At 37.8% G+C, this 72,089-nt stretch overlaps 2 protein-coding genes, 1 long non-coding RNA gene and 1 pseudogene across 6 annotated transcripts; 2 read left to right on the forward strand and 2 right to left on the reverse strand.

Moving 5' to 3' along the window:
• The window catches only part of LOC147548988 (ABC transporter G family member 10 pseudogene), a 1,997-nt pseudogene extending 891 nt beyond the window's left edge, over window positions 1-1,106 (forward strand).
• A 150-nt stretch (window positions 1,107-1,256) lies between these two features.
• On the reverse strand, window positions 1,257-3,514 carry LOC147548989 (transcription factor bHLH30-like). The gene is made up of 2 exons (XM_086672491.1): window positions 2,958-3,514; window positions 1,257-1,897 (listed from the first exon to the last, which is right to left on the reverse strand). The coding sequence occupies exons 1-2, from the start codon at window positions 3,261-3,263 to the stop codon at window positions 1,430-1,432; spliced, it is 774 nt and encodes a 257-aa protein (XP_086528617.1). The 5' UTR covers window positions 3,264-3,514; the 3' UTR covers window positions 1,257-1,429.
• A 33,982-nt stretch (window positions 3,515-37,496) lies between these two features.
• Window positions 37,497-45,320, reverse strand: LOC147548990 (putative beta-1,3-galactosyltransferase 14). 4 transcript variants are annotated; one of them, XR_015238090.1, is made up of 8 exons: window positions 44,628-45,320; window positions 41,104-41,256; window positions 40,936-41,018; window positions 40,695-40,794; window positions 40,442-40,555; window positions 40,126-40,268; window positions 39,297-39,455; window positions 37,497-37,776 (listed from the first exon to the last, which is right to left on the reverse strand). XR_015238090.1 is itself a non-coding variant. In XM_086670563.1 (8 exons), the coding sequence occupies exons 1-7, from the start codon at window positions 45,005-45,007 to the stop codon at window positions 39,370-39,372; spliced, it is 1,059 nt and encodes a 352-aa protein (XP_086526689.1). In that variant the 5' UTR covers window positions 45,008-45,320; the 3' UTR covers window positions 37,497-37,776; window positions 39,338-39,369. The 4 variants fall into 4 exon arrangements, 2 of the variants coding, with proteins under 2 accessions (XP_086526689.1, XP_086526688.1); XM_086670563.1 differs by having other exon boundaries at window positions 39,338-39,455; XR_015238091.1 differs by lacking the exon at window positions 37,497-37,776 and adding an exon at window positions 38,958-39,199.
• On the forward strand, window positions 40,028-45,184 carry LOC147548991 (uncharacterized). Its single transcript, XR_015238092.1, has 2 exons — window positions 40,028-43,853; window positions 44,305-45,184. It is a non-coding gene; the product is annotated as an uncharacterized LOC147548991 (long non-coding RNA).
• Window positions 45,321-72,089: the final 26,769 nt, after the last annotated feature.

A 72,089-nucleotide genomic window follows, 5' to 3' on the forward strand; every position in this document is an offset into this window, starting at 1 on the left:
TCCTAAGCACGTTAATGCTCTTGAATTTGCGATGGATGTAACAGAAAGTCTAGTTTTACAGAATTCAAAAACACCCAATGATCAATTATTTCTAGTACGGCACAAGAATCAAGAAAATAAAATGGAAAATTTGATGATGATGGGATTTCCAAACTTGAACTATGTTGAAGAGAATGTAAATCTGGGGTACTCAAATTCTATAATAGATGAAATCTTAATACTGAGCCAGAGATTCTGCAAAAATATATTTAGAACGAAACAACTTTTTGCAGCGCGAATGCTTCAAGCAGTATTAGCTGGTTTTGTTCTAGGTACCATTTTCATGAATGCTAACAATGATAACAGACAACAGGTAACATTACAAACTCGAATTGGATTCTTCGCATTTACTTTAACTTTCTTGCTTTCTACTACAACAGAAGGTTTACCAATTTTCTTGCAAGAAAGAAGAATTTTATTGAAAGAAACAACAAGAGGTGCCTACAGAGTTTTTTCTTACGTTATGGCGAATACCGTCGTTTTTCTTCCTTTTCTTCTAATAGTGGCTCTTCTATACACCACTCCTGTTTACTGGCTTGTTGGTCTGAGGAAGGATCTTGACGGGTATCTCTATTTCTCGCTAGTGGTTTGGTTAGTTGTTCTAATGTCGAACTCACTTGTGGCTTGTTTCAGCGCCCTTGTGCCTAATTTCATTATGGGAACTTCATTAATAGCTGGATTAATGGGTTCATTCTTTCTATTATCCGGCTATTTTATATCAAAGAGTAACATACCTAAGTACTGGATTTTCATGCACTACTTAAGTTTATTTAAGTATCCATTCGAGTGTTTTATGATAAACGAGTATGGAGGAGAAAAAGGGAGAAACCGATGTTTAGAAACGGTGGGAGAAGGGTGTATTCTTTATGGAGATGGGTTCTTGAGACAACAAGGTCTAAATGAATCTCAGAAATGGAGCAACTTAGGTGTGATGTTGAGTTTCATATTTGGGTATAGAGTCCTTTGTTTTCTTATCTTATGGTTCAGATGTCACAAGACAAGTAGCTAATAGGTTTTCTTAACTATTCGATATATATTAATCTGTTTTTAGGGTTTCTTTTTTCAATTCTATTCATTATCATTACAATTAATAAAGCAACTTGATTTGGTTTTATCTAAGATTTATTTTAAGTGCCTGGACTGTCAATTCTGCACTAGAAGTTGGCCTAAATCCTGGCTATGCTCTTCTCAATGTTCAAAAACATGAACTAAGAAGATAATATCAAAACAATATACTTCAATTTATAATCCAAAAGCAATTACAATATATCCAGATTTTTACAAGTATCAATTAAAATGAACACACAAGAACATCAAACAGACAAACACTCAATTATCAACCATATGGAACATTTTTGTTTATCTTGTTATAAAGCAAGATTCTACTCTCTTATGAAGAGGAACTCGTAGAACCAAAGAGAAAAATCCTTCTTCTCTTGTTTGGGAGCATCATTCGCGGAGAAAAGTCAGATGTGGTATGAATTTTATCTAGAACAGATTTCAAGGCTTTATAAACAGAAGTTATAAGCAAGTACCTTACCTCAGTATCGTCGTGGTTCTCTTCTTTGCAACCTTTCATGGTAAATAAATTCATCATTCTGCCTTCAAAAGTCGAGATCTCAACCCTCGATATTACAAGCTTACAGGGCTCAAGTGCCGCTTTTATGTTGGGTAGAACCTCAGGTCGATTATCGCAGCATATGGACGCTTTGATAGAAAATGGTCCATCATCGTGGGGTTCCACTCTCACTTCATCAATATCCATCGGCATCATGAGACGTTGACTAGCTTCTGTTGCTGTTCTCTTTAGCTCCTTCACTTGATTAATCACTTCAGCAAGCAATGAAGCTTTGTCCATCTGTGATTAACAAAATCACATGTTCATAATTTTTTTTACAGTGGCAACTACCGAACTAATTTAGCTAAACACAATTATTGTTGGATTAATGGAACTAAGTGATATATTTACTTCAAATAAGAAAATAGTAATCGGATGTCAAATAATTATCAGATCAAATGTTGTCATATCCGAAAGCCAAATTTCGTAAGGACCATATCCAATAACAATATCCTAATTAAAAAATATATCCTAAAATTTCGGATAATTTACTACTAATCGAATAAGAACTCGAATATCCATTCGCAAGTCTAAGCTACCTATTGCACAAACTAACTGTTCGACTCACTCAAACACCAAAGTCTTAGCACCCCAATATAGTTGGAAATTGCTCATATTTTAACAAAATATAGACTTTTCTTTTACAATAATGTCTTAAAATAGTATTTGAATAAAAAATGCAAGAGTAAGCTCAGAAGACAACATTTATCCCATACATGTCATTGTCGATGCTCAACTCAGGCAGCTGCTAGGAGGGTTTTCGTTGGTCACTGGTCTGGGCAATGTAGACAAGCACACTCAAAACTCTATATTCTACTTGAACATGACAAACCCACCACTAGTTTATATCAAAATGAAGAAACTAAGCAAATGAAGCCAATTCTTTATCGAGAAAGAATCTTCAAGAATTATATGACCAATGAACGAATAAAGATTAAAATGACCCGTCCCTTAAAAACTTATTAACTTCACATAATGATTCATGTGAATCAAGGAAAAGTATGAAAGTCTGCATTTATAGAAAAAGTACTCAACCATTAGTCATAGAATAAAAACAAACAATTATTGATCAACTTCACCAAAAATGATAATCTTAAGGAAATCATTTCTACCTAAAAGACCTACTATTTGTTCTCATAATTTCCATTGATTGGCCTCTAAAAACAAATTTATAGAAAAAGTACTCAACCATTAACAATAGAATAAAAATAATCAATTATTGATCAACTTCACCAAAAATACATACATGATCTTAAATACAAAACAGATTTCAACCCGAGAAGAATTCAGAGAAACTAACCTTATCTGTGCAGGGTACTAGACTTCTTAAGGTATGAAGATGAGCATTAATTCTCTCTCTACGCCTCCTCTCCGCTTCACTATGACATTTTAAAGCAGCTATTGATTTTGCTTTTGATATCCCTTTTTGCCCTAAATTTGAAGGAGCTCTAACAAGTTCTCCTTTTTCACTATCTAAAATCAAAGAAGACGAAGAAGAAGAAGCACCACCTCTACCCATCAACCCAGGGTATTGAGATAACCCATTGATAAATTGAGAAGAATTATTTCCAAAAACAATACCAGAATTTACAGAAAAGGAATCCATTTGTTTTTCTATTAAACTAAGAACCAGAAATAAAGAAGTTTAAACGAGGATCAAAACCTGGTGGACGATCAGTAGGAGTTGCACAAATTGGATACCAGATTATTCTACTTCTTCTCATATCTTCCATTTTAGGAGGAAAAAAGAGACAATTTAGGGTGAGATTAGTGAGAGGAAATCCACATTTTTTTCTTAATTGTGTTGAATTCTAGCATTTGGAAGCCAAATTTAAGAAGAAAAATGAAAACCTACACTCCAAGGTTTTTACACAGGACAGGAAGGAAAAGGTTTGACCTGAGGAAGTTGGCCTTTTAAAGGTCACCCGTATGTGGACAAACAAATATAGGAGGCGGAGAAAACATTTGAGGTGGGGCAGAAATCAATTATGCTTAACTTATTTGACTTCTATTTATTAGGAGAAAATAAGTCCAATGTAGGGGTTCGGGTTTTTAATTTTCGGAGCCTCTAATTTTTTTTAACTCCAACATCGTGCTTCCAACAAGGATTCTAATTTAGTTTTTGCGTTGTTGTAATTAAAATTAATTAACATTCATACATAATTAATTAAAATTCATACATAATTAAAACAGCTAAAATAAAACTTTAGAAAATAAATTAAAACTAATCTAAATCTCATTCATCCAGTCTTGCATCAATTTCTTATGAATAACGAGTTGTTCGGGACACATGATTGAAGTATCATTGGTCAACAATTTTATCTCAATTTGCAGCTGCAGATTTTCTTCTCTTTGACGTTGAACGAGTATATTTTCTCTTTGCACGTCTATATTTTAGTTTTACACGTCTAGATTTTTGTTTTGCAAATTGATAGTCTCTTGCAGAATTTTATCTCTAGACTCATGACTCGCATTTCTCTCTTTTCAAAACTCAGACAATGTTGAGCTTTCACCACTTCTGGCTTTATTTTGTTCCTTGCTTTTCTTCCAAGTGGTCTTTGTTGGGTTATAGAGGGAGGTTTTTCGTCTTGGTCGAAAGAAGGTTTTCTTTTGTTTGATGAAGATTGAGAGGAATGAAAATTAATTGGGGTGGATCCCCTTTAAATAGGAGATCCCCAATTGTGCCGTTAGGAGTCCCTAACTAGCTGTTGGGGACTCCCAACTGTCTGATTTGGGGGTTGGAAGCCCCTAGCCCCACGGGGAGCCCCACCCCTAGGCTCCCCAATTAGAGAAGTCCTGGGCTGGGCTCCCAAATTTGAATTTGGAAGCCCAGCCCAACAACGTTGGACTGCTTTAAGGGCTTAAATATTAAAACAATAATTATAATAAGGATCATAAACAAATATAATAGATTAGAAATAGAAGACTAACTAATTGTCATTTTCATCCTTCATCTTCTTGTTATCTGTGAGGGGTCGAAATCGCAGGTCAAGAAGTCAAGAGGACCGGGCTGTTGACTCGGACCTTCACCTGTTAATATTTGTATGGGCACCGATGACGTGTTTGGGCTTATACATGTGACAAGAGACAAAACACACGTGATCGTAAGATCCCTAGGACACCGGGATGGTGCCGGTCTAAGGGAGCTCTAACGGTCAAGTCAGTCAGCTTACAAGAGAAGTAATGAATACATGAGTGTTATCCTTCGAATTTTACCTTTGGTTAGATAGTGGTCGGAGTTTAGGCACGACTCATAGAGTGGTCGGAGCTCGATCTCTACAAGTAGACTGACTTGTTTGGAGAGAGAAAATAAAACAGCCTATGAGGTATGTCCTTGATTAGGCAGTCCTGGTGAGGTTTTCCTTGACTAAGGCAATCCTGGTGAGGTTTTCCTTGACTAAGGCAATCCTGGTGAGGTTTGCCTTGGTCAGGATATGTACCGTAAATAAAGTGGAAAGTTTTAAGGGTCTGACCTCGTAGATAATCACGTGGGTGAAGTAAGGAAGGTCTGACCTCCAGGAGAGATAAAGTAGCTTGCCTACTTTGATCGTTGGGAGAAAGAGATAGGTCGCGCCTTCCTTGATAGGATGGTCATCTGGTCGTCCAGTAAAGAAAAGTTAGGTGACCCTTCCTTGATAGAACGGTCGTTTGGTCGTCCAGGAGAGAGAAAGGTAGGTTGTTCTTCCTTGACAAAACGATCGTCTGGTCTAGGGGTGGGATTTTCCCCCGAATGCCCGCCACCCGTCATGGGCGCCCGGGGTCCGAAATGGCCCATGGGCGCCCATGCCTGAAAACATCACATTTAGGTCACTTAACTTAGATGAATTAGTCCATTTTATGCTTCAATTCTAATAAGATATGTTTATATTCATGACAAGGTACCATAAAAGAACTATGCAAGGAAATGAGCTAAGGAGATCCTAGAAGAGTCAAAAGAACTTAAAAGAATCTAAGAAAAAGTCCTTAAAGTCTAAGAGCAAAAGGGAGCAAGTAAGGAGATAAAGACTCACCAAGGGTATTATGGTCATTTGCATCTAAGAGGGTCAAAATATAATTTGAGAAAGTCTATGAAGTCTTTGGAACATGATTATCACTTTGGTGAAGACTAGATATGAAAAGCATAAGAAATGAGCAAGTTAGGAGACAAGGGCAAAATTGTCATTTGCACCCTTTGGTCAAGTTAGAGAGCCCATTATTCAAGTTAAAATGAAATGGAGTCATTGAATGAGTCAAAATAACTTGAAGAAGTCAAGCTAGACAATGGAGTGACTATAACTACTAAGGAAGGGCAAAGTGGTCTTTTGGGGTAGGAAATAGAAATTAATTCACTAACTTGGTCTCTACACTTCATCTTCTTGCTTATGTGTTGAACTTTAGAGAGAGAAAATGATAATGGAGGCTAGGGTTCATGGAGATTTAAAGATCTAGAGAGGGAAAACAAGAAGAAATCAAAAGGAAGTGAAACAAAGAAGGTAGAGAAGGTGAAGAATGGGTTGGCTATGCTTTGGTGCTCTTGGCCATGGCTACCCAGCTCGGCCAGCAGCTTTTTCAGCCCATTAATGGTGTGGGAAAGCTTGTTTTGCATAGGGTTTGGTCGTCCAAACACCCCTCTTGCTTCCCTTGATTTCCTTTGTTTGTATCTTCTTTTTCTTTTGATTTCTAAGGTTTTTTAAGCTATTCTTAAGGTTGTATTGAGTTATTTGAACTTGCTTGTGATGAATTTTAGAGAGATAAAGTACTTAATATGAGTGATTCATGTTATTATGCTTTGATTTGATTATCTTTATGAATAACTACTCTCATTCTTGATTCAAAGTTTATAAATAATCCTTCTAAAGCTTGATTACTAGTTGTTCTTGCTACATACACCCTAGAGAGAGAGAGAGAGAGAAATTAAAATAAAGTGAGTATGATTATGGATTTTATGGTGTTTATAATGTTAATCACACTCTCAATTGTGCTTGAATTCAAGAATTTCTCTATGTCTAGCTAAACCTCTTGTTGAGGATTATGATGAAATCTTGATATGTTTATTTATTTGTTTGTTTGATTAGATTAGTATGTTTGATATCTCTATCATGTTAGGTTAATCGATTAAACTTGTTTCATGTCTTATGTCAAGCATATGTCATATAGTTACTTGTTAATCGATCTTTCCGATCTAGACTCGATGTTAATGGAATATGATGACCCTTTGACTAGTTATGACCATTAGGTATATCTAGCCCTTAGAGCATCTAATTTAGAGTCGAGAAGACTCAAACTTGAGAATCGACCCAAACAAGCATCTACGCAAATATATCTCGATGGATTCCCGAATCCTTAACCTCTCTCATATTTAGAATAAAACCCTAGCCTCCCAAGAATCTTTAGTTAATAGTTCAAGTTTACTTATTTCTCTTCTATTTCTTTCTTATCAATGCCTAATTAAAACCCCCCTCTTTACTTTATTTGTTTCTATTTTTTTGTCTAAGTTAGCCTTTGACATCTAAATCGGTGGATAAGATCCTTCGATATCTGAGTTACCAACCTATCCTTGGATCGACCCCGGCTTTACCGGGTTACTACTTGATACCTCCGCTTGGGTGTGCAACCTTTCGGGTGCATCAATGCCCGACGTGCGCACATCCCGTCTGGCCCGACGATAAAGAGTGGGCGGGCTCGGGTGGAAAAGCTCACCCGCCATCCCGCCCATGCCCGAGCCCGAGCCCGCCAAGTTCATCATTAGGCGCTCGCAACTTATATTTATAAACATTAGCCATTAAATAGCCCATTATCTAGTCTTGAAAAACTAAATTTCCGAGCCCATTAGAAATGAGTCCGAGTAGGAAACACTTCTATTAAGCAGAAACTTGGTTTGATGGCAGTGGGAGTTATTTACTTATAATGTCAACCTAATGGAAGTTCTACTCATTCTCTTCAATGTGGCACTATATATTTACAAAAACTTAAAAATAACTTAAACTTCCCATAATCCCACATTGTTCATTTACAAGTGAGAATGGTGTTGCAAACTCTTATAAAGTGTTGAGAGGTTGTAAGTACTAAGTCACTTGTTGACTATTAAGTTACATTAGATATCATTTCATTAATATTAAAATTAAAATTTTCGTTAATGTGTAATGGCACTACCTGACACCCGATTAGCCCGAACCCGGCTTGCCCGAGTCTGTTAATGGGCATGGGCAGGCTTTGATCATTACGAAAGTGAAAATTGCCCGCCCGATTAACCCGACTGCCCTAATGACCAAAGACCTAATCTACCCGACCCGCCCGAGCCCGAGCCCGAGCCCGAGCTACCCATGGGTGTCCATGGGAGCCCGATTCCCACCCCTAGTCTGGTCGTCTAGTAGAGAGAAAGGTAGGTCGCCCTTCCTTGATAGAACGGTTGTTTGGTCGTCCTTCCTTGATAGAACGGTCGTCTGGTCGTCTAGGAGAGAGAAATGTATCTCGCAAGAGGTTTGGACGATCAACGAAAGTGAAAGTAATCGACTGATTGCCCGAGAGTTGGATCTATTAGGTGATCACTCAATATGTTTGTTAATGATCAAACGGTCACCCTGTATGAGAAAGAAAGTAGATTCTCAGTTGGTTACTCGGGGATTGGAATGATCGACAGTAATGTCAGGTGAATATTGGGTATGTTAGACGATAACTATGATCGGGTATTTTAGTCGGAAGCTGGATGATCTGTATCATCTTCTTTGTGGTCCTTTTATAGTGTTGGTGGACGACTGCTACCAAGTGATGAGTTGTCGTCTTTGATGGTGGTAACGCACGGGCTGTCGCTAAAAATACGAATATCGTAGCCTTTTAACGGGTATATCCGATATATTGTCATCTTGAATGACTGTTGATGATGCACAAAATATCTAGACGTTGACTAACGTCTGAAGAGTCAAGATCAATCCTGAAGTCTACTGGGTCAACCCGTTTTAAGGTAGCAGGACAACTGAGCCCCTGATGGTCTACCAAATATTCCCTAACTTGGAGGCCGACCAGAAGAAACCAGCCTTGCAAAACGACCTTGGCATGGACAGATCAGCCCTGGGGTCTTCAAAGGAGTAAGGGGGGTCCGCACAGGTTCGACCAGTGTCTTAAGCCCCAAACTAGGGAGGCAGCTGCTGATGTCGAAAATTGGCTTCCTGTTAAATCAGCATGAAAAAGGGAGTTGATGCATGACAACCTCCGTTATGATGGTATATTCTGTTATGAGAGGAGAGATTCCTCTGTTCAGCTCTGCTTCTCTACTCTGCTCCGCTCCTCTGCTCTGCTTCTCTGCTCCTTGTTTCTTGCTTCAGCTCTTGACTCCTTGCTCCAGCTCCGGATTCCTTGCTCCTATTTGTCTGTTCCCAAAGGGGGGAAAACCTGCAAAGGGTTCGAAAACCGCTCCGACGCTCAAGACAGTCAGGGTGCTCTTTGCAGTAAAAGAATGAATATTGATTGATCCTTTTGGAGGGCGAGTTATGAGAACTCTGTTTTTTGGGGCTGATCCTTTTGGTATGAAGAGATCTTATTTTTAGGAGAGAGGGTGTGTTTGTTCTCCAGAGATCGTGTCTTTTGAAGGACGATGTGGGGGGCCTTATATAGGCGAAGGTAGGCCGACTGTCCTTAGTGGCGGTGGTGAGGCGGTTGCTGTTAAATCGTAATAGAAGTTACCTCTTTCGCGTATCTAGGGTTTCTCTTCGAGTCTATCCCGGATCTTTGATAAGGGGAAGTTCCTAAGTTCAATGATACTTTGTTGATATCTTGCCGGAGTGATAAACTCTAAAGGAGAAGTTTCCTCTTTTAGATACGTGGAGTCCAATCGGGCTTAAACACTTCAAGATGTGTAAGTGACTGAGATCTTTCTGGAAAGTCCGGGATTAAGTCATTAGGTCGCGCAACGCTGATATCTTCCCAGTTCTGCGCGTAACATATGGGCCGAACCTGTGGAGATCCCCTTTATTCCTTTAGAGATCCCAGGGTTGATCTATCCATGCCGAGGGCGTTTTCTGCAAAGCTGGTTTCTTCTGGTCGACCTCCCAGTTAGGGGAATGTGTGGTGGACCATCAGGGGTTTTAGCTGTCCTGCTGCCTTAAGCCAAGTTGTTTCAAGAGACTTCTGGTCTGACCTTTGACTCTTCAGACGTTAGTCAACGTCTGGACATTTTATGCATCATCATGAGTCCCGCCACTCCTTAGTTGAAAGTAGAGAGACTAAGGAGTAGAAGTAACTCGTGTGTTTGGCTTTGAAGGGCAGAAGTCGAAAGTATTACCTGTCCCAGAACTGTATTGTGAAGCTCTTTGGGCCTTACCTAGACCGTGGCCGTTTGGTGAAGTTTTGTCTCCCTGTCCGTACTCTAGAGCTGATTGATGTTCATAAATTAGAGATTTTCTTTGACTAAGTGTTAGCTTTGCTAGAGCTGATCCGGCTGTGTTCTGACACGTGGTTTATTATTCCAAGACACGTTTTGTCTTCTGCGCAAGTAATTAATTTCTCTCCATGCGTGATTTTATGACGTCACATATTTGATCCTCTGAATATATGCTTCCGGCGCTAATCTTTTGGATCTTTTCACACGCCAACCTGCTCTGGCATTTGTGGATGCGTGGCGCGCCTGGTCTATCGCCTTTAATGCTTCTTATCTATTTCCGAGAGGTCTTTTGGTTATACTCTTACTATAAATAGCCTGCTTCGGCCTCTCAATTCTTTACAATCAAAAAGTTTGAAAAACATTTTGAGATTTCTTTCCTTCTGGTGTTGCTTCGTTATTTCTTCCTGTTTACTTCCCAAAGGTTCGGGATGAGGCCTCTGTTTGAGTTCATGCCAAGCGTTCGCTTTGATGGATGTTTCTTCATAATAATCGTGATAAAGGATGGGTTTCTTCATAATGGCCGTGATAATTTCACGAGTTGTTATGTTTGAGCCTGGAGGAGGGTGAGGATCACCAGTAGTTCCTCCCGCTTAGGTGTTCAAGACAAGGTGATGATGCCAAAAGAGTTCTTTTGTCCTTGGTTGTCTTCCGGTCTTGTCTACATTTCTGGGAAGGGATACCTGGTAGACTTTCATTTCTTCTTCAGCTGAGACGCGTGACTGTCTTTGTGGCTCACGTTTCTTGATTTTTTCTTTGCCCTTCAACTATTGGATTTTTGTAATTTCTTCTGTAATAGACCCAAATGCCAGTAGTGGTTTTGGCGTCCTTTTCTGTAATTTCTTCTGTAATAGTTCCTTCTTATGAATTAATAAAGAATTACTTTTTCTCCATTACTTTTGTGCTTCCCTTTATTTCCCACGTTGGGTCTGCTAGTTTCCCACGCTGCTCATCGCGTCTCTTCGTTGATCATGCCCCATCATCATGGCCTTTTTGCCCTATAAATAGATGTTTAAGGCAGAAATAACTTTTCTAAATCTCACCATGCCTCTTTTAATGGTTAGCGGAACTCTCCCTGGTGGTGATGTTAGAGTTGCCTTCTACATGGTTCTGAACTGTGATGATTTTTCCATTGAGCACTTCTGCATGGAAGTAGCTGGTGAGGGTTTTGTTGACGTCCTTCGTCCACACGATCTTATGAATGACGATCACCTTTCTACCCTCAGTTCCTCCAGGCCACTTTATCCTTTGATTTATTCTTTGACTGGTATTACCAGCACTTTCGAACCTGCTCTTTTTTCTGCTGTGGGTTTTCTGGTTCGTCGCCGTGGGGGTGGTCGCCTTCTGGCCGTCATGATCAGGGCTTCGGTGGATATTGGCGGTCCTTCGTCATCTTCTTCTTCTTCTGTCGAATAAGAGTTTGCCGCCAAACTGTATTTTCCTGTTTTCTTAAATATGTAATTGAAAAGTTAATGTAATTAGCCCTATACTTACTAATGCAATTTTTCTTAGGCTTACTACGCATGCTCCGAATGATCGCTCCTGCAAAAGAAATAATTTCAGATCTAGTTTAGCATGCCCTAAGCTTACTATTTCCTTCTGCAAAATAGAACCCGAATTAGCCCTGCGTAAAAAGTTTTGAATAGTGCTAGAGTTTTTAGCTCTACCCCTGGTTGTCTATACCAGAGATGTCTTCACATAACTAGTTTCATCAGGACTCCTCCTTAGACCTCTGATCGTGGCTTTCGCTACCAGAGATGATATCGCTAGCTTGAGGTCGACAAGTTTCGCTAGGACTTCTCCTTAGACCTCTGGTTGTGGCTCTCGCTTCCAGAGCTGGTTTCGCCAACTTGAGTTTGGCAAGTTTCACTAGGACTTCTCCTTAGGCCTCTGGTCGTGGCTTTCGCTACCAGAGCTGGTTTCGCCAGCTTGAGCTTGGCTAGTTTCGCTAGGACTTCTCCTTAGGGTCCTCGGTCGTTGCCATAGCTACCGAGGCTGTCCTGTCCTTGGTCGTGGCTTTCGCTAACAGGGCAGTTTTCGTCGGCTTGAACTCGACTAGTTTTCGCTGGGACTCCTCCCATGCCCCCGGTCGTGGCCCTAGCTACCAGGGCTGTCTTCCTCATTTTAAGCATGAATAGTTTCGCAAGGACTTCTCCTTATACCCCCGGTCACCTTCATCGGGGCGGTAGCTTTATCTAGGACTTCTCCTTGGGGATCCTCAGGGACCACGTTTCACTCGAGTAAAGAGTTGAGTTTAGCTAGGACTCCTCCTTGTGAGGCCTCGGGTTGCAGTCATAGCTACCGGAGCTACCTCCTTTGCCGGCTTGAGCCGATTAGTGTAACTAGGACTTCTCCTTGGGACGTTGATGAGGGGTCGGTTTTTACTCGAGCAAAGTTCAGTTTAACTAGGACTGCTCCTCAGGGCCCTCAATTGTTGTCGTGGCTACAGAGGCTATCCTGTCCCTGATTGTGGCTTTCGCTTAGCTGGGTGTTTAAGTTAGGGCCTTTGGTCGCTGCTCTCACCTACCAAGGCTGCCTTTAGGTCCCCTGGTCTTGGCTTTCGCTGTCAGGGCTACCTGCTCGATTCAGAGCGAGATGAGTTTAATTAGGACTCCTCCTGTTGTAGCGTTTTGTGCTAAAAATTATTTTTATTTTATAAGGTAAAATACGTAGCTAGTATTGCTACTTCTTTTACTTAATGGCTTTATTCAAAAACGGAAGATAGTAGGGGTAGTGATGACCTTAGTTTTTCAGCTCTGCATATCTGTCGTCGGGTCATCGTAGAAAACTTTGTCCCCTCTAATGGTGACTGGGTTCGTTTCTTCTTGCTCGCAGCCCTGGGCGGAGACGAGATAGCATTCCCAGGCTATTTTCTGGTCTCCCCTGTCCGTCCCGATGAGATTCATTCCGGAATCGGGAACTTCATCATAAGGTGGGTCATGGAAATTATTGCTCCTGACTCCCTCAGGAAGTTTCCGCCCAATATGATGTTATAAGCCTACATCTTATCGACGATTGCGAAATTTAGCATTATCGCCTTTGCTGATTCTCCTTCGCTGATCAGTACTGGTAGGTCGCTATGAAGGGATTTATACCCTTATACTAGTGTTTATAGCGGATAACGACATCTAATGTCTAACACTAGTATCCCCAAGATCATCATGCAAAACTAGTAATTAACTAATAAGAAGATAGTAGATTACCTTAATCGGTATTTCCTTCGAGCTAGTTGAATAGATTAAAGAAGATCAAGAGCTTCAAACGTAGCTCCTCTACTTGGGACACCGAATAGTGTATTTAATCTCCCTCCTTGAAAGCTCGCTAGCACTCCAATGGTGGTTTGATAATAAGAAGACCTTCTTCTTGCTTGACTAGAAGATAGCTTGGGAATTAGCTCACTTTCTCCTCTCTACTTGATGTGGTAGAGTAAGAAAGCTTAGAGAGAAATTCCACACCTTATTCTCTGCCCTAAGAGTTTTTATATAGAACCCTAATAAGAATCCACCTCCTTTTAGGTTTCCTAAAACACCCTTTACAATAAGATTTAGGGAAATTGTCGAAAATAGCAACTATTGACATTTTCTCAATTCCCTAAGGAGGAGGTGTCCAAACACCACTAAAATTGGCAGATATAGCTCTTATTATATCAGCAACTAACCCTCCAAAATTCAGCCCAATCCGAGTCCTAGAAGTACCCGAATCGGTCTAGGCCCAAAACCCTTATTTCGAGCCTTTTTGCTATCTTTTGCCCAAATTCTATTTAGGCCTGTGAGATATGTTTATGGGACATTCCCAATGTTATATCACACTCCCACTAGTCATATCATCCGATTAAATACCCATTCTTATGTGTAACCCGATGTACGATCCGATCAAAGTTAGCCGCGAATTACTTCGTAATTCAACGATCGTAGTTGGTTTCTAGCTAAACACTACGACCCCTAAGTCAATCGGACTTGATGATTTTCTTCATCAATTGTCCTAGCCGACATATTGCTCGCATTGCCATCTTGGTCGAAGGACATCTCCTTCAACTCCTTCAGACTCCCACTTTACTTAGAACAAGTGCAATGCCTCGATTCCCGTGTCAATTTAGTATCCCATCTGATACGTCACGTCATTCAGACTTTCTTGATCTCCGAGTACAACTGTAAAAGACAAACGATTAATTCTTAATCCGTTTGAGCGCGGCCACGCATTTTCAGTTGTCACTCATCAAGTGGCCTTGAGACACTTTTGACCTAATGTGATTAGGATGACACAATCCATTCTTGCGCTCCCACTTAACTTCATGTCTCTCCTGTCCTTCCCAGTATCTGTCTTTATAACCTCCTTTTACGGCGCGGTGTTTGACAGAACCAAAGTCGGACATTCCTTACATAACATGAGTGGAGCACTCATGTTTTGAGGAATCTCTCCAATCTTGTCTTTTGAGAAGTATTTGACGTTCATCAAGAGTGATGTACTTCTCATTAGAGGGTTATCCAGTGTATAAACCTTTTAAATACCCACGTAGTCGAATCGAATACACTATAGCCCATGAAACTGCGCTATCCCATCGACTCCCGTACTAGTCTTCACGAGTCATTGTTGTCCATGCAATGACCTGGACTAGGGATTTGATAATAAATATTCCAAGTTCACTTAATAGGGTTTCATTCATCAGATCACGTATCTGACAAACCTATTCGGAATGTTTTATCATCAATGGACTATCGTTTAAACACTAAACCAAATTTAAACGATTGCGAAGTTTAGCATTATCGCTTTTGCTGATTCTCCTTCGCCGATTAGTACTGGAAGGGTTGCTATTCCATCTGTTTCGACCTAATTCTCTCTGAATCCTGTCAAGCAAGACTTATGTGAATTATCTCAATAAATTACACACCGATTGTCTTTGAAACCTATTTGGAGGCTGTCTCGACACCTAGTACGAAAACTACTATAACTTTTCGCTCGAAACTCCAATTAACTCACCGTTTGAACCACTAGAAAGTAGACAAACAGACCTTTCCAACCATATAAGTTACACACGAGATTCATCATCAATCAATACCAAATTTACTTTTAATCTAGATCGAAATACAGTAGGGACTGTTCTGCCACCTTATACGAAAACTACTATAACTCTTCAGTCGGAACTCCAATTAACTCACCGTTTGAACCACTAGAAAGTAGACAAATATACCTTTCCAACCGTATAAGATACACACCGAGATTCATCATCAATAAATACCAGATTTAATTTTAATCTACACTGAAATATTGTCTTCTATAGATGTTTTATGGAATTTAAGATAGAACTAATATCTAAATCATTCAATCATTCTTTATAAAATTTATGTGATTAACAACACTAAATCTATCATGGAATAAATTGAAAAAGCCTAAAAAAAGAATTAGGAGATAGGAAATCAACCTCTTTTTGCCTTAGATGACATCAAGACCACAATCATGCCTCTTTTTCTCTCTAGAGAACTCCATCTCTACCTCCTTTCTTCTTTATTCATTCTTTCTCTACTAAGGAGTGGCTTGTTGAAGATTAAGAAGATATACCAACTATATCATAAACAATACATAGTTATCTTCAATTTGTTCATCAAAATCTTCTCCAAAGAATACCATTTCTCTTTCTCTCTCTAAGTTTTGTTCTAGATCTAACCAACCCAATTTTTCCTTCTAACCCACTTCTATTTTATGATACTCAAACCCACACTAACTTACTCTTCATATTAGGCCCAAACTCAAATTAACCTAGAGTTTTGTTATTTCCACCTAATATGATATAAATAAGAAAATAGGGGTGTTACAATCTTCCACCCCAAAAGAGGATTTCGTCCTCGAAATCAAACATACCACAATCACAAACATTATGCAATCAAGTGTAGCAAATGCTAGAACATAACTGTTATACAAGCACAAGAAATACAACACAACTGAAGTCAACCTGTTACACGGTTGAAAAGATTCATACAATACAACTTCCCTTTTGGAGGGGCATAACCAATTTTTGAGGTCCACAAGATAGCTTCACTTGCCATCCGTGTTTGCATCGACTTAAACCTCTTAATAGACAAGGGATACCACACATAAAGGGGATCTGTGCAACACGAGCACTTCACATATGAGCAGGAGGCGAGGCAACCTCTAGTTGGTAAATTACTTCTCAAACTAGAAGTATGTGGTCCACAAGAATGAACTTGTGTTTGCATCGATCATCATGTCGAGCCAACCACCTATAAATTACAACCGTCAATCCATATTAGAACTCAAGCCCCTGGTCCACTAGGTTGTCCAATATCACATTGACAACTCGTATTTGCAATCGACCCATGTGTCGAGCCAACCAGTCTTAGTTCAATTCATTACTTCTCAAACTAGAAGTATGTGGTCCACAAGAATGAACTTGTGTTTGCATCGATCATCCTGTCGAGCCAACCACCGATCACTTATGGATTATAACCATCAATCCATATTAGAACTCAAGCCCCTGGTCCACTGGGTTGTCCAATATCAAATTGACAAGCCCGTGTTTGCAATCGACCCACATGTCGAGCCAACCAGTCTTAGTTCAATCCATTAACGAAACTCAAGATCATGGTCCACCAAGTTATCCAATATCGCATTAGTAACTAGTGTTTGCAATCGACCCACATGTCGAGCCAACAATTCTTGGTTCAATCCAATAAGTAGAACTTAAAATCATGGTCCACGAAGTTGCCCACTATCACGACAACAAACTCGTGTTTGCATCGACCAACATGTCGAGCCAACCATTTTCAGTTAACATTTTCTTATCGAAACAAATTTTTTTAAGTTGATTCATAATCAACTGATACACTATCACACAACACACATTCAAACAACCCAAAACCCCATAAAAGTAAGGATTTTCACTACCCTCATGTATATCATAAATATATGTATTGCTACAATCACAATCACATACCTTAGAGTTGACATCACGGTCAAATAAGACATTTACTCGCACGCATCACAAACAAAAAAGTACATCACATCAATAGCCATTATCCTCCCCATGGAAAATTTGCACTCACATATTAGATTCGAAACAGAAAGACAACTTCTTTCAAGTTTTCACAAGAAAGCAATTCCAAAAGCACATTCTAGATTCAACCAGTTGTGCAAGACACCAATTAAAGTGTTCCTAATAATGACGTGTCTAACGACGACAATCAAACCCAGAATACAACCCTAGGTACACTAAACCTAGAGCTCTGATACCACTTTGTAGTGCCCCAAATCCCAAATCTCATGATAACGTCTTGAAATCGAAGATTTGAGACCTTCAAACTGGATCCACGAGCAACGCCTACCATGAGTGCACTATCAACACCTGAAAAACAAAATAGTTGGGTTAAAACCCAACTGCAGTAGATTTCTTCAAACCTAAGTCTCGGGTAGGCAAGCTCAATCCCCAATCAAGGAAACATTGCATTCATATTCATTGTTGACTTTATCTGAAATTTAACGGTGAATACTAACATAATATAACAGATTTATCCAATCCCTCTCAAAACTAATAATCTATGTCATTTGATTAATTATTAGGTTTTCAGGTTCTCGTATTTTAATCTAATACTAACCTTGATAATGTAACAATCTTTCCTCCTTTTTTCCAGCAGATATAAAATATCATGCTTTTAACTAAGGTAAACCTTTATAGCACCAAACTTGACATATACGTCGACAAACATATTATGTCAAAAGTCACAATCATCAAGCCCCTGTTCAGGTATCTCAGACCAATACACAACAAACATTAACCCTTATCAAGAATGACAAACAAGTTCACCAAACAATTCAAGTCAACAACACATGACAAGCTAGAAGGGATGATGGGCACAGTACATTCTCACGTCTTGCCTCTTTCTCTCTCTAGAGAACTCCATATCTACCTCTTTTCTTCTTTATTCATTCTTTCTTCACTAAGGAGTGGCTTGTTGAAGATTAAGAAGATATACCAACTATATCATAAACAATACATAGATATCTTCAATTTGTTCATAAAAATCTTCTCCAAAGAATACCATTTCTCTTTCTCTCTCTAAGTTTTGTTCTAGATCTACAAAAATGCTCTACACCCCTTTTTATATAATCAACTCAACCAACCCTATTTTTCCTTCTAACACACTTTTATTTTATGATACTCAAACCTACACTAACTTACTCTTCATATTAGGCCCAAACCCAAATTGACCTAGAGTTTTGTTATTTCCACCTAATATGATATAAATAAGAAAATAGGGGTGTTACATTTAATGTGCCTAACATAAGGAACCGACTCTCCAGAGCTGCCTAATTTGCCGGCTTGAGCACGATCAGTTTCACTAGGACGTCTCCTTGGGACCTTGGTGAAGGGTCAGTTTTACTCGAGTGAAGTTTCAGTTTTACTAGGACTGCTCCTTAAGGCTTCTGGTCGTCTCCTTACGTACCAGAGCTACCTGTTTTGCCGAAGCAGAGTGAATTTAACTAGGACACCTCCTTGGGGCCTCTGGTTGTCGTCGCGGCTACCAAAGCTGCCTGTTTTGCCGAAGCAAAGTGAGTTTAGCCAGGACTCCTCCTTGGGCCCCTGGTGGTTGCTTTCACTACCAGAGTTGTTCTTTAGTCTGTGACCTTGTCAAAGTAAAGCCGGATTTGTGCCTAACGGAGTAGGACTTAATCTGTGACTTTGTCGAAGCAAAGTCGAGTTTGATAGGTGTGTGTACCTTAGTGATAGGCCCAAAATAGCTCTATTCCCCAAGTGTAGGGGTCAAGTTATAGTAAAGTTTGTAAATCGGGAAATCGTTCCAAGGGACAAGTAATTTTATCTAAATCTTAAATTAAAACCCCTTTCATTAATTTTGATTTGTTTTAAAAAAAACTATTTTAAAAAGAAAACAATAAAAAGACTAAAGAAGAGTGAAATCAAGGTTGGAAAGAAATCTAGGGTTCTTGATTCCACCACATAAATGGACTATCTAAAACATGCATTCAATCAATAAATTCCTTTGTTCATATATAACTCAAAATCTAACATAATAAACTATTAGATTCCGGAAGATATTCTTTAATAACACATTTCAAAATCATTTATATTTTAATTGATTATCACATAAAAGTTATATTCCTTAATAATCATTCATCATCTAATAAGCATATCCCATCTAATAACTTAACAAAAGCATGAAATATCTCACTATGAAGCATGAATAAAGACAAGATTATAAGATCTATATGAAATAACAATTAATAGACATTGAAGCTCAATACAAGGATTCATTAATCAATAACATATTTCAAAATAAGCCCAAGTATGGGTTTCCTCTACACCCTAGATACAAGATTAGCTACTCATGAAATCTAAAGTAATATTCATTGAAATTCTAAAGTAAATGGAATTACAAAAGATAATAAAAAGAAATCACCAAATGAGATTTAGATCCATAGCTCCTTGTGCCTCCATGTTGATGTCCAATATTAGCTCCAAATGTTCCAAGAATATTACCCAAAACTCCAAATAATAGCTTTTTAGAAGATGAAAGAAGAGAAATTTAGAAGAGAGATAGAAGAAGAAGAGATTTATGAGGAAATTAGAAGTTTGGATGAAGAAATTAGAAGGTTAGATGTAGAGATTAGAAGTAGAAAGAAATTAGAAAGAAGATATGAAAGTGGTAGAGAAAGTAGTAGAAGAAATGAATTTAGGGTTAGAAGAGGGAAGGAGAAGTGGCTTAGAAATTAGAGAAGGAAGCCTTTTGAGAGGGATTTTAAGTCTAGAGATAAATGAAAGAGGTAGAGATTTATTTATGGGTTTTTTGAGCTTACCCCCTCATAATTAATTAGTAATTGAGTTTACCCCCTTCAGTAATTGGTAATTGAGCTTACCCCCTTGAATTTAGATTTTCTTGTCATAACTACTAAGGATATGTTTGGTATATGATAATAAAATCAGAAAGTAAATAATATATAAACAAAATCAATCTTTACTGATCATATTCCTGACCAAATCAAACAATAAAATGAGATAGAATCTCTAATATGAATCGTATTGAAGAATAGTTGTTCTTGGCAGTGGCAATTATTTCACGTACGCCAAACATAGCCTTTGTGTTTCTGTCACTAACAGTAAAACCAAGGGGGTAAGCTCAATTACCCATTATTGAGGGGGGTAAACTCAATTACCAATTAGTGACGAGGGGGTAAGCCCAAAAAACCCTTTATTTATAGATGGGTTGATGGCTAGGGTTTTAGGAGTTAATTGGGAGAAAATGGGAGAAAGAGGGTTAAAATAGGAAGTTAGGGTTGCTTTCTACTCAAGAAATGATTTCTTATTGGTTGAACATAAAGTGAGACAAAAAGGAGGGGCATAAAAGTAATTTCCGGAGGGCTTAAAAGGAGAAAAGAGGGACCACATGCTGCTGTCCGTTGGGTGCATTCAGGACATGCCACGTCACCTGGTTATGTCCCACCAGCCAGAATGGTGCCCAACAGTGTCCCACTAGTCTACATTGTTTGACTCCAACTTTGACTATGCATATCTCACTCTTCCGGACTCCGAATTGACTTCCGTTTTCTCCTACGTGCTCGTCTCGGACTCTACTTTTCACCCATACACTGACCTTGGCCAAATTAACCAGAATACCCTTGTGTCCAAAAGACCAAAATGCCCTTCAAGTAACTTCCTCTCGTTTTTAGTCGCTTTTCACACATAACTCTACAAAAGACACCTAATCAAGAAAACCAACCATTTTATTATAATAAAGGCTCAAAAAGAACTAACTCGGCTAAATTAAACGACTCAGATGGGGCATTTTCATGACCCATCACTTAGCTGCTCTATTTGGGTCCTTTCACTGAGGCTTTCTTCAAGTAATCAACATTCTTTGATTGAGGTAAGATGTGTCCTTCCAACTGAGACTTTCAGTTTCTTTTTCGAGTTCGCCGAGTTGAACTGCTTCATCCTTTGAATCTGCCATAGACAGTTTCAGAGCAGTCATCTAGACTTTTAAGAGTTGTTAATTCATTATTAGCTAACGACAGGAAGATCATTGTATAGCTTTGGATCATGACAACGCAAAATCGTGTGTTACGTGTGTTAACCAATTTGTGTCATTGACGTACTTACTTCTTTCATATCATGTAGAGTTAACATGGAAAATATTTACATATACTTTTCAGTTCATGTAATAACAGCATGGTTTATATAATACGTAGATGCTCAATCGTTTTAGAGTTATATATAGATACTCAATCATTTCAGAGTAAATCTAATATATTTCGAGTCTATTTCAAACATAGAGCGTGTATGCTCATGTGACGTCAAGGAATTGTGTCTTCCATATTTTGAGTACAAGTACTCTTTTACGCTTTTCAGTAAGCATTCTACCAATAATATAACATGTAGCATGCTTAGTTTATATTAGCAGTCAGTTTTCTATTCATGCTTATGGTTTATAACCGTCGAGCTACCTTTCAAGCATTTTATCGATGTGTGCATATGCCTATGTTCGTTACTATTTGTCAATGTTTTCAATGCAGCACCCCCCTCCCCGCCCTTAGTTTGATTTTTAGTGAGAGTAATGAACTAATTATCAAACTAGATAAGTATAACCAATATGAGTAAGAATTACTCCCTATTTTTCATGTCCTTGCTCCGTCACTTCTGACATGAGATCTTTGTCTGAAGAGTTTTGCAATGAGTGAATAGTTCAGTCTCATCTTTTGTTGGAGTTATTTGCCTTTTTCAGTTATGGTTTCCTGCATAACACCATTCTAAAAAGAAATATTTAAGAGTTAAAGAACTTCATGTTCTATCCTAAGAGAATCTTGATCCTGGACTCTTTTCGTTAAGAGAAATTATAGAGGTCCTCTTGTTTATATTCAATACTGTTATTCGGTAATGAAAATTGTTTTTCTAATTCGAGCCTATGAGTTTTGAGTCGAGCCAGGCATTGAGTCAGCTCGAATCATTATAGTATGAAGCAACTTTAATATTTTCATGCTTGATTGAATAAGAAAGTGTTTAAGAAGTTAACTTTTGGCTTGGCTCATGTTGTGTTCGTTTATGCGTTGGTTCCTACCTAATGTCTGGAACGGTAAGAATTGTTTTATCTTGGAGAGATGCTAGAATCACAAAAGATTTTGACAAAAAAAAGATCCCAGGTGATGTGGCGGTTGTGATTTTCATCTCTCAACGGCCTAGATTTGGTCAAAGTTTGAAACCACACCCGCCACATCAGCTGGGAACCTTTTTTTGTCAAAATCTTTTGTAACTTTATCATTTCCCTTTATCTTGTGGTATTAAAGCCAAGACTCTTACTTAAGTTCATTGTTTTTTGTCGCTAGGTTGACCAAGTGACAGAGTTTCGATAATTATTATATTCAATGAGAGCGACCACTTTTTCAAGCGTTCCATTGCCGTCGAGTTGTTGTCATGGCATTTGTGTGTGTTGGTCCTACACACACAAAGACTAAAAAGGTGTCTATCGGGTCCAGGGACCAGGGTGCTTGAGAGATACTATGAACCAAGTAAAAATTAGGTATTATGATGAATAAGGAACTTCTCTGGTTGTTGTGGTTGAATTGATCATCTCCGACTGGAGGTGATCCGTTGGTTGTCCTGCTTTTAGTTCTGGGCTGCTTCATCTCCTTGTTGTTCGTGACTGAGCTGCGACCATTGCCGATCCCTTTCTTTCTCTTTCAAGCAATAGATTGGACATGCTTCGTTACTTAAGTTTGTTTGCTCCAAATCATGGTTATGATAAACAGACAAAAGTTAACCAGTGAACAAACTAAACCTAATAGCCAGCTGGTCAGAAATTGATGATATGCAATTCATAGCTTAATAGCCAGCAATTTGAACTTAATAATAAGTCATTTATATTTTAATGGGGATGACAGACCCATGTTATACATGTTATGATACTTACTCTCAGCGCCGGTATAAGGTGACGAACTGGTTTTTCAATCAATTAGTTTTAGTATGAGGATAGTTTCGGGGGAACTACGTAAATTGCAATATATGTGCCTATACTCCATATGTTTATTGTTATCATCAAACGTCGAACGGTCAAGTTGTTCACAGGAACGTCGGTTGTGATCTATACAACCTATTTATAGTAATTTGGGAACGGATCGAGATTGGCTCAATCATCATAAAACTATATGAAATAGAGAAACAAGAGTAAGATAATTATAATAAAAGCGTGAGGGTAAGAAAGCTCTCCTTGTTATCGCTGTTGGGTTCCCGTTATTGTTCGGAAACACATTTACGTGCAAGAAACAAATAGAAGTTAGTGGTGAACAAATCCAATTCCGATAACCAGCATGTTAGAATTTCATCATAAGAGATTTCGAATTTGATTGGCAGGTTGGAATTTAGTGATAAACAATTTAGAAATTTCAAAAGTAAGCAAGCTAGAAATTGCGGCAAACGAATTAGAATCAATGAGATAGGCAAACTCGTGTCCAGTGTAGTCTTAGAACTAACTCTTAATGTCATGGTTCGGAAAATTAAATTGACTTTTCAGTCAATTTGTTTTGGTGTCAAGAGACTACGTATGCAAACAGATTACAATATACAACTATACGTATGTTTTGTTTTCCATGTGTCATAGAAACATCAAGCGAGGTAAACCCGAAGTATTTCAGTCAAGTTTTTCTCTGAGGTATAGATAATATAATAGGATTATACGATTTGTTTGTAATCGTTAGGAGTTTGGTTGAGATCGACCCACGTTTAGCGCCTCGTCGCGAATTATAGGAAATAACAAAAGGAAAGCAAATATTTAAATAGTAAGATAAAGAGAACTTCCCTGCTGGTCTCATCGAGAACCATGGTTGATGAGACGACGGTGGCAATGTTGATCTTCCTCTAATAGGTAACTAGACTCCTTATAACGGTGAGTATAGATGCCCCTCAGCAGAGATTGATTTCTCAGCTACGATGATGAATGTTGCCCCTCAACTAAAATCGTTTTCCCCATGGCAGTAGGGTTCTTCTTTCTTATCCACTAAAATTGCCATTACCTACGAGAGTCCTCTTTCCCTCTCTAGATTTCAAACTAATGACCGCACACCACACATGAAGGTTAAGTTCTTTTTCTTTTTATTTTGAATCATGAAGGTTAATCTAATGGTAGAGGTGGGATTTTGGCCCGGAAACCCAGAACCCACCCATGACCGTCCGAGTTCGAAGGGTCCGTGATCGTCTGGTGCCTGAATCGGTCCGTACCCGCCCAACCAAAAGAGCGTCAGCAGACAGACGTGGGCATAAGTCCTTACTCGGTGATCCGACCGAAGCCGGTCGCTTATATAGTCCGCTCGACCGAACCCGTCCATACCTGTCAGTTTATCCTACCCGTTATACCCGCCCGCCTATATGGTGATTTTAAGCCTTTAGATTGGTAGAGTTAGCTATAATCGTTAGGTTTCAAAAGTAAAAATATATAACCCTATAAATCACTTTTCTTAATCTTGTTTTCGCCTCTCTACTTCTCTAGTCTCTCTCTCTCCAAAATATCAATATCTCGTCAGTAAACCAAGAATCCACAATGCACCGATCGGAATCCATGAGAAGAAGAATATAACCGATCGTAATCCACGAGAAATCTGAATGATTATCTTTTAATTTTGTATGCATTTACTTTTTCGAATTGTAAAGTGGGAGTATAGAAAGTTGTATTTAGCTACTAAACAGTTTTAATTTCAAATAAAAATTTCTTTATTTGTTCGTGACCGGTGCCCGACCGACCGATACCAGGTTTGCCCGACTATCAAAACGGTCACAGACAGGCACTTTATTGGAGAAAAATCCAAAATGTCTGCCCGTTTTGTCCGGATGTCCGAATGGACACTTAGGACTTGTGCCCATTCCGTCCGGCCCCGATTGAGTTAGTGTGCGTTTTCCGCCCGTTCGGATCGATTCCCACCCCTATATGATGGTGCTTACTGGAATTCACTAATTTCCAACCAAGATAATGGTGCACTAGTTATGGTCGGAGATACCATCAAAGCTTTCGAAGCTTTCACTTTCTACAAATTTCACAAAACCAATCAATCGAGATATCAAAAGAGAAAATGAACTTGGGTTGAGAAGGAACCTGGCCAGATTCAACCCTCGATTGGACTATAAGATCTGGCAAAAACAAAAAACCGTTCTAGTTGACGATTTCAGCTTCGCCCGCTATTTGATTCAGAGTGCTCCTTTGATCCTTGAAATCTCTACGCCGCAAGCTTTAATGACTGGATAGTGTGGTTTGTGCTTGCTTCAACCGGTATCAGTCAAGTCATCGTGGATCTTATTTCTGGGAGTGATGTCGGCTTGCGCCATATTTATCTTCTTTATTTTCTATTTTTCAATTTTCGTTTCTTCACGAAGTTCATGGGAACCAGATTAATTTTTCCACTACCATGAATCTTTGGTTTCCTTTCTTGTACTGGGCCAAATGAAACCTTAACCGAGAATTCTAAGCTTCCAGAGGCTTTTTAGTGGAAGAGGACGGTTGAAAGACCTAGCTCCTGAACGTTCCTTAATTTCTCTCACTAGAAAGGAGTTTCTCGGGAACTCAAACTTCAAACAACTTTTTCCCGAGAAGAGGGTTGTAGGAACCGAAACCCTATTTTTTTCTCTTACCAAACCGAGTTTTAGAAAAACTCACTTTCTGCCGCCGTAACCAGCAAGGCGAGAAGAAGGAATCCCTTAATCGATCAGGTTAAAGCCATAATTAATAGTAATTTTGACGTTATTGGTTGATTTCGTTAACAGAATTGATGAACGTGATTTAAGAACACGAACCGTTAAAGATGAACATGATTCAAGAACATGAATCGTTAAGATTTTGCTGGACAGACGCCCCCCTTCTTCTGGCGCCAAATGCTGATGTCAAAAAATGGTCTTCCGTTATATGAGCATGAAAAGGGAGTTGATGCATGACAGCCTCCTCTATGATCGAATATTCCGTCTAGATGATCAATATTCCTTCGATTCTCGCTCCTTCCATTAAAGAACTGGGGGGGAAACCTGCAAAAAGAAAGAAAACCGCTCCGACGCTCAAGCCAGTCAGATTGTTCTTTACAGTAAAATAATGAGTATTGAATGATCCTTTCGGGTGTGGAGTCTTTTAAACTCATCTGGCTAACCTTGAAGAAGATGATATGAGGCCCTTTTATAGGTCGAATTGGGGTTTCCCTTCGTAGTTATCCTGTATCTAGGATAAATAGAAATATCCTATGTGCAAGGGTATTTCGTAGATATCCAGCCGAGGTGATAGATCTTCAAGGAGATATTTCCTCCCTTAAGACTCTTGAAGCCCAAGCTTGCTTAAACACTTCCAGATATGTAGCCGACTGAGATCTTTCTGGAAGTTTCGGGATTAAGTCGGTAGGTCGCTTGGCGCTGCTGCCTCCCCAGTTCTGGGCGTAAGACACTGGCCGAACCTGTGCGGACCCCCTTACTCCTTTGAAGACCCCAGGGCTAGTCTGTCCATTCCAAGGGCATTTTGCTGGGATGGTTTCTTCTGGTCTACCTCCCAGTTAGGGGAATATTCAGTGGACCATCAGGGGCTCAGGTGTCTTGCTACCTTAAGCCGGGTTGACCCAGTAGACTTCAGGTATGATCTTGACTCTTTTGACATTAGTCAACGTTTGGACATTTTGTGCATCATCAGGTGTCTGTCGAGTATTCTTGACATAATGAGGCAGGCTCATGAGGCAGGACTACCCAATGAGGCAAGGTGTCTTCCTAGTAGTTCTGACGTAAACCTTTAATGAGGTAGATCCAGAGCTCTTTAGCGAGGTTGACCTAGTGCTCGCGGAGAGGCACGTTGCAATTCAGGGTTGTCAGTCAAAGAAAGGCTTATACGCCGAGTGCACTTGACGCAAACTTAATAAAGGCTACTCAAATCGAGGCAGGATTGTAGAGTAGGACTACTGACCAAGGCAAGGCTTATACATCGAGTGCTCTTCGATTGTAGACTTTTAATGAAACATGTTGTAGTCAAGGAAGGCTTGCGAAGCAAGGTTACAGATCAATGCAAGGCTTACACGCCGAGTGCTTTTAATCGTTTGCTTTTAATGAGGTGGAGCTAGTGCTTTGATCGAGGCACACTTTTTTAGGGCAGGCTTGTCGTTCAAGGCAAGGTGAGTTTGTCGAGTGCTCTTGATGCAGACTTAGCTATTCTATCAGGGTGGAGCTCCGCCAATGAATGCTTCTTTTATCTACAAGGGTAAGGGTATTACCCTTTATAGATAGTTTATATTATTTTCCACTTTTATCCATAAGGGTAAGGGTATTACCCTTTATAGATAGTTTATATTATACCTACATTATGGTTGGCGTGGCCAAAGCTTAGGGTGTTTTGGCGAAGGGGGGGCTTGCCTTGTTTGAATGCTCGAGTCAATGTATGTTTGACTGTCATGAAATGTTTGAAATCCGTGAAGGATGGTACACTATTTGTCCCCCCAGTCTGTGATTAGAGCTTGAGAGGGTCTAGGGTTAGACTAGGGTTTGTGGCGTTAGAGCCCATTGTCCGATTTGCACAGCCAAAATATGACTTCAATCGAATCATCATTGTATTTCAAATAATTTTATAGTACTTGAGAAATATTCATGTGGTACGAGCGACGTCGTTTTAGTATGAAGTGATTGTTCACTTTTGACATCGAGACTTTTACATGTACTGACGGTAGTAGAATTAAAGTCTGAAGCAGTTCAAAGCTGTCTTGCAGAGCTGAGCTGACTTTGGATATAACGGAATCTGAAGTAGTGCGGGGATGCCTTGCAGAGCTGAGCCTGACTTTGGACAGAGTTGGGGTCTGAAGCAGTGCGGAGCTGGCTTGCAGAGCCGGATTATCTTCAGGTGGGCTAGATGTGGAGTTGTGTTTATCTTTGTTCGTCTCTTGGAGAGTGACGGGCCTGAAAGGGTACACCTAAAAGGTCACCACCCGCAAGTATACGAGCTTCAAGTAGTAATATTCCGGTAAGACCGGGGTCGATCCACGGAGACGAAGTGAAACCTATTCTAACCTAGAACTAGCACATTTTTCTTTTCAAAATTGGTTTTGGTGATCGAATAATAAAGTACTAAAATAAGTAACAGAAATGAACTCAAATGGGGGAGAAATCTAAGATTTCTAATCCATTCAAACCATGCACAAATATTGACCAAAATCTCATATCTTTATGAATCAATGTCATTAATCTTTTGGCAATTCTAACTATTACCTATCAACTATCATGTATCCGTCATTAAAGAACCTAACCTAAACATGACGGGATCAAGATTTATGAAGGATAAGCAATGAAAGATTTAACACGTTTCAAGACTTGACTATCGCCTAAGAAGCATTTACCATTAAAGATTTTATTCTAAACATGATAAATCAACTCGATACTGTACTCAAATGAGAAAATCATGAACTACAAAAAATCAATGCATATTACGCCCTTAAGCCATTAAAATGTAAGTCTAAGAATCATACATAGTCAAAACTTCATCAAAACCCTAAACTAGAGACTTAGCTATTCATGTTCATAAAAAAGAGTTTCATTATAAAAGTTAAAGGCAAAAGAAAAGTGAGAGATATCACCAAATAATAGACATCTTTATGATGGTGATGAACCTTGATGACAGAGAATAGCAAGATGGTGGTGATGGAGTGCAATTAGTTTTTATCGAGTCCCTCTCATAAAGACACAAATAAAACTCAAAAGAACCACTCTCTTTAATCTCCCTCTCACAAAAAGATTAACAAGTTCTGTCCCTTTATGTCTCTCTCTCTCTCTCTAACCTTCTTGTTAATGTTTAACTCAGAGGGTGTTTGATTTTTTAGCACTTACAAGTGCTACCACTTACTAAGTGATAATCACTTAGTAAGTGATGTCACTTGTAAGTGATATGGCGTTTGTTTTCTATCACTTCTAAGTGCTTGATTTTTGTTTTTATATTAATTCTAAATGTCATAAAAATGAAAAATTGTCTATTTTGACCTTAAAGTATTTACATATTAGCATTTCATACAATTCATTATGCTCGCGAGTTTGGATACAAGAGAATTACGATTTATGAATACTTTATGTTGAAAATATTAACCTCAAGTAATTAAAAATTATGAAGGAAAAAGAACTTACGTTGCATGATGTCATAAAAAGATTTTTTTTTACTTATCAATTGTTTAAGATTTTTTTGTTTAGTGATAATTATATTGGTAATTATTACATTCGGTAGGGATAGAAATGTCTTTTTAGCACTTAGAAAGTAAGTGTAGAAAAATAAGCTCCAAGTTGGAGCTTACTTTTTTGCACTTACTTTGACCCCACTTACAAGTGATATTCACTTATTAAGTGAAAAAACAAACGACCTAAAATTGCCGGCCCGCACTTATTAAGTGAAAATCACTTAATAAGTGCAAAAATCAAACACCCTCTCACTCTATTCTTCTTCTTTTTTCACTAAAACAGCAAGCAACAAAGAATATTATTCAGTTATTTCTCTCTCTCTCTCTCTCTATAACAATTTGAAAACTTCTTTCTTACATAAAAGGATTATATCTAAAGAAGAGAAAAAAATATGAAGACTCTGTTCAATCTCTCTTTCTCTACCGCTCTTTGAAATTCCCAACAGTAAAACAAAAGAATGAGAAAAGAAGATGAATATCCCTGTTTCAACACCAATCCTCTGTTTTTGTTTATTTCTCAAGTCTGGTCTTCATCTCTTTCTAAAATCAATCCTTAATTCTCAGAGAAGAAGAACCAGAAAAATCAATCCTACTTGAGCTAAAGAGATGATGACGCTCCCTCCAAACCGAGATGATTTCAAGTGATGATGAGTCCCCTATTATATAAGAAAAGAAAATCGAATCTCAATCAGTAGCATATCTCTTCAATCTTCTCCTTGCTGTACTCCATTATATTATACTCCTCTGATTTCACCTCTCTGGAAATCCTTCTCGCTCCGATTTCATCAATATCTCTCTACTATTTTTATTCCTTAGAAGATAGAGATGAGATCAAGAGAAAAAGGAATAATCAGATTTCCTTCCCTGTAGAAGAAGCTCCAGCTCTCTCCCCTGTTCTTATTCAATCATTAAGAAAAATATTCAATCTCTTTCTATCCTTTTCAAATCAACCGAATCTTCCTTTAATCTCTGTAAGGAAACGAATCTTTGTCTATCCAATTTCATCTTTGATTTTAGGATTTTTGAGTCTAAGATCCAAAAATAGGGGGGTAATTAGTCATACATCCACTCCTAAATCAATAAATAATATAAAACCAAAATAAACAAAAAATGAAAAATAAGTCCAAAAAGTGGGCCCCATTCATTAAGTCAGTTATTTTTTACCATTATTGTCCTTTTGTAAATATATTCTAACCCAAAGTAAACCAAAGGTTTCTTGTGGTTGAGTTAAGAAATTTATTGTTTCCATAAATTTTAAGAAAAAAAAATATTGACAATTTTAAGAAAAAAAAATATTGTTTCCCAAAGTAAACCAAAGGTTTCTTGTGGTTGAGTTAAAAAAATTTTAAGAAAAAAAATTTATGGTGGATATTTATTGTCAATATTTTTTTCCAAAATAAATATTTGTCAAATTCATTCTCAATATTTATTTCCAAAATTTATAGTTGTCAAGACCAACATACCAAATCAGTAGTTATGTCCTAAAAAAGAGATGTCATTCTCTTTCCCTCTATATCTTTCTTACAATGTTTTTATCTCTACAAACTATTTTGTCTTGAAAATCATTATGAAAATTATATATTTTTTGATTAAATTTCGAATCTTCTTAAAACATTTATTTAGTTCTAACAACATCTTCAAAAGTAACATTTTTATCACTTTTTTTTGTAAGAAATGAAGTTGAACTTCCCATCACCGCAATCTTCTTGTCATAAAAAACATAATGGAAACTGATAGTATTTATTTTGCTGACATTTCAGTACTTTTCTAACATTTTATTAATTCTATTAGCATAATATGTGTGCCATATGTTATGAATTAGTTAGAGTAAGTAAATAAAAGTTTGATTATTTTTCTAGCATCTTATTGATCATAACAACATTCTTAGATATAAAAGAAATTTGAAATTTCTTCTAACATTTTACTGATTTTAAAAATACAATTATATACTTAGACTAAAAATACTTCTAAGTTTTTAAAACAACTTAGGTGAGGACTCGGCCTAACAACAACATAATAATGTATCATATGTTTTCTAACTTACTTACGTTATGTTAACTAAATTTTTAACATTTCTCTAGCATTTCTTTGATTCTCCTGTATTACTAAAATTAGGAGAACAACATTTTAAACTTTTTTTTTTGAATTTTCTTTATTTTTTTATCTTACATATTTTTTGAGTTGTTTCAATTGAAATAATTTTTAATATTTTTCCAGCATTTTATTGAGTTTAACAATATAATTAATTATATATAACATGTGTTATTACTTGTTAGAGCAAGTGAACAAAAGTTTGATTATTTATCTAGCATTTTATTGATTCAAACAACAATTGAGTTACTTAGTTTAGATTAACAAAAAATTTCAATTTTGTTCAGGCATTTTACTGATTTTAACAACCCAATTATATCTTAGAAAAAAATTTAATCTTGTGTTTCATCTAAAATATGCATGTAAACTATATATTATGCTGACATTTTCATTTTGAACAACATCATATGATTTGTTAAAAGTTTTGCATAAATTTTATCCTAGCATTTCTTTGATTTTTGTATAAATTTTGGCAACTCTACCAACATCTTCTAAACTCTGAAAAATCGAACACATTTTTACAAACATAAATTCGCTGGATAAACAAAGAATATTGTCGACATCGTTGTGGTATTTGTAGCATTCCTGTAATATCTTCTAGTATTTTCATTAACTCTCAACATTTTTAACGTCTTTGACGATATTTGTACTAAAACTTAGAGTAATTAAAATTAAGAGAAACCCATTAAAACATAATCAATTACCATATAATCCATTACAAGAACTAATAACTTCAAGATTTTTTCCCATTTATCCTTCAATTCATCTAGGAACATCCAAGTCAATTTAACCCTCATCTTTTGCGATTGCATTGATAAATCTTTGGCTAACATCCCGTGTGAAAAAGGTTTGTAGTTAGCTTCGACCACAAGTTCATTCACGTGCAAAATCACATACAACCACAATCTTGCCTATAACTTTGTAAAATATATTAGTGTTCAAACAAGTGCTTGTAATTCATGGAATGATAAAATAAAATAAACGTAAAAGAATCGAAATGTAAAACTTCACAGAAAATCTGTGCAATTGTCGATAAAGTCATTTTTAGAGTAACGATGTTATGTTTGTAAATATTATTTTTAGTTACAGTTCGGAAAATATTGGTAAAATTTCCACAATTTATGCAAAATAAATTAAGTTCTACAAGAAATTTGAGGGCGTTGCCGAATATAAAGAAACTCGCTCATTCAAAATTACAAAACTTAAATGATTTTTTGGGTAAGTCAGAAAATTATAAAACGTAAATATGTTGTTAGAATCAAGAAAATGCTATGAAAATATACAAAAAGTTTGCAAAATATATAAGTAATTTTCATGCAAGTTTTCTAGAGAAAACAAGATTATAGAGAGAGAAACAATGGGACAAGATCTGAAGAATTTTTTTTAAGAAAAAGATTGATATCCTAGGTTTAAGAATAAGAACAACAAAATCATGCATGGTGCAATAATCTATCGTGAAAAAAAAACGAGAATATGGTAAAAAGAAATCTATAATCCATTGAGCACCATGTTCTTCTTGTTTTCCCCAAGGGAAGACTAAAAAGTATGGATGAATTTTGTCTGCAATTTCTTTAGACTTTATCTCGATGAACTAAAGAAGAGAGAGTTATGGTCGATTTTTTTTTAGTCAAAATGTTAGGAAAGCATTCCTTTAAAAGGAAAAAAACAACTTTTTGTAGGGATAAAAACTTCTTATTCAAGAATTATTTTCATGAAACTGAAAAGGCAATTTGTATCTTCTAATATGAGAAATTTTATTTAACCTAGGATAGGTTAGGTAGTAGTAGAGAAAAGAGAGGGTAGACATGTAAATTACTCCTGGTGGATTTATTTTCTATTTAGTATTATCCTTGGATTCTAAATCCAGTGACCCTGGGATTTTGGACCTAAAACCCATCTCCCGTAAATTAATGAAGAAGAACAAATTTAGAAAAAAGAAAGTTATGATAAAAGAATTTTTTATGGAGTACGTGAACATTTTTTTTCTGTCTGATACTGTAGCAGTGGCAGATTCGGGATTAATGCGTAGGGAAGGCTAAACTAAAGTAAAAAAGAAAAAAAAAATTTATGGAGTACGTTCAACGTTAACTTGGTATACTATATATTACATTTTTAACTTAGAAACAAATATTTACAGTAGTTACTTTTACTTTTTCTTTATTGTTGAGTATTAGTTATTTTTATTTAGAAGAACATATTTTTTTCTCTTGATAATTTGTAATCTATTTAAACAATGAGTTTTTACTAAGTGAGACGTTTTGCATAGTTTTACATCAATATAAATGATCGATGCGTTTTTCAAATGAGATAAGCAAGATTTCGCGATTTACAACCATAAATTTGGTAATAATACGGATTATTAGCTCATTGCAAATCATTCAATAAAATATTACCACATAAAGACAAACACTTTGAACACAAAAGTTTGAAAATTTTGCGCAACAAAATTACGAGAGAGATATTTAAATTTGTATAGCATACTTGAGCCTTTAGTTTTTTAGACAATTTTAAATTGCAAACTTGCTATACAATCCCTTTGGTATGATGTACTTTATTTCGTAAAAGTGAAATTTGAAATTGTTATAATTTTACCTTTAAGAAAAACTTTTGTCTAAAAAAAGTTAATGAGGAAGAACAAATTTAAAAAAACAAAGGTTAGGAAGGTGGTAACTTTGAAAAAGAAAATATGGATAAAAGATATAGCTGTGGGACTTGGTCTCATGATGTATGCAGCAAGGGTCTGGACTCCAACATCATCCTAGCTCTTAGCAAATGGACTACGTGCAATAGTACGATTAGATTGTGAAAGCTACATAACTCATTTGTTTCCCTAGGGGCTAGTTACCACTTCTTCTCGACTTTTGTGTGTGTGTGGGGATCGGCCACTAATGCTACGTTACTTTGTCTTCTTAAAAATTTGATTCCGAGAGTCATTACATTTTAGTCCGTGGGTACAAGACTCTTTTTATTGGGGGACGAACGAGGAGAGTCTGCCCTGTGTTGTGAGGTCATTTAGATGTTTAATACTCCTATATACTGCTTATTTGGTTTACCAGAAAGAAAAAAACAGTCAAATGTTTTTTATTACATGGGTGATTTTGTATGTTTGCCTTTTAAAGTAAGATAACAACCATATGGCCTTTTAACGAGATAAACACTGTGCCCCTTGAGCACGAATGGCCTTTTGAACACGAATGCCCTTTTGATGTACTAGAAGGCCTTTTTTCCTTATTTTTTCTTGATTTCTTTCCTAAAAAAGAACATAGATTGATATGATGTCAACATATATGTGACTAGTACAAGATAATCACAATTAAATTATGAATTAAGTTGTTTCTTTGTTGAAATATATGAATTAAGTTGTTGAGGTCTGTTAGTTGACATAGTTTTTTTTTTGAGGTCACTCACACACCAAGTAGTACATTTCAATTTCGCTATACATTTTGGCTGACTTGAAAATAAAAATATTATATCAAAATATTTGGGTTAATGAGAAATAACTAAAAATTACAAAAATCACGAAAAAGTTGAGCAAATGAATATGATGTAATTCTTTGAAACAAAATTGTCAAGCGAAAAAGAATACATAATAGTGCAAGTCGAGCCATGCAAGTTTGGAATACTCAAATTCTACAATTGATGAAATACTCATTTGCAAAACACAATTTGCAAGTACCAGATTGCGAAAAGAACAAAATTCCGCAGCGTGTCAATTTAAATATAATAGAACTGCTACAACATAGTCATTTGCGACAAACATTTACTTGAAGAAAAAATGGTACACGAATAAATAATGAAAGAAGAAAATGTTTGAAAGATAGTAAAAAAATCTAATTCTAAATATATAAATTGGGCTTTTTGAGCTTACCCCCTCAACAGTAAGAGCATTTCCAATGCAACACTCAAACTCTAGTTTTAGAGTTACTCTTTAAAATCCATTTCTAGCACAAAACACAGCATGATCTCTGAAATGATGTGTCAAGATTTATTTTAGAGATCCTTAAGAAGATATTCTAAATTTAGAGTGTCCTTTTGAGGATCTCTAAGTGCCACATAAGCAAATCGATTAAGTTTATTCCAAAATAAAAAAATTTATAGTTTTTTAGAGCATCTTCAATGCAAAACTCAAAAAAATCTCCATTTGTCGAGTTCCAATTGACATTCTCACTATTGGTTGAAATTCAAATATTGATGAGTTGGACAATTAGAGATATCTCAAGAGGGTATTCTAGAAATAGGGTGTCCTCTTGAAAAATCTCTATTCCACCTTCGACACATCATCTTTGAGATCTTAGTTGAGTTTTGCATTGGATATGATTTTTTAAGAAAAACTTAGAAAATTCAATGTGACACTCCGAGTTTCTAAGATTGAGTTTTGCATTGCAAATGCTCTGGTGTTGCATTGGAGAAGACTTTGCAATAGAGTATCTCTGAATTACCAAATAAGAAATAGAGTATCTCTGAATTACCAAATAAGAAAGATATCATTTAGAGATCCACTTTTCACACTTGACATATAGGATTTTTAGAGTTTTCTTGCGTTGGAGATGCTCTAATTAGTAATTGAGTTTATCCCCTCCAGTAATTGGTAATTGAGCTTACCCCCTCCAGTTTAGATTTTTGTCAAAACTACTAAGGACATGTTCGGGATGCGATAATAAAATCATAAATTAAATAACATACAAATAAAATAAATGTTTATTAATCATATTTTCGACCAAATCAAATAATAAAATAAGGTAGAATAACTATTAGGAGTCATATTGAAGAATAATTGTTTCTGGTCGTCATAATTATTTAACGTACTCCAAACACTGTCTATTTGTTTTTGTCAAAAATAATAAATCTAACAGATTAAATTCAACATTGAGGGAGGTAAACTCTATTAGCAATTGTGAAAAATCTCAACATCCTACCCTAACTTTATACTATATCATTTATTCGCATGATGTAGGGGGACATTGAGAAAATGGTAAAATAGGCTGAAAATTTGCTTGAAAGCAATGGAAGTTGCTAACTTTTGTTTTTATATTTACAGCTTCTATTGTGTTCAGATAAGATTTGGACTTAGTTGTTTTTTTATTTACAGCTTCTATTGTCATTTAGATGTTTTACTCAACAAATAAGAGTTGTAACCTTTTGTAATTTATTTGATCAAACCAACAGAGTTGAATTTGTTGTTTCTTTTTGTAGTATCATTCACTTAGCATTTGTGCCGATCTATATTCAAACGATGTGTAACCTTTTTTAATTTATGTGATCAAAACCACAGAGTTGAATCTGATAATACTACAACTTTATCTAGCATTTGTCATCAGGATGATTATTGACACTAGAGAGTGCTTTATCTAAGAAATGTCTAGAATGATACCACTTCGTTTGTATACAATGCATGTTTCTCTATTAATCCTCATTTCGTGTTAACAATATCTGCTCATAATCTTTCTCCTACGTCTAAGGTAGCCGTAAACAGTAGCTTATCGGATCAGATATAAGTATGTCCGTATCCGATAAGCTATCTGATATCCGAAAATTATCCGACGGATATTATATATCCCGAATCTGATAATATTAACGGATATCGGATATCCGAAACAAAAATAAAGTTTTATATTTTAGGTTTAAATTTTTAATCATTAGATCTAAATTATAAATCTTAACCATACATTTTATATATTATTATTAATAAATTTATTTTTATTATTTTTTTATATTACTTATCGGATATTGGTGTATCCGTATCCGATCTCGGATAAGCATATTCCGAATTCGTATCTGATATCCCAAATGTCAGATATCTTTTTAAAATCCAGATACAGATACGAATCGGATCTAGACCAATTTAGAATGGGAAGTATGTGAAATGAGAACAGAAAGTACAAACATATGTGGATAGTGGTTAAATCCCTATACTACATATGAATTGTAACTTAGAATAGTCCACCACCCTCTGGTGTAACGATTGGACACCCTTCTTAAGCCCATAAGGTCGTGGGATCGAGTCTCGGTGGAAGCAGTTGCCATCAAGATTTATCCTCTGTAATTTAAGGTTATAAATAATGTAACAATTTGTCGGGCTTTAGGCCTCTTTCGTTCTCGGTTTAAATTTGGTTGTTATCGTGCTTATTACATCTCCATGATGCATCAATGCCTTGTAACGATTAACGTAGATCATAGTCGAACTCTCAAAAAAAAAAAAAAAAAAATTAACTTGGAATAAAACTGAAACAAAAATATTAGCAATAAAAACAGTAATACCTTTTCTTTTACTACCAATAAGATCTTCTAAATTTATATTTTTTCCACATACACGGGCAGTCTATAAAATCATATCATCTCACGCAATAGCATAAAAAGACATAACATTGTCGCCCGATATAACCATACCCAGTAGCCTCGTTCTACATGGTGCAAGATTCTTCCTTAGTACTAGCCTGCCCTAGACCACTTCAAAATTCTCCATCTAGTATTGCTAAGGTGCCAAACCCATCCAAATGACCTAGCCAATATGTAAAACAAGATGTAGAGTTATGATCTAATTTTAGAAGGTTTCTCTTACTAATGTTAGACCAGTGTTATGAGAAGCTCTACCCTTGTACAGACTTCTCTGTGCCATTTTTTAGTTGACTGCAAGATATTTCTGTTCAGTAATTGGAATTTTAAATTTCAGGATGATAGGATGTTAGACCAGTGTTATGAGAAGCTCTACCCTTGTACAGACTTTTCTCGTGCCGTTTTTTAGTTGACTGCAAGATATTTCTGTTCAGTAATTGGAATTTTAAATTTCAGGATGATAGGATGTCCAAGAGTTTGTATTGAGATAGGTGTTGCAACAAATGATTTCAAAGCCAAGGAAGATTATGTGGTGGAAGATGACATGAAAAGAAATTTTCACGTGCAAGGTACTTGGTCGGAGAACAAGTTTTCACATCATCCAACGCCTTAATAAAGCTTTTGTAGGATTCGATACCATTTGGTGTTGCACCTATCTCAACACCAACTACACTGCTCTCGACTTACGCACTACTTATGCTAACTAACCTAGGTCTGCTCAATACAAGGTTTTCCCTTGGCATTGCCCTAGCCTAGACCACCCCAGGCTTCTAACGGCTAATCTAGGAGCCAAATCTACCCAAGAAGCCTAGCCAATATGTAAGAGAATGTGCTATGCTGTTATGTTAACTCCGACTCGGAAGGTCTTCCTAAACATTGTAGAACTAAGTGCCTTGCACATGAAAGTTGAAACATCTGTTTCAGATCAGAAACATAGTATAACAAAAAATAAAAGAGAAACATAAAAAGGAACTAACAACTGATGGCATGGAGACAGACGGAAATGCTTAGAGGACTCAACTTGGAGCTAATATAGTAAGCCATATTTAGAAAGAGTAGGTACAGAGTAAGATCTTTATATAAAGGTCTTTTTGGTTTACAATTTTGTGATGGAAAGTGTCTAGCGTATAGTAAATGCACTTGGTTTACAAGCTCGTAGGTAGCGAAGTTGAAATTCAATAGCTAGAAAACCGACATACCAGTGCTCAGCTAAAAGTTCACTAAGATGAGAGAAAATTAACTAAATATATCTGGTTTCTATCATGTTCTAAATTTTAGAAAAAAAAACTGCTGATATTTTTTGTAAACGTTCGAAGTTTTCATTTCACTGACAAGATACAAATTGTGTTTGACAAACCAGGATTTCAATTCTTTCAGTTTATATAACAGTGAACGAGAGTTTCTTATCACTTCGATAACTTGAAACTAATCTATATTAGATGTATTTTACAAAAGTTTCACCCAATGCAGCTACAAAAATAGGTTGGTCGTATGTGAGTGAAAGCCACTCTTGCTTGAGGTTTAAGGTACACAAAACTTCCCAAGAATAGCAAGTTGAGACCCTTATCCCTACAAAGAATTTCCCCCCGCTGAAACAATGTTTAACTATATGAGCTGAATAATTGGAAAGGAGCACATAGATTTTAAATACGACAAAGTGGGAAATAGAAGAGAATGTTAACAAACCGGCTAAATGAGATTAAGGATTGCATGATTCTGTCTCTTACTTAACCAGATGCATGTGTTGGGGCGAGGAATGCTACTCATCAGATTCTACAGTTGGACTATTTGTGCAGCTCTCCTTCTTATGAAGTTCTAATAACTTTTTCTCCGGATTGCAGAGTCCTGTTAAGAGACAAGTGTTGGTAATTTTCTGTCACAATAACAGTTCACTTTTTCCTCAGAACAGAAGGAAAAAAAAAACAGAATCGGTGCACGTCTTCAATACACATTTTTTTATAAAAATAATAACAAAAGATGCATCTTAAGCTTTTTACTTCAACAGAAGGACAACAGAAACATTTTCATATTTCAAGTTGGTAATATTATCTTTCAAAACAATAACTTGATCAAGTCACATGGATATTTCTTTTTACTGAGTCTTGATATATGCCTATTTCAGATATGGGCATGTGGATACTTGTTAGATACTGGCTGTCACTTCTGATGGGTGCAATAAGAGATTTTGTATGTACAATCTTGAACACAACCGAAGTAAGACTCCAAGTTGCCTATAATGTAAAATATTTGATGAAAAAGGATAACTTGTAAGTGAAAATGAATCGCTTAATAAATAAGTGAAGGAATATGTGTACGCTATATCTCTGTTTTTTGGTTTTTTAGGTTGTGGTATAAGTCTGACTCGTATCTCACACATACTATTTTCTCATGTACTAATACCAGCAACTAAAATAGGATTTTTTTGCTGAAAAATCGAAGTTTGACAAACTTATTGGAAAATGATTGATAAGATATGATAAGAGCAATGCAAATTAATTAACTTAAAAAGCGGTACCTGAACATGTAGGAATGTCCCAAACTGCAACTGATGTTGGTGTGCACTCTGGCTCACATAACGCTCGGTTATCCTCATGGTTAACATTCATTGCAAGCATCCATGCACCAATTGTAACATCCTCATTACTAAACATGCGGAAACTGTAATTTAAGCAAGACCAAATTTGTTACTCACTACATGTACGTTTTGAAAATAGATGCAGGTTTAAGGCATAGAAGGTTACTACTAGACCTATATGGCTTAGATTTCATCTCTTCCAAATGGGCATTTCATTTTGTATAACATGGATGAATAGAAAATTGGATGTACTTGCCTGTCGTTTCTTAAAGCGCCTAAACTTGCAACGACTTCTGCAGATAAAGCATATATGGGACCGTACGCATGAAGAAAGTACTCCTTTCCAAGCATATAAGAAAGAGGCTCATACCTTCATGAAAAAAATGATCTAATTACTTAGTCTACATAAGAATATCAACATGATGTAATCATTAATGGATTTTTAGGCATTTACTAGAAAAAGAAGGCAAAAGATATAATCTAGATTTCAGGACATGTATGCAACAAACCATTTGAGTTTGGGGTCAGTGAAAACTGGACCTTTCTTCAAGCACCCAAGGTAAGTTCGAGGATTTGGACGTTCTTTAGCCAAGAGCAGGGATAGGCGATCTGACAAGACAAAGAAAAAGCAGATTGCAATCACAAATTGTTACACTAATCGACACACATGCAACATCAAGTTTGTTGAAGGAAGTCAAGGAATCAATGTATGTTTCCAGTTAAATATCGGTGAGATTAAAAACTATATACCTGGCCTCAAGTATATGTCATCATCAGCTTTAACATAGAACTCAGAGTCAAAAAGTGCATAAGCAGCTTTGAAGAAAGCCAACCTGCAAAAAATTATATAATAAGCATCAGTCTGTATCGACAACTGGAACAAGAAGGGAATGTTTAATAAGCATCTTTGGCACAAACGTTTTATATGGGAGTTTGCTGTATCGCTCTTCAATGTCTAAGAGCATGAAGTCGTCGTATTCTGCAACTTCCTGTTTAAGCTCTAACATCTTTGATTTATCACTGGTTTTTCCGATCACAAATCTGAAAGCTAAACCAGTTGACTCTTCCAATCTGTAGCCCATTTTCACAGTTAGAATGGTAAGACCTTCTGTTGAAACATAACTAAAAAGGAAAAACACTAGGACAATACATGGACAAACATATATCTTACGTGGACCAAAAAAGGCCCCAATGCAAGTCAAACATAGTTGCCTTCTTTGATCAATTAACTTTTTCTTACCCCATTACGACAACCTCCATTACATTTCACCACATCCACCATCTCACAGTATTAAAAGAAACCTCAAGCATACAGTAGAAGAAAATATAAGTTCTAACCTCTCCAACTCACCCAGTATTTTTTTGTGCAAACCCTTAACGGTGGAAGACAAGATTTTAATGGGCGAGTAGCAAAACCCCTTAATCTCTACATGAACAAGTTTTTCCCAGGGTTTCTGTAGTAGGATTTGACGATGTCGATGTGGTGAAACCCTTACTTTGTCTCCTTTATTTCGTGTTCATGATTTTCTAATTTGGTGAAAACAAGATTTTCACGAAAACATTTCGCAGCAAAAGTGTTAGGATGCACACAATTTCTGTGAAATTTTTTGGTTGTTGCCGCGAAATTTTAGGTTTATTTGTTGGATTTTGCGATGAAATTTACAAATGTGAATTCGACTCCGAATTTTATGTTTTTTTTATCTAACTTGTATATGCTTCGCAATGTTCTTGCAGAACATCCAATTCGACTCACAAGTCCCAACCATCCTCTTTTCAGGACGGAGCCACACCTTTGAGAATTGAATTTCCTTACCTAGGGCAATTATTTGCGACAGAGAAGGTATACTAACTAATCTTACTTACACATCCCAATTTGTTGTATCATTGTTGGAACTGTTTCACAAAACTCATTTTAATTTTTGCAGTTGTTTGAGTGAAAAGAAAATGTTGTTTGATGGTGCTTTGAGAATTACCGTAACCTGCTATGACCATAAAGAGTATGAAGAAAATAGGATTTACATGCCGGAAAAGAGACATCTTATAGCAGACACTTTTTCAATACCATGGTGCTATTATTCCATACAATTAGCTACACCTTTCTTCTAGTATTGAATAGTCTTGTAGTCTTGAAGACACTTCGAAGGATATCTATCATAATAAAACAGGTCAGTCGGTTATCCAGAGGATAAGTCTGGCTGCCCAGTTTTATTGGGAGCTTGATAGAGAATACATCTGACGACTGATATAAAATTCTCTTTTTGTAATTCGACTCAAAATAAAGGGGTAGTGATGTCAACAATTAAATCAGTTAAAATCTCCCTAAAATATCTCTCAACACTCGACGATTTTTCTCTTTCTTTCTTACTCTCTCTCCTTTTTCTCTCCCTTCCAAACTTCTAAATAACTTCCCACTCTTCCAGTTAAATCTTAATCTTTCTTCTTCTTCTTGGCCAGGAATTTTTTTCAACTATTGTTATCTTTAGGAATAATCTTAACATATGTGGTTTACCGGCGTAGCCAAGAGGGATTTGTCACGTCCGTAGGACGCGACAGAAACCTAGTAATGATATCGTATCACGTCAAACATAACCGCTATGTTTCAGTCAAGCTAAATCACACTGTTTGTTACCTTCCGTTACTACGAGAAGGTCCTATGTGCAGCTTATGATCGTTGGTACAACAAGTTCGAAGCGCAAGCTTCACAGAGATGATGTCAGGCGAGAAGGTAGACAACGTCTTCGTCTCAGGTCCTTGAGCGATTTTAATTTTTTTCGTTAGTTACACTATTTAAATTGAAACCGTGAGTGGGTCATTTATTACGGTGCAAACAATAATATTGCAGGTAAAACATATTCGTCTTCGTTACTTCTTTTACATTCTTTGTAACTCCTCTTGCTCCATGAGTATTTCTAACTCTATAATGCCACCAATTATATTTTGTTGTTTCAAATTTTCAACAACGACTAGTAAAATATAGAACTTCCGCATCCAAGCTACTAGTGAAAGCCCCACATCAAGGTGAAAGTCACACAAAAAATAAGCTAGAACCAATGTAGGAAAAAAGTCACACAATCTTTTGGGCAACATGGGAAAAAAATAAGAATTTCGTGGCAACATGTTTCCTGAAGAGCCAAAATTTCGTGGAAATTCCGCGTAAAAGTAGTAGGTCAAAACCCTACAAACCGAGCTGAAGCATCTCCCTAAAAAGTCTAAGACTCTTTGACAATCCTTTGAATCTTAATGACAACCCCAGCATGCTGATGAAGAAAAACAAAATAAACTCTAGCATGCTTAAAGTTTTCGGGGTTGAAGAACTTATCTTTCTCTGCAAAGGTTCTTCAACCATGGGTGCCTCGGATTCGTTTGATTTTTTCACCTTCAACAATAGTTCTTCTCAGACTTTCTCTCCCTAAAAAATTAGCAAGTAGATAACAAGAAAGAGATGAACTCTAGGGCTTATGAAGGGGGAGGGAATTATCCAAAAATATTGTGAGTCAAGAAACTATCAACTACAAGATTCTATTGTGTCCCCCTAGAACGCTCTTGACCACATAAGATTTCTAGTTTTTTAAGTTTTACCCTTAGGACTGGACATCTGTTTGTCCATATATTGGCCAAACTTAACAAAAGATGAAGATGACAACATTCATCTTCTGTTTGCAGTCCAAGTTGTTGAAAGTATCACCATCAAACTCTCCTTCATCTTCTAGAAGGTTCTTTCTAGAGAATTCTTTCTCTAGAATTATCCTTAACTATAAAAATATCTAGTATCTAGATTATTATTTTATTAGTGTATTCTAGAAAACTACTTCTAGAATAATGGTTCTACAACTTTCTAGAGAAGCTTCTAGAAAGTATCTTACATACTCTAGAAATATCCTAGGACTAGTATAAATACCTATGTAACCCTTCTCATTTGATCACCACAAGATCAAGCAACTTGAGAGGTTGTGTATAAGTGAGAGTATATAAAGAGTGAGTGTGGGTGTAGTTAAAAAGAGTGTTTGAGTTGTGAGTCATAAGTCTATAAAGCAAAGTGTTTGTAATTATCTTTGAGAAATAAAAGTATACATTTCAAAGATAAAGTTCTCATCCCAAAGACATTATTTTCAACACAAGTCACACTGCATAAGCTCCATAAAAGCCCTAATTTCTTCAAGAAGTCCTATTACATTTCAACTCAACCAAGCTACAACCTGAAGCTAGTTCATTGTTGGCAACTAACAGAAGCTACAGCCAAGACAATTCCCATTCATTGTCACCCCAATTCAATTTCGATTTCAGCATTTTATATTGACAATACCACAAATTAATAGTTACTCATATGATAAATAGCACAGTTAATTCCAAGCTACTGAAACTCATTGATAAAAGGAAAACAAGATCAAACACAAGTTAATTCAGTGAAACTAAAAGAAACCAATGAAAAAAGGGATGAGTACCGTTGAAGCCCTTGTGGATCAGATGGCATCCAAGTTTTTCTCAAAGATCTCCGTCTTCCAACAGATCCAAAACCAGTTTGGATTCCAACAAATCCCATAATTTTATGCCTTTTCCGATCCCCATTGGTATTAGAACCATGATTTGAATCACCAAAATTATTCCCTTTTTCCCAAACAACAGAAACAGATATAGGTTTAGAATCCCTACATTTATACCCAGGATTTGGCCTTAAAATTGAGATCAATCCAAAAGTGAAACCAAAGATCCCAATAATAAGAAAACAGATCGAAATCGGAGCTATTCTTTTGTAAGAAAACCATGATTGACGAGGATAGAAGAATTTAGGCGATGAAGGCATATCTGTCGATGTCCACTTCATCCGCAGGAAACCAGGGCACTAATTAGAAGAAAGAAGAAGAGTTTATATGCTTATAATTTTGAAAAAATGGAAGAATGGGTGTTCGGAAGCACTCAGAGCAAGCATCAGTTTAGAAGAATTTGTGTTTGATTCTTTCTGATATGGGTTTCAGTGTGGTTTTAGAGAGAGAGAGAGTTCGGTTTGAAGAGAGTTTTCAAAGGTTTGAGTTGATGAATGGGAGAGAAAAAGAAAGACGGGAGCGGTTGTTGATATAATTTTTTTTTTTCACACAGTATTATTATGAAATGTCGAATTTTCTCAAAAAAAAAAAAAAGTAGAAACGTTCAGGTGAAACATTTCTTTCTACGAGATAATTTTACAAATTTGTGAAAACGAATGTTTTCTTATTAACGTCTCTTTAGTATGAAAAGTAAACAACTAACATTTAAAGTTTAGCTCTTAAAACAATATAATTTTTAAATTCTTAGTCAAAAAATTTACACCTAAATACATATTTAGTCCACCCAATATAGGGTTTTAAACAAAATAATAATTATAAGGGTTATTTTCCAAATAGCCCCCAACTTTGTGACCGATTTCCCGCCTAGCCCCCAATTTTGTGACCGATTTCCCGCCTAGCCCCCTACTTTCTCAAAAATACCCAGATTGCCCCCTTTTTCAGATTCCGTTATAACACCGTTAACATCTCATCCCCTTTCTCTCATCCAACTCATTTCCTCTCTCTGCCACCTCATCATCTTCCCCGACGAAGGTCGCCGGCCGGCCAATTTTCCGGTCGGCGACCTTCAAACATAAAAAAGAAAAAAAAATTATCTCTCCTCTCTCTCTCTAAAAAAAAATTGTTCGTTGAACAGACTCACCTCCGCCGAAGGGGTTTTCCTTCGCCGGAGTTTTAGAGAGAGAGAAGGGAGATATTTTAATAAAAAAAATTTAGAGAGAGAGAGGAGAGATAATTTTTTTTTTTATGTTTGAAGGTCGTCCGCTGGAAAATTGGTTGGTCGGCGACCTTCGCCGGGGAAGATGATGAGGTGGCGAGAAGGTGAGGTGGCAGAGAGAGGCGATGAGTTGGATGAGAGAGAGGTGATGAATAGTTAACGGTGTTATAACAAAATCTGAAAAAGGGGGTCATCTGGATATTTTTGACAAAGTATGGGGCTAAGCAGGAAACCGGTCACAAAGTTGGGGCTATTTGAGAAATAACCTTAATTATAATGGATATCTAGCCCAAATAAACCCATCTCTATATAAAAACAGATCTCTATGATTTCTATTTAATCATAATACCCATTATAACCTTTTATATAAGAAAAACCCTACTTTTGAAAACCAATCCCCTAAAATCTTTTTCATTTTTTTCTCAGATTTTCTCTCTCCAATCTTCTACCCCATAATCGAAACTCTCTTTCTTTCTCTCTCTAAAACTAAAAACCCTCTTCCATAACTGAATGGAGAAACTTTCTTCCATCGTCGAGTAGTGAAGACGACGACTACCACCAAAAACCACCATCATTTCTCCATCAAGGTTTCTATATTATTTTATTTAGATTTTTCGATTGATTTCAAGCTTGCTATCTGTTTCGCAATATACACGTTATTTAGTATAAATTACGTATATTTCATACAACAAAACACATTTAGTATAGTTAAGGTATGTCTAGATGTCAAAGTTATAGTATTTTTCTGTTTATTGACTCTTGTTTAGTTTCATAAATAACGTGTTATTTACTGTTAAAGTTTCATATTTCATTTCATTTTTTTATTTGTGTCATACATAACACATTATGTATCAACAATGTTTCTTTTACATGTGGGTAATAGGGTCCAAAAACGAAAAGGACTAAAATCCTTTTTTCTGGGAAGATTGGATCGTAATCCCTTTTTGGATTTTATTTTGGACCTAAAACCCATATAACTTCTTTTTAATCTCCACCATTAACTTGGATGACTTAGACTTAAAACAAAACCTTTAAAGTTCTAACAAAAAGATCTGGATTTTCAAAATTTTAATAAAAACAATTTCGAACTTAATGATCTACGACTTTTAATGTCCCAAACATGTTAAAGTTTCAAAACTTTTAAGTTTCTAAACCTTTAAATTTTTAAACGAAATAATAATTTCGTTTTAATTTCAACAATCAGTTTGGACGCATTAGATTTAAAACGAACTCTTTAAAGTTCTAACAAAAGTTCAGGATTTCCAAAATTTTAATAAAAAAGTTGTCGAACTTAAAGATTTACGACTTTAATGTCCCATACCTATAAAAGTTTCAAACATTTAAGTTTCTAAACTTTTAAAGTCTTAAACCTTTATGTGCCAGAACGCTTCAAAATTCTGAAATCTTTGGAGGTCCGGAATAAAAGATCTAGTAAAAAGTTCTTAACGGATAACAGACCCTTAAATCCCTAATATGCATTAACATAAATTACTTAGGGGTTAAATTGAATTACTCACCTCTAATAACCTTAAAACACTTAGGTTACAGACTAATCTTCAATGAAATAATTAGTTTAGGGGGTAAACTGAATTGCGTTTGAACCTATTTTGTTAGGTTGAGGGGGTATATTCACTTAAGAAATTGTTTAGGGGTTAAGTAAAAAAGATGACCTGAGAGAAATAAAAAAATATCAGGTTCTGAAGGCGGCCCTCCAAATTGTTAGTGGAACCCCTTCAAGGCATTGGGGCAGTGAAGGAAGGGGTCTAGATAACCTTTTTAAGGGTGTGTTTAGCATTACAATTTTGATAAACCCAACAGCCTAATCCTTTTCCTTCTTCAGCCGCACCTCTCTTTTCTTCTTCACGAAGAAACCCTAATCCCTTTCTTCTTCTTTTTCTTCTTCTTCACCTGAAACCATCCTTCAAATCTGAAACTCGAAACTATGCAGACGAAATCAACAAGATATGATGAAGAAATCAAGAAGATATGATGAAGAAATCAAGAAGAAAACGATGAAAAGGAGAAATTTCGTGAGATCTTGGTCGAAATCTTGCACGAAACGTTTGTAAGTATGTTTTCGTTTCCCTCTATTGAAAAACTGAAAAATTTCGGTCACTTCGACCGAAATTTTTCGAAATTTGTTTTCTTGGTTTTGGGGTAATAAAATAAATTTTTTGGATGGAAACAAAAAGAAATTGTAATATTTTGTTGGGTTTTTTTAGCTTACCCCCTCAAAATTAATTGATAATTGAGTTTACCCCCTTCAGTAATTGGTAAATGAACTTACCCCCTTGAATTTAGATTTTTTTGTCAAAACTACTAAGACTATGTTTGGTATGTGATAATAAAATCATAAAGTAAATAATATATAAAGAAAATCAATCTTTATTAATCATACTCCCGACCAAATCAAACAATAAAATGAGGTACAATCTCTACTAGGAATCATATTGAAGAAAAGTTGTTTTTGGTAGTCGCAATTATTTCACGTACGCCAGACATAATCTTTATGTTTTTGTCACATATAGTAAGTCCAAGGGGGTAAGCTCAATTACCCATTATTGAGGAGGGGGGGGGGGGTAAACTCAATTACCAATTAGTGGCAAGGGGGTAAACCCAAAACCCCCTATTTTGTTTCTTCCAAACACCACCCACCCTTACGGTTTCTTCCAATTTCTTCTTCCTTCATCTCTTATTTCCGACCACCACTTCCGACCACCACAACCATCATTTATTTTAATATAACCTCTTTTTCAAATTAATTTCTCTCAAATCTTTTTCTCTTTTAGATTTTTCTCTATCTATCTCCCTCCAATTTCTCTCTCCCAATATCTCGACTAGAATCTTAGGGTTTCAGTCGAGAGGGGAGAGAGAGATTTAAAACATTATTTAGAGATCACAGAGAGATAGACATAGGGAGGGAGGGAGAGGTTTAATGACCTAGTCATCATGATGAACCATGAAGGTCACAGGTTCGATTTCCAGAGGAGATGGATTTCATGGTTTATTGAACTTGGCTAATTAAGGTATAGATAATGTAGTTGGGCACTTAAGAATTTAAATTAAGTAGTTTTCGTTTTTATCACTTCTTTGGTGTATCAATATCATTATAGTGAGTATCGTAGGTCGTAGTCAATTTCGAAAAAAAACGTACTACAAATCAGAGCGTAGAGATGTATAAAAAAGATTAAAATTTTTTCTCCATCTTTTGTTCTACTAAAGAGAAGTTCTGAGTACAGAATAAATGGATTCTTAGGGTTTATAAGAGGGAATACATAGGTTTTCTATTAGTTTTCTGTGAAGAGAGATACATACAGGTTTCCCCTGCGAGGTAACGTGAAAGCTTTAGTGGAGAACTATCGGCCAGAGTTAGAGAGAGAGAAAAGTGAAGAAAAGAGTTTCTAGATGGAGAAAGTAAGAGTGTATTTTGAAGAAATTTTTTATTTTTCCACCCTATAAAATTTCGTACCCTGAAAACTTTTGTTGTTTCCCCAAAACATCGACCTGATACCACAACCCGGAAGCTGAATAGGAGTCGACCACATCATCTTTCGTGTTGTGGTCGACCCCCATTTTTTAGAGAAATAATATATTTGGAATGCAAAAATCAAAGTCAAGCTAGAACAGATCATGACCATATCGGTTTGCCTTTCTGACTCCTCAATCATTTTAGTTCGTTCTGTGTCTAACCTACAATCTCTCGGGCAACAAGAAACCAATGTACTCAAAGGCAAAGAAAACAAGTCAGTTCTAGTTAAATCAAAATATTGCATTGTCATTTCGACATTGTTTTTTTGAAATACGACATTGTTGCTTTTTTTTTTTACTTTAATAATGTCTAGGATATAACACAGAATTATTTATTTCTAAGTACATTGTTTTTAAAAACAAAATAACATCTTACAGAGATGTTAGATCGTGAAGACAAAAGGTTCCGATTACAGTATGAGAGTGGTATTCCATCTCGCCTAAACTTTGAAGCGAAGTTGTCTGCTTTACCTTGCACTTCCTACTTACACAAAAGAAGATTCAAAAGACTCAAAAGATAAAGGTAGCTTCTTGGTGCGGCAGTACTGGCCCTAACTTTTGGGGGGCCTAGGCGAGCGTATCGATGGGGCCCCTACACTAAATATTAGTGTTTGTCTTTGTTGTGATTGTGTCTTTTAACCTTCTTATTAATTAGGGTGTGTTTAACACTTTAACTTTATTTGGTGTCACTAAACTACGTATTAGCAAAACATTAATTCTTTTAGCGCCCCTTTTAAAAAGAAAATAATTATTTAAAGAATGGTTATTTTCCAAATGACCCCCTAGTTTATGTCCAGCTTCCCGCGTAACCCCCTAGTTTATCGGAAATACCCAGATGACCTCTTTTTGCCATTACCGTTCATTGACCGTTAAAGTCAGTTTTTTTCTTTCAAAGTTACCCTTCTTTTAATTATTTCACATCATCCAGATTGTTTCTCTCTCTAGAAACTCTTTATGGTTCATCTTCCCTAATTTGTTTATCTTTCTAAAAACTCTTTCTCATCAACCCAAATTTTCATCATCCAAACACGTTTTCTCTTTCTCTCAAATAGGTATTAGCTCTAGTTGGAGTAAGACAATGTTTTCTAAAAGATGGCATATCTAGATTCACCAGACGTCTTTATAAAATCTAATCCTTAAGAAGGACTAGTAATTTCACCACAAATCTCAACAAACTCTCGGTATCCTCTTAAGTAGAAGAAGAGCATCAATGGCCATGGAGATGGTCCAAATGTTTTTGAAAAGCTTATATTCAATATTTATCTAAGAACATTTCTTAGAACTTGCATAGGAGGAAAAGGATTTTAATTACTCAAATTTATTCCATTTTATTTCCCATCACAATTGTTGCTGAAAATCCTATCAGAATCAAAAATTAAGAAGAAGATAGATGAAAAGAACAAATTCCAGTCACCATTTTCAAGAGAACAAGTAGAACCAAAACACCTAATCTTTTGGTTTTTCTCATGAATAGGTCAAAATTATGTTGCAATGACATTGTTGTAAAGGAAAGATATATAACCTTAATATGTGAAATCTCGTCATTGTTCTATCTGTTTCTTATGTAATCTTTATTTTTAGATTAGTTCATGTTTTGTTTTAAAATTTGAATCTAAGTGAACTTAGACTAATCGGAAACCAATTTATGTGGTGTATAGGTTGAAGTATCTGTCATAGTTGGGAAAAAAATCACATCTTGTACTGATACGAGATTGATATAACTTAAGATAACTTTTAGTTAGACTCCGATTTGGGGTGTAACTTGGGTGAAGATCAACTGCAATCCATTTTGATAGCGCAAAGGAGAAGTTCTTTGAGTTCGATAACAACAAACGTAAGGATCTTGTGGTGTTGGAGAGTTTCAAACTTTGGATGATGGAGTAGAGATAGAGGGAGAAGTAGCGAGTTATGAAGAAAGATCAAGGGTTGATTTAAGATATCAAACAAGTTTGATTAGTATAAGAGATCAGTTGGTTGGGGTTGAAATGGTGGAAGGAAACGAGAGAAAGGGTAGTACTGGTGTAATGGATGGAAGAAGTATTGAGATCTTCATAAGAAACTTTTTTGAGAGAGAAAGTTTAGGGTAGTGTTGGGGTGATGGGTGGAAGAATTTTTAGAGAGAGTATATCTATAGAAGAGGAAGACAAAAAGATAATGAGAGAGAGAAAAAAAAAAAATTCTTTAGAGAGAAAAAGAGTTGACTGCGGTACCTAAAAGAAGGTATTGCATGAATATTTAATAAAAAAATTAACGCTCAATATACGGTTACGGCAAAAAGGAGGCCAAAAAGGTTACACAGGAAGCTGGTCATAAACTAGGGAGCCATTTGGGAAATAACCCTTTAAAAACTGATCTCACAGGAGTCGAACCTTAGACCATAGGTTCTAGATGAGCCTAAGAAGTTACCTTAAAAGGTCTCAACCCGCAACTATACGGGCGTCAAGTAATAAAACCCGATAAGACCGGGGTCGATCCACAGAGACTAGTCAAATTCGTTCGATAACTTAGAACTGACACGGTTGTTTTCTTCGAAAGTGATTTGATGATTAAACAATATAGTACTAAAAAATAACGAAGACAAATAATAACGGTAAACGGATTAATGGGGAAAGGGTCTAGGATTTTGGAATCCATCTTAACACGTCTTAACGGCAACCTAAGCAAGTAAATCTTCTTTTATCACTCAAGTTTTGGTAAGCTATCATGCCAAACCTCAGAAAATAGGCAAATTAAAGTCGAATAACATTAAAGTCTAAACTCGAATTATTGATAAATAGAAGTTGATGATGGACAAAATGTTCAACCGTTGACTAACGTCAATAAGTCAAGAATTGACCAGAAGTCCAACGGGCCAACCCGGCTTAAGGCAATGGGATTGTTGAACCCATAACGATCTGCCACCTAAATACATAACTGGGAGGTCGGCAACAAAGCTGGGCCAACCCTGTTTTGCCTAAAACACAATCAGGTCAACCCTGAGATTCTCTAGAAGAGTAAGGGGAGTCTACGTAAGCAACGCCTATGCCTTACACCCCAAAACTGGGAAGGTAAAAGCGGGCCACACGCTTAGCGATTTAATCCCGAATCTTCTTAAAGATCTTAGTCGGTTGAAGATCCTAAGTGTTTAAGCAACTTGGGCTTCAAGAGTCTCAAAGGAGAAACATCTCCTAGAAGATCTATCGACTCCGCAGGATATCTACGAAGTATCCTTGAACATAGGAACTTCTATTTATCCTAGATACGAGATAAACCAAAAGGAATACCCTAGCTACGAATAGTAGTCCAATTCCCAAATGGTGGATCACAAGCGTCTCATCTACACCTGTTGGATTTTACACCCTTATACTAATGTCTATGGAGGAAATAAGACATCTAATCTCTACATTAGTATTCCTAGGATCACATGCATAAGCCCGTAATAATACTAAGTAAAACTAGAAAGATAAATACCTTATTCGCTAGTTTTCCCTCGAACCTTTCCAATTGTTTATGAGAAGACCAAGAGCTTCAAGCATAGCTCCTCCTCTTGGGACACGAGCAATAAACTTGATCTTCCACCTTGTTGTTTAGCTAGCACACCAATGGTGGTTGGAAGAAGAACTCCTTTCTTCTTGACTAGATAGATAGTTAATGGGAATTAGCTCACCTTATCCTCTCTACTTGATATGGTAGAGTAAGAAAGCTTAGAGAGAAATTTCACACCTTATTCTCTGCCCTAAAAGTGTATATAGAACCCTAATGAGAATACACCTCCTCAAAGGTTTCCTAAAACACCCTTTAGAATAAGATTTAAGGAAATAGTCAAAAATAACATCTAATGAGATTTTCTCAATTTCCTAATGAGGAGGTGTCCAAACACCACTAAATTTTGCATCCATACTACTGGATATGTAATAAATCTCCCCTTAAAATTTCAGCCCGATCCGAGCCCTAGAAGTGCTCGAATCGGCTAAGGCCCAAAAATACTGTTTTTGGCCTTTTTGTACTATCTTTGCCTAATTCCATTTTAGGCCTATGAGATATGTTTACGAGACATTCCCATTGGTATATCTCACTCCTACTAGTCATATCCTAGATCAATTTGACACTCTTATGTGTAACCCATTGTAGGATCCGATCAAAGTTAGCCGCGAATTACTTCGTAGTTCGACGATCGTAGTTGGTCTCTAGCTACAACTCTACGATCCCTAAATCAATCAGACTTGATGATCTTCCACATCAATTGTCCTATCCGACAAATTGTTCGCATTGTCACCTTGGTCGAAGGACATCTCCTTCAACTCCTTCAGACTCCCACTTGGACTTCGAACAAGTGCAATGCTCGATTCCCATGTCACTTAGTATCCCATCTGATACGTCACGTCATTCAGACGTTCTTGATCTCGAGTACAACTGTCAAAATAAATGATTAACTTTTAATCCATTTGAGCACGACCATGCATTTTCAGTTGTTGCTCGTCAAGTGGCCCGAGGACACTGCATCCTAACATGGTTAGGAGTACATAATCCATTCTTGCGCTCCCACTCAACTTCATGTCTATCCTGTCCTTCCCAGTATCCGTTTTTATAACCTCCTTTTACGGCGCGGCGTTTAACGGAACTAAAGTCAGACATTCCTTACATAAGATGAGGTGAGCACTCATGTTTTGAGGAATCTCTTCAATCTTGTCTTTATGAGAAGTTTGCCGATTCATCATTCTTTGGATGAACTTCTCATGTTGAGGGTTATTCTAGCGTATAATCCCTATTATGCACTCACGTAGTCGAATCGAATACACTATTCCTATAACCCATGAAACTGCGTTATCCCATCGACTCCCGTACTAGTCTTCGTGAGTCATTGTTGTCCATGCAATGACCTGGACTAGGGAATTGATAATGAATCACTCTAAGTTCACTTAATAGGGTTTCATTCATCAGATCACGTATCTGACAAGCCTACTCGGAGTGCTTTCTTTATCGTGTGGACTGTCGTTTAAATACTAAACCAAATTTAGACGACTTGCGAAATAATTCTATTATTTCTGATAACGAGAGTTGTAAATCTGAGCCTCTTCCATAAAACTTTTTTTACCCACTAAGTTTTACTTGTCGAGGTTTATTCCAAATTTACCTCATGCCTTAGACTGTGTATGAATCTCATACTATGTCTTAGGTGACAGTTTAGTTTGATTACCGTGGTAGTCGGTTTTTAAACTTTGATTATTATCAATTAATTTGAAGATTGTTATCTTCAACCTTGATAATTTCTAGTAATCTTTACTAGAGTTAAGGCTTTTAATTTCTTATGTAGAATTTGCAACAGTTACGGATTCAACACTTTTAAGACTACATTCCTTCCATGTCTGGAAGTTTGCTATGATGACTTGTTCAACTATTTGTACTACTTTCATCCTATAGCCTTCTAGGATGTTTGAGTAGTCTCTCGGGTTTTCTAACCGAATTGGATGTCTAAATGCTAATCGTGTCTTTCAGACTCCGAGTGTTGCAACGCTCTTTGTCATGAGTTTTTGGGTCGAAATTCTTTTAGACTTTTCCGAATCTTAGATTTTCGGTTTCGGATATCAAGCATCTCAGCGTATTGAGTCTCTTTAATCCTATCATCTTTTTTATCTATGCTTATAGATCTTCAGATGCCCAAAATGGCATTTCATCCTTGTGTGTGGTTCTTTTATTGAGTCAGTTTGTTACTGTTATACAACATCCTATGTCGCACTCAATGTTTTGTATGTACTCCACATACGGACCCGGAAGGTTTATTTCTCCCACTTACCTTCTTGAAACTCGTGATTCAAGATTTTTCTTCATTCCTCAGGAATCAAACTTCTTTGATTGCCTCTATGAATCGAAGGTTCTTACTCTTGCGTGCTTTTAATCCGTCGATGGATTTTTGAAGCATGCTAACGGACACAACTGGACTAGAGGAATCTTATTTGTCTTGTCTGGTTTCGGGAAACATGAATGTTTCCGTCTTTCTCAGTTTTCAATTCCGGAAAACTAATTTAGGTCTTCCGTTGACTTAAATTATCAAGCTACATGTCTTGATGAGATATGGATTCCATGATGATTTTTGCCTTCTAGCCAAAATCTAGAGTCAGTTTCCGTCTCTGCGCAGGTCTTTTATCTCTTCAGAAATAACCTTTATCTTCTGAATCTTTGAGATTTTTCTTTTGACCTTAAGAGCTTTTGAACAACAATTTAGAATGTTCTCAACAGCTTTGAGATATTCCTTTAAAGACACTTTCAACTACTTTGAGAGTTCTCCTGCGAATTACATTCGCTTTTGTGCGGTAGGTTTTTAAGATCCAATCTTTACCTTTTCCTTTTCCGAGGAACCGCGGTTTTACTGTCTTTCAACAGTTTTGTTGCTCTTGGTTAAACTTAATCGGCTTGTACATTTTTCATGATTGTTCTTTATGACTCTTCATGATTTTTCTCATGGTCGAATTAATTCGACTTGTACTTTTCTCCCACTTATTCTTGTAATAACTAGTATTTTTCTCCCAGATTACTAGGTGTGCTAATTAATATAAGAATACTATCATGAGCAACAAACACTTTGTTCTCTTGATTGCTTGTGGAAAAAGCCCAAATTTCTTCTAAAGAAATTGCGTCAGACTTTTAAGCTAATTTTGTATCCCTGTAGATGTTTTTACACGAGATTTTAGCTTTCAGACGGATGTTGGTAAATGTGTGAAACAATATGTCCCAAAATATTCGGAAGATTGGCTTAAACCCATCATTGATCGAATCATGCATAGTAGTGTTCGATTTCTCCCACTGAATCCACCATCCCTCAGATGTGTTCCATGGAGTGAGTTGGGAAACTGTTTCTCAACTCCTTTGATGGTTATCAAGTGTTTGACTCAAGTTTTCACCACTCCAATCTAACCGGATGGCTTAAACTCTATTGTCAAAGTGATTCTTTACTTCGGTTTGTACTTTGTTTGAACCTTTCAAACATTCCGACTTCACACTTGATGACTTGCACGCTTCCGTAGTTCATTTAAGTTTGCCAGTGTACGTATTGAAGTTTCTCTCGTTAGCTTCTGCAAGTAAACTTATAAGTCTGCATAACACCGTATGAGTCCTAATAGATTACTAGTCTCTATGCCCTTTTAAAAGGGGGAAACTTTGTCAATTAGTCCTTAAGACTTAATCGACAATGCTGAAGTTAATGAGTTTGGATCTCTTGATATCAGCCATTATCAATGTTAACCTTTAGTTAATTTACCACTGGTTTAAAACATCAAATGTTTCTAGAAGAACAAAATAATTACTATTAAGTTCTAAGCTAGATCAGTGTCTAAAAGAAGACTTTGATCCTTTTCAGCATCCCTAGTATTACTGCTTCTACTCCCTCTTGGATCTTTACTTCTTTTAGTCAAGTATGAGATTTCCTTGAGCTTTACCGAGCCGCACATCCGGTTTAAAATACATGATGAAGGAATTTTACGATACTTGTTTTTAACTTTGTTTAAGGATACGAAATCGGAATTCATAATTCCATTCCATTTGTCCTCCAGGTGCTAAAGGTAATTTCCTTTTAAATGGTCTAGCCATTGTTTGGAAACATTCACAGTAATGAGGAATACTCTTGATCATGTACTCGGCAACTGCTTTTCTTTGATCAAATGTTTGTCTCACTTGACTGATCCTTTGCCCTTTTGAATCTCAAGAGCTCTTTCTTAGATTCCTTGCACCAAATCTCAAGAACCCTTCTTAGACTGGATATTCCCGTATATTCTGCTCAGTTTGCTCGTAACAACATGAGTGACTCATCTAAGGTCTTATCTATCTTTGTTCAATCGATATTGAATTGGGTGATAGATGTATTCTGTTGTCTTCCCTTAGGATGACTTTCAGATTGCCTTGGAGGTCTCGTACCTCCCCATTTATGACTTATGTAGGAATTTCTTCCTCAGTTTGGCTTAATGGTTATGCTAGCATCCATTACTCTTCCAAAGAGAATGTTATACGATTGCTTGCAAATGGCTTTTGACCTTCTTCGGTATGAGTCAACATTGGGATTGGGTATTCTAGTATGTTTTCCTTTTAAATCTGAGAACCATTATCGATTTATTCTTCCATTCTAGGAAGTTGATCAACACCTTCCTTAGGTGTGATTCAGAGTTGAACTCGTTTGTGTCATCTTAAAACTACATAAAGAAATGACAAAGTTTTAAAACCCGTCATCGTTTTTGAAAAACATTAGTTTTCCCACATTATTCAATAAAATCGTCCCCGATTAAATAAGTGATTCCAAGACCCCAGTTCTTCGGAGTAAAGCAGACGAAGGCCCTACCCTTTGACTCCGTCGTTCCGGGTGAGTGAACTACTTCACTGATCATAGCACTCTTGGTTGATAGATTTCATTAATGAATGACTAATCTATCCTTTTTCCTCGAGTATCCAAGACTCTCTTGTTGATCTCGTTGAGTAGAACCATTTAGACGTGTAAGCCTCTTCTATATACCTACCCGTATTGTCCCAAGGTAGAGGAGGTACTCTGCGAAGGCCGACCCACCTTCCTCGAACAAGGGCGCAACGCAACGAGTATCTTAATTTGGATAGGCGATTACTCAAGATTACGTTTTGGGGACTTTTACGCTAGTCTGGCGTTTGGTATAGTGAACTATTTAGCCTAACTAACATCCACGACATAAAGCGTAAATAAGTAAGTAAATGCGTGCGAGAAAGTAAATCAAACAGACATGGATCCTAGTATGGCCCCTAACCTAGAAGATCGAATCTCCTTTGGTTTGCTTCATGTTTCGCCTTTTGGTTCGTCTAGATCTCCATCTTTGGACCTCCATTGATTTCTCCCGCTCGCCTTTGGATTCCATCCTTGAGTTTCTTCAATGGACTCATAGACCCTAAACTCTAATTACTAGACTCCAACGATTCGCAGATCGTATAAACTTGAAATTAAAATTAATTACAAATATGCACCCATCTGTGCTTAAAACAAGAATATAGAAACAAATCTATGGCCATACTAGTTTCCCGCATTCACATCACATGCAATCATATAATATATCAAGGCTAAAAATTATATATGCATGATAATCCGGGAGATACTTTTGTCGACATCCCATGTCACATTACGGACCTTAAGTCTAAATTTTGAGGATTCGACCAATGGTGCGTCCTGGTTTTATCTTTTATGATTTCTAAAATCAACTTAAAGAAAAACTCCTTTTTGGGCTCGAGAAAGCCCGGGTCATTCCGGAAAAAACTTGGTTCGATTCTTAATGATTTCATAAATTAATTAAAGAGAAATCCGCTTTGGCCTTCTGGATGGCCCGGATTAACTTTGGAATTAGTTGGTTGGAATCGGAAGAAAGTTTTTGGAATTGGTCCAAAACTTAGATAAGATAGGCTAATTGCAAGAGGCTCGGACGCCACTGTTGGGTTTTACACCCTTATACTAATGTCTATGGAGGAAATAAGACATCTAATGTCTACACTAGTATTCCCAGGATCACATGCATAAGCCCATAATAATACTAAGTAAAGCTAGAAAGATAAATACCTTATTCGCTAATTTTCCCTCGTACCTTTTCAATTGCTTATGAAAAGACCAAGAGCTTCAAGCGTAGCTCCTCTATGGGACACGAGCAATCAACTTTATCACCCACCTTGTTGTTTAGCTAGCACACCAATGGTGGTTGGAAGAACTCCTTTCTTCTTGACTAGATACATAGTTAATGGGAATTAGCTCACTTTCTCCTCTCTACTTGATATGGTAGAGTAAGAAATCTTAGAGAGAAATTCCACACCTTATTCTCTGCCCTAAAAGTGTTTATATAGAACCCTAATGAGAATACACCTCCTCAAAGGTTTCCTAAAACACCCTTTAGAATAAGATGTAAGGAAATAGTTGAAAATAGCATCTAATGATATTTTCTCAATTCCCTAATGAGGAGGTGTCCAAACACCACGAAATTTTTCATGCATACTACTGGATATGTCAGAAATCTCCCCTCAAAATTTCAGCCCAACCCGAGCCCTAGAAGTGCCCGAATCAGCTAAGGCCCATAAACCCTGTTTTTGGCCTTTTTGTACTATCTTTGCCTAATTCCTTTTTAGGCCTATGAGATATGTTTATGGGACATTCCCATTTTTATATCTCACTCCCACTAGTCATATCCTAGATCAATTTGACAGTCTTATGTGTAACCCATTGTAGGATCCGATCAAAGTTTGCGGCGAATTACTTCGTAATTCGACGATCGTAGTTAGTCTATCCGATCAAGTTACAACTCTACGATCCCTAAATCAATCGGACTTGATGATCTTCCACATCAATTGTCCTATCCAACAAATTGTTCGCATTGTCACCTTGGTCAAAGGACATCTCCTTCAACAAATTGTTCGCATTTGGTAATATTCGACCTATAAAGGGGCATCACATAGCCTTCTTCAAGGAAACTTGAGTAAGTTCAATACATTCCACAAAGATCACTCAATACTCATTCTTTAACTCCTAAGAGATTTCTGACTGTCTTGAGCGTCGGAATCCTTTGCAGGTTTTCCCCAGGTTTTTAAGGAGTGAGGAACAAGGAGCGGGAGCAGGAAGAAGGGGTATCAATCATCAAGACAAAATATCCATTCATAATAGATGTTGTCATGGATCTAGTCTCAATTCTCTGACAGATTAACGAAAAGAAAATTTTCACATCAGCAAGTGGCGCTAGAAGGAGGGCAGAACTCCAGCAATATCATTCATTCGGTAACCCGAATCTGTATATAATTCTTTTTGAAAACCTTTACTATTGTACAACAACAATGGACGCCCAAGGCGCACCCCACGAGGAGACAGAAAGAACAACAGATATCACTGTATGTTTTTAAATTGGCGATACCCCCAACAAGGTTACGTACGTGGGCAACACGTTAACCGAAGCATAAAAGGAAGAGTTGAGCGTCTTCCTAAGAGCTCACTGACACATCTTTGCGCTCGGAACAGACGAAGTTCCAGGGATAGACCCCAACGTCACTCACAGGTTAGACATCAAAGAAGGAAGCAGGCCTGTCAAACAGAAAAAGAGAAATTTTGCACCAGAAGAGCAAGCGGGGATTGCGAAGTAGGTCGGTAAGCTGTTGACCTAAGGAGTAATACGAGAAGCTCGATACCACGATTGGCTAGCCAATGTGGTACTTGTACCAAAGAAAAATAACACCTGGAGGATGTGTGTCTATTACACTAGCCTGAATAAGGCTTGTCCAAAAGATAACTTCCCTTTTTTCCATCCATCGATCGGTTGGTAGACTCCTGATGCACCCAAAAAGGTGCAGACCCAAGTGGAGGTATCAAGTAGTAACTCGAAAAAACTGAGGTCGATCCACAGGGATAGGAAGGTAACTCAGATATCGAATGGTCTAATCCACCGGTCTAGGTGTCATTAGCTAACTTAGACTAAAACAAAAATGGGCAAAGGTAAACAAGGGACTTTTTTATTGAATAAGCAACAAAAGAAGAAAACTAGTAATACTAAACTAAATAATCTAAGTAAACGAACGAGAGAGATTCGAGAGAAGAGTCAGAGGAACAAGACTCGGGAAATAAATAAGTGAGAGAGGTGTCGAAATCCGGGAATCTGGAATGATAAATCTATGATTATGTGTGGTCTGATCTAATGTGTCGAAGTATAATCGAAGTTCAACTCCTAAAATTCATGTCTCTAAGCACTACGTATATCTGGAGATTATACTTAGTTAAACAAACTTCATAACTGATTAAACCCGAGTCATTGAGGGTATTGTCTAGTTGCTTAACTATGTGAAGTGCGTGACAAGACACATGAAATCATGATTGAAACTGTTGATGTCAAAAAATGAAACTATGATTGAAACTGCTGATGTCAAAAAATGGCCTTCCGTTATATCAGCATGAACCCGGGACATTATGCATGACAGCGTCTGTTCTGATCGAATATTCGGTTTAGATGATTGTGATCCCTTCTTCCTGGTCCTCGCTCCAGCTTCTACTCCCGCTCCTCATTCCCGCTTCCGCTCCTGCTCCTTGCTCCAACTCCTACTCCTTTGGGGGGAAGGGGGGAACCTGCAAAGAGTTCGAAACCGCTCCGACGCTCAAGACAGTCATGGTGTTCTTTGCAGTATAAGATTGAATATTGATTGAACCTTTTGAGGGTGAGTTAGGGTAACTTAGTGTGAAGTGCGTGTGTTCCACTCGTCAAAACATGTCTTGTGAAAGACAATGGGCGGGCCTTTATAGGCTGTAGTAGATCGACTGTGATTATACGGTCTAGATGAGGCGGATGTGATCCACCGACTATGGAAGTATCCCACTATTCGTGGTTAGGGTTTCTCTTGTAGTTATCTCGTATCAGTTCAAGGATCCTTCGTAGATATCCTGCCGAGGTGATAGATCTTCTAGAAGATGTTTTTTCCTTTGAGACTCTTGAAGTCCAAGCTTGCTTAACCACTTAAGATCTTTAGCCGATTGAGATCTTTTAAGGAGATTTTAGGATTGAGTTGGTAAGTTGTTGGCGCGCTTCTGCCTCCCCAGTTTTGACTGTGAGATATCAGCCTACCTTACGTGGACCCCCTTCATTCCTTTAGAGATTTCAGAGGTTATTTGTTCGTGCCTAGGGCGAAACAGGGCGGATACCTCGTAGCTGCTTCTAGCCGACCTCCCAGTTAGGGGTGTAGGTGGCAGAGCATTGGGGTTTTACCTTAAGCCGGTTAACCCATTTGACTTCAGGTCTGTTCTCGACTCTTTGACGTTACTCAACGTCTAGACATTTTGTGCATCATGAGTCCCGCCACTCCTTAGTCGAAAGTAGAGAGACTGAGGAGTAGAAGTGATTATCGAGTTTAGACATTTAAATATCTTAAATAACTTTGAAGACAACGTGTATACCTGGACCAGCGCTATTTCGTGAAGCTCGGTCGTTCTTTTGAGTTTCCTGAGCTTCGTGTTCTGGGCTGATTTTAGTTGAGCTGTTCGTGAAACTTTTTCAGTGCTAACGAGGTTCCGTTTACCGGAGCTGTTTTTAGCCAGAGCAAACGGAGTAGTGGTTCCTTAGGAATGTGTAAGCGTATCTTTTCTCGCGTGACACGTCTCGATTTCTGCCTAATGAGATTGATTTGATTTCCGCTTCCATGCGTGATTCAGTGACGTCATGGATTTGATCTTCTGATCACGCGCTTTCGTATTGATCTTTTGGATAACTTCCCACGTTACCTCTGTTGCCATGCGTGGGCACATGGCGTCTTGTGACTGAAGGGACGAACGAGCCTTGTCGGGTCCCATTAATTCCTTATCCGACTTCGTAAGTATCCAACCCGAATTTGACGCTCAGTCTTTATGACTTGGTGCGTTACCGAGCCTACTTTTTCTTTCTTTTCTTTAATGCTTTCCTCTTGCTTAAGGAGGTCTCTTGATCTTCTTCTTCCACTATAAATAGCCTCGTTTGGCATTGAATTTTCTTCGACAGTTAACTTTTCTTTAGTGATTTTGCTTTGGATATTTTCCCCTTAACTCCCATACTCGTTAAATTTTTTAGATGAGGCCCTTGTTCGAGTTTATGCTTGGTGTTTCTTCAAAAGATATTTTTCCGATGATGGTGACGGCTACAGGTGAGGTTTCCGATAATGGGGACGGCTACCCCTAATGTGGCGTTAGAATGCCACACTTGGATTGTTTAACTTCGATGAGTTAGTTCGTTTCGGGTTTTATTTCTAATTATTTATGTGATTTTCTTGGTAGGTACCTTATTTGGAGTTTGACGCTTACTTCAGAATAAAACAGAGAATTTATCACATTTTCATCTCATGTGAAAGAGAACGGAAGGAAATAGCACCAGGAGTATTTTGGTCATTTTGGAAAAATCAAAGGTAGGATGACAAGAGGAGTCCATGATGAATCAAATGGCGAAAACGGAAGTCGAATCGGAGTTCGGACAAAGAAGTTATGGAAGAAAGAAGTTGAAGGGTATTTTTGTCTTTTCTGAAGATGTTGAGAAAAAGATGAAGGCACCTCCTTGATTTCTAAATGAGTAGTGAAGCCCAAAGCCCAAGAGTCCAACAAAGAATAACAAGTACATATTTGATAAGCACCCCCTTGGTTTCTAAGTTAAAGCCCAAACTCTATGTCCAAGCCCAATTAACTCCAAAAGAAGAAGAAAAGAAGAATAATCTATAGGCAACCCCTCTTGGAACAAAAGGAAGAGGTAAATCTGATTGGGGTCATCTTCTACAATCAAAAACTAGGGTTTGAAGTTGGAGGGAGAGAGAAAAAAGGGAAAGAGGAGGATCAAAAAGGGGGTTGGCGACCAAAGCCTTGGCCGGCACGGCTGAACTCGGCACGGGAAGACTAACATAAAACGAACAGCAGCTCCGGCTTTAACCTTTTAGCTCCGGTTGGTGATGCTCCTGTTGGCGTACGGAGGTGCATATCCTCCCTTGTCGTGCATCGATCAGCGGCTCGTGATCCACTCGGGTAGCGGTTGGGTGTCGAGTTTCTATCGATCACCTGACATTTGTCCTGCTTTTCTGCTTTTCGAAAATGTTTCCAGCCATTGTTCTTTATCCCCATAGGGGACTTTTGTTTCTAATCCCATTTCTTTTTCTTGCTTGTAGTTTCTGCATGTTGTGGGTGCTGGCGAATTCGATTTCGGTGGCCCGTCGCCTTCTTCTGTGATTTCCTCTATAACAGATACCATTTAAGGATAAATAGGAATGCGGTTATTACTTTTCAACCCTTGTCTCTATTTCGTGTTCCTTCATTCCCCCGGATGTCAAAGCTTCGTCGGTTTATCTTTCTCTCCTTTTGCCTTCGTAAAAGACCCTTAGTGGTCGCGCCCGTTCGTTTCAACTGCCCTGTCCTTATAAATATTACTTGGGCATGGAGATGACTTCATCTTTTTCCTCATGGGTATGTTTTCGATTCAGAGGACTCTCCCTAGAGACAACCTTAGAGTTAGTTTTTATCTGACTCTTATTACTTACAATCTCTTCATTCGCCGTTATCGTATTGAAGTCGAAGGGGAGGGTTTTATCAGGGTTCTTCATTTTATGGGCCTGGCCATGTTTGAGAACCTAGAAATGGTTCTTTCTGCGGATCCCTTCTGTCCCCTGTTCTTTTCTCAAAGAGGGGTTCTGAATGATGGTCGACCGGTGACTTTTGTAGTGATGGGGTACCTGGTTCATCTGGTGATAGTCGGCTTATCGCGGTGGTTATTACTACTTTTGTGGAATTGGTCCTCCCGGACGTGGTTTCTCTTTCTTCTTTGTCTCCCTCTTCTTCTTCTTCTTCTAATGTGTAGCAATCGGGATTTCAAGTTTCATGGCTTTTTGTTTCTTCTCTTTGCTGTATAGTGGAACGTATACTTTTGTTGAATGAACTCCGTCTTTTGTTATATTTTGTTCATTCCTTTCCTACGGGTACATGAGTGCATTGGCCGAACAAACATGTTATTGTTAGTGTAATCCTGGGCTTACTAATGCGATTTTCTTAATCTTACTATGCTTAACAACAAATGTCTTCTCCTGCACATAAGATCAAGATCAGACATATTCTAAATATGGATGACCTAATTTACTAATTCCTTCTGCAAAAGAAAACCCAAGTTAGCCCTGTAATAATTTTTGAGTGGCTCCTAGGGTTTCCCCTTGGCCCCTGGTCGTTTCTTTCATTACCAGGGTTGTTTTGTCGGCTTGAGCACGACTAGTTTAACTAGGACTTCTCCTTGGACCATTTGTCGTTGCTTTCGAAACCAGGGTTGTTTCGTCGGTTTGAGCACGACTAGTTTAACTAGGACTTCTGCTTGGCCCCCTGGTCGTTGCTTTCGCTACCAGGGTTGTTTTGTCCGCTTGAGCACGACTAGTTTAACTAGGATTTCTCCTTGGGGCCCTAGTCGTTGCTTTCGCTACCAAGGTTGTTTCGTCGGCTTGAGCACGACTAGTTTAACTAGGACTTCTCCTTGGGCCCCTGGTCGTTGCTTTCGTTACTAGGCCTGTGTCGGCTTGAGCACGACTAGTTTAACTAGGACTTCTCCTTGGCCCCCTGGTCATTGCTTTCGCTAACAGGGTTGTTTTGTCGGCTTGAGCACAACTAGTTTAACTAAGACTTCTCCTTTGACCCCTGGTCGTTGCTTTGGCTACCGGCTTGAGCACAACTAGTTTAACTAGGACTTCTCCTTGGGCCACTGGTCGTTGTTTTCGCTACCAGGGTTGTTTCGTCAGCTTGAGCACAACTAGTTTAACTAGCACTTCTCCTTGGGAAATACTTCTTAGAATTCATTCAAATTTCAAAGGTTCTTTTTCTAGTGGGATCACGTGTATGAGCCCCCCACTTTCCCTTCTTTTTGTAATTAGAGGAATTCTAAGGAATCTCAGGAACGACTTCATCCTTTTTTCCTGAATACTGGCTTAAGGTGCTCTGTGTTCTAGGGGTGTGTGAGGATTTATCCTGATGTATTTTCGTGCATGTACGCTCCTGGTCCTGCTACCTTGACTACATTGTAAACCCCTTCCCAAGTTGGAAAGAGCTTCGCTGCTAAGGGATTTTTGAGGAACTTAGAGTTTCTCCACACCATGTCTCCCACGCCGAATTTCCTTATTTTCATGTGGGATTTATGCTGCTTTGTCATAATATCCTTGAAGGCTAGGTTTCTTATTTCTGTTTGGTCTCGGACCTCATCAATCAGGTCCAGGTGCTCGAGCATGAGCTCATTGTTTGTTATGGTGTCAAAGTTTTTGACTCTTAGGCCTGGTTTTCCTATCTCGACTAGCAGTACAGAGTGCATGCCATACACCATTTGGAAGGGTGTTTCTCATGTGGCTCTGAGGGGTGTGATGCGATAAGTCCACAACAATTCGGTGAGCTCTTCAACCCATCCCTAGTTGTTTTCGCATTTAGTTTTTATGTATTTTACTAGAGTTTTATTAGTTACCTCGACTTGGTCGTTTCCAGTTGGATGAGCGGGGCTGACGCTGGCTTGATCCCGTAATCCATTAGGAAGCCCTTCATTGCGTCGTTGTTGAACTGGGGTCCATTATCCATGATGAGGATTCTCGGGACTCCGAATCGGGTTATCACCTTATTCCATAGCACTTTTACGATATCCTCGGATTGAGTTCTTGACACTGTTCTTGCTTCCACCCACATAGTGAAGTAATCCACGATGACTAGTAGCATCTTTTTTCCTCCTGGTCCTTTTGGGAAAGGTCCCACAAAATCAATTCCCCACTGCACGAAAGGGCAAGGGCTTAAGATCGGTGATAATTCGTTGGGATGCATCCTGTAATCGTTGGCGTAGTTTTGAAAGGACTCACAGTACTTGGTGTATTTCATGCAATCCTTCAGCATCCCGGGCCAATAATATCCGGCCAAGATCAATTTTCTTTGCAGCATCCTGGGTCTCGCATGATTTCCAGTTGTTCCTTCGTGCATTTCTGTCATTACATACTCCTGCTCATCTTTCGCCAGGTAGTGTTCTAACGGATGAATCAGGGATTTTCGGTAGAGGAATCCTCCGAGCAAGGTGTATCTTGAGGCATTTCTCCATATCCTTTTAGCTTTCTTTGGCGTCTTCAGGCAGTTTTTCTGTCTGCATATATTCTATGTACAGTTTCATCCACATGTCTTCCTGGGCTACTTTCATGGCCAATACTTCTGCCGCTCTGTCGATGCTTCTTTTTTCTAGCATTTGGAAAATGACCCTAGTATCGTGGCTTGGCCTGTTAGAAGTGACTCGAATATGGATTAGTTTCGAACCCGGTTTACGACCCGCCAACTCGTTTACAAGGCAATGGTAATTGCCTGCCGAGACCTTCGAATTTTGGACCCGTTAGCGGAGCTGATTACTGAGACAGAGTTGGTATGCGAAGCAGGACTGTGAGGCAGAGCTGGACTCCGAGACAGAGCTGGAATGCGGAAGTTAGGCTTATGTCGGTGATTAGTGTTATCCGTGTAATGTCGGTTGTAGAGAGAGTCGGTGAGGCGGTGGGATTAGTGTTTAGTGGCTATATAAACTAAACCCTAAGGAGATATCAGTATCACAATCTCACGAATCTCTTGTGTAAACTTGTTTGCTTATCATAGTGGAAATCATCGCGCCGTTGTTGCCGTAGAGTAGGTCTCACCAACTGAACCACGTAAATCTCTGTGTTCTGTTCTTGATTGTTCTTTACTATTCCTATTGCTTGTCTTGGATTACTCATATTGTTCACATTAATCCTGATTGGCACAACAAACTAGTATCAGATCTGAGGTATTGAGGTTTCTTTGATGGCGAAATACGAGATAAGAAGTTCGATGGAAGTAACGATTTTAATCTTTGAAAGATTAAGATGCGAGCAGTATTAGTTCAATAGGGTCTGCTGAAGACGTTGAATGTGAAGGCTGCACTCACTGAATCACTTTCAGAAGCAGAGAAGGAAGATCTCATAGAGAGAGCTCATGGTCAGATTCTACTCTGTTTGAGCAATGAGGTCTTGCGGGAAGTAGCGACGGAAACTACAGCCGATGGGCTATGGAGTAAGCTGAAGACAAGGTATATGACGAAATCTCTAACTAATCGTTTGTATCTAAAGAAGAAATTATTTAGTTTACAGATGTTAGAAGGGGAATCGTTGAAAGACCATATGGATAAACTCAACCGAGTATTCTTAGATTTGGCAAATATAGATGTCAAATTCGAAGAAGAAGATAAGGCAATACTATTGCTTGAATCCCTGCCACCATCATATGAAAGCTTTGTTGATTCTTTTATGTCTGATAAAACAACTACAACCTTCGAGGATGTTAAAGCAGCATTGAGCTCGAAGGAGTTGAGACGGAGGTCAATAAAAGGAAACAGCTTGGGAAATGGTTAGGTTGTAAGGGGATGGTCGCAGCATGTGGTCGATGGGAAGGGTCGTTCACGGTCTAAATCGAAACCTAAGAAGTACAAATGCTTTAACTATAAGAAGAAGGGGCACTTCAAAAGGAATTGTCCTGAGCTTAGGAAGAAGCCAGTAGAGGCAGCAGTCATCGAAGAAGATGATAGTAGTGTCTTGGCAATCATTGAAGAATGTGATGAAGCTATGGTTCTGGCGATCAATGCCTGTTTCGCAGAAGATAGGTGGATTTTAGATAATGGTTGTACATTCCATGTATGCCCTCATAAGAAATGGTTTTCCACTTACACAGTCATTAACGGCGGTAAGGTGTTAATGGAAAACGACGCTTCTTGTAAGGTGGTTTGAATTGGTACTATACAGATCAAGATGCACGATGGTGTTGTGAGGACTATAACAGACGTCAGACATGTTCCAGATTTGAAGAGGAATTTAATCTCTTTGGGAACTCTAGATGATAAAGGTTGCTAATATGTTGGTGAAGGTAGTGTTTTTCGGATTTCTAAGGGGAGTCTTACAGTTATGAAGGGGTTGAAAAAGAATGGTCTATATATGCTATAGGGTAACACAGTTACCGGATCTGTAGCGGTATCATCATCAGACAAGGAAGTTGAGACTACCAAGCTATGACATAAGCGGTTAGGGCATATGAGTGAAAGGGGGATGGCTATACTGAGCAAGCAGGGTTTACTCTGTGGGCAGAAGGTTGGAAAACTGGAATTTTGTGAACATTGTGTCTTCGGAAAGCAATGTCGGGTAAAGTTCAGTACAACGGTTCACAATACCAAAGGAACTCTGGATTACATCCATTCAGATCTTTGGGGTCCCTCTCGGGGCAGCTCACATAGTGGGGGTAGATACATGTTAACCTTGATAGATGATTTTTTCAGGAAAGTATGGGTATACATATTGAAACACAAAGATGGGGCATTCGTCAAGTTCAAGCAGTGGAAGACCTTGATCGAGAAGCAGAATGGAAAATCGATCAAACGCTTGAGGACTGACAATGGCATGGAATTTTGCGGAAACGAGTTCAATAGGTTCTGTGTAGACGAAGGGATAGTGAGACACCATACAGTCAGGAAGACCCCACAGCAGAATAGGGTGGCGGAACATATGAACAGAACTCTATTAGAACGAGCTCGTTGTATGCTTTCAAATGCAGGGCTTCCGGAGGTGTTCTGGGCTGAAGCAGTGAACATGGCAGTGTATCTGGTAAATATTTCACCCTGTACATCTATTGAGTGTAAAACTCCTAATAAGGTGTGGTCTGGTAATCCTGGTCAGCATGAGAACTTGAGGATCTTTGGTTGTCCAGCTTATGCACATGTTAAAGAAGGTAAACTTGATCCGAGGGCTAAGAAATGTGTATTTCTTGGGTATGAGCCTAGAGTTAAGGGTTATCGATTGTGGAATTCGGATGGAAAATCGAAGAAGTTTCTCATAAGTAGAGATGTTACTTTTGATGAGTTAGCCATGGTAACTCAGAAGGTAACGCCTGTAGATACTCGAGAGAGTGTTGATAAACAAGTAGAGCAGGAAGATCATAGGGAGCAGGTGGAGTTTGAGTTAGACACTCCGGAAGAGGTTCAGCCTCAAGTAGATGAGCAAGCTGAGGAAGATGAACCAGAGCTGGTTCATTACAGTGTTGCAAGGAACAGGGGAAGGAGAGACATCCGGGCGCCGGAAAGGTATGAGATGGCAAATATGGTTGCATTTGCACTTAGTATAGGAGAAAGCATAGATGGAGGTGAGTCGAGCAGCTTAAGGGTCAGAAGATTGTTGGTATCAAATGGGTTTTGAAGAAGAAAGAAGGAATCCCAGGGGTGGAAGATTCACGATACAAAGCACGGTTAGTAGCTAAGGGTTTTACACAGCGAGAAAGGATAGTCTTCAATGAGGTATTTCCTCCTGTTCTTAAACATAACTCTATTAGGGTGATACTAGCTATGGTTGCTTTGTATGATATAGAATTGGAGCAACTTGATGTTAAGACTTCTTTCTTACATGGAGAGCTGGAGGAACAAATCTATATGCGTCCGCCAGAGGAGTTTGAAATTCTCGGGAAAGAAGACCAGGTCTGTTTGCTGAAGAAGTCTTTGTATGGACTGAAACACTCTCCTACGCAGTGGTATAAGCGTTTTGACACGTTTATGGTTAAAAATGGCTATGACAAAAGCAGGTATGATAGTTGTGTGTACCACAGGAAACTATCAGATGGTTCTTATCTGTATCTACTCCTGTATGTGGATGACAGGCTGATAGCTTGCAAGGATATGTCGGAAATCCACATGTTAAAGGATCAGTTAAAAGGTGAATTGAGATGAAAGACTTGGGTGCCTCAAGGAAGATATTGGGTATGGAGATACAGAGAGACAGATCTGATGGGAAACTGTTCTTGTCTCAGAAAACGTACATCGAGAAGGTGCTGGAACATTTTGGTCTGATTGAGGCAAAACCTGTTGGTACTCCATTGGCAGCACACTTCAAGCTTTTGGGTGAACTGTCACCGACAACTGATGACGAGACAGAATACATGTCTCGGGTGCCTTATGCAAATGCAGCAGGTAGCATTATGTATGCTATGGTGTGCACAAGGTCTGATATTTCACATGTTGTTAGCGTAGTAAGCAAATACATGGGTAGACCTGGGAGAGGTCATTGGCAGACTGTGAAATGGATACTGCGGTATCTGGGAGGAACTGCGGAGCTTGGTTTGGTTTACGATAGAAGGGCTGACACTTCTGGTTCGGTAGTTGGATTTGTAGATTCGGATTTTTCGGGGGATCTTGATAGGAAGAGGTCGCTGACGGGCTATACGTTCACACTCTGCGGGAGTGCCATTAGTTAGAGAGCAGTGCTGCAGTCGGTGGTAGCGCTGTCTACAACGGAAGCTGAATACATGGCAGCAACAGAGGCGGTGAAGGAGGCAATATGGCTGAGTGGTTTAGTTCTGGATTTAAGCCTGAAGCAGGAGGTGACTGAAGTCTACTGCGACAACCAGAATGCTATTCATTTGGCCAAAAATAAAATGTATCACGAGATAACTAAACACCTTGACGTCAGGTATCACTTTATCAAGGACGTGCTTGAACAAGGGAAGATCACGATGAAGAAGGTTTCTACGACAGAGAATCCAGCGGATATGCTGACCAAGGCAGTTACAACTTTCAAGTTTAAGCATTGCTTAGACTTGATTGGGATTTCCAGATGTTCGCCCTACCAGGGATGGAGCGACGATGGCTCAGAGGCGCTGAGCAATGATGGTGGCAGATCTAAGTCAAGAGGAGCATATTTAAGTCAAGGTGAAGAATTGTTAGAAGTGACTCGAATATGGATTGGTATCTAACCCAGTTTACGACCCCGCCAACCCGTTTACAAGTCTCGGCACCGAATTTTGGACCCGTTAGCGGAGCTGATTAATGAGACAGAGTTGGTATGCGAAGCAGGGCTGTGAGGCAGAGTCGGACTCCGAGACAGAGCTGGAATGCGGAAGCTAGACTTATGTCAGTGATTAGTGTTATCCGTGTATAACGTTAGTTGTAGAGAGAGTCGGTGAGGCGGTGGGATTCAGCCCAATCCGAGTCCTAGAAGTACCCGAACCGGTCTAGGCCCAAAACCCTGTTTTTGGCCTTTTTGTACTATCTTTGCCTAATTCCTTTTTAGGCCTATGAGATATGTTTATGAGACACTCCCATGATTATATCTCACTCCCACTAGTCATATCCTAGATCAATTTGTCACTC

The sequence above is a fragment of the Eschscholzia californica genome, unplaced genomic scaffold, assembly GCF_041429995.1.
Source record: "Eschscholzia californica isolate CP2 unplaced genomic scaffold, dmEscCali1.0.p SCAF_3, whole genome shotgun sequence".
Taxonomy (NCBI): domain Eukaryota; kingdom Viridiplantae; phylum Streptophyta; class Magnoliopsida; order Ranunculales; family Papaveraceae; genus Eschscholzia; species Eschscholzia californica.

Coding starts and splice junctions, on each gene's coding strand:
- LOC147548989 (XM_086672491.1), bottom strand. CDS start 3,263: ATGGATTCCTTTTCTGTAAATTCTGGTATTGTTTTTGGAAATAATTCT. Junction 1,898..2,957: donor TAGTACCCTGCACAGATAAG/GTTAGTTTCTCT, acceptor TGTTAATCACAG/ATGGACAAAGCTTCATTGCT.
- LOC147548990 (XM_086670563.1), bottom strand. CDS start 45,007: ATGAAGTGGACATCGACAGATATGCCTTCATCGCCTAAATTCTTCTAT. Junction 41,257..44,627: donor GATCCACAAGGGCTTCAACG/GTACTCATCCCT, acceptor AATGGGCTACAG/ATTGGAAGAGTCAACTGGTT. Junction 41,019..41,103: donor AGCAAACTCCCATATAAAAC/GTTTGTGCCAAA, acceptor AATTTTTTGCAG/GTTGGCTTTCTTCAAAGCTG.